Source organism: Pogoniulus pusillus, chromosome Z, assembly GCF_015220805.1.
Source record: "Pogoniulus pusillus isolate bPogPus1 chromosome Z, bPogPus1.pri, whole genome shotgun sequence".
Classification (NCBI taxonomy): domain Eukaryota; kingdom Metazoa; phylum Chordata; class Aves; order Piciformes; family Lybiidae; genus Pogoniulus; species Pogoniulus pusillus.
Window position 1 is genome coordinate 83,087,031 of NC_087309.1, and position 71,862 is coordinate 83,158,892.

The 71,862-nt window shown below is 41.8% G+C and overlaps 2 protein-coding genes across 3 annotated transcripts; one reads left to right on the forward strand and one right to left on the reverse strand.

Moving 5' to 3' along the window:
- The first annotated feature begins 15,138 nt into the window (after positions 1–15,138).
- Positions 15,139–52,304, forward strand: SYK (spleen associated tyrosine kinase). Of its 2 annotated transcripts, XM_064176862.1 has the most exons (13): positions 15,139–15,552; positions 18,095–18,255; positions 29,072–29,210; positions 30,630–30,711; positions 31,707–31,756; positions 34,778–34,846; positions 43,122–43,212; positions 44,064–44,241; positions 47,020–47,229; positions 47,696–47,885; positions 49,204–49,344; positions 49,483–49,595; positions 52,073–52,304. In XM_064176862.1, the coding sequence occupies exons 1-13, from the start codon at positions 15,139–15,141 to the stop codon at positions 52,143–52,145; spliced, it is 1,911 nt and encodes a 636-aa protein (XP_064032932.1). In that variant the 3' UTR covers positions 52,146–52,304. The 2 variants fall into 2 exon arrangements, with proteins under 2 accessions (XP_064032932.1, XP_064032933.1); XM_064176863.1 differs by lacking the exon at positions 34,778–34,846.
- Positions 52,305–60,211: 7,907 nt separating this feature from the next.
- On the reverse strand, positions 60,212–61,050 carry LOC135173342 (tubulin polymerization-promoting protein family member 2-like). The gene is made up of 3 exons (XM_064140174.1): positions 60,881–61,050; positions 60,593–60,746; positions 60,212–60,434 (listed from the first exon to the last, which is right to left on the reverse strand). Exons 1-3 carry the CDS (start codon positions 61,048–61,050, stop codon positions 60,252–60,254), a joined length of 507 nt encoding a protein of 168 aa, XP_063996244.1. The 3' UTR covers positions 60,212–60,251.
- Positions 61,051–71,862: the final 10,812 nt, after the last annotated feature.

Here is a 71,862-nt window from a genome sequence, read left to right on the forward strand (position 1 = left end):
ACTGATACACAAAATGGCGACAGTCAAAACTACTTAAAAGTAAACGACTGATTAGTCATTGTCACAATGTATTTTGCATATGAAATCAGAACTGTACCATTCTGTGCTTGTTTGAGGTGAGTTTGCTGCTGTCAAGGTTTGGTACTCCCCCTCTCTTCAGGTGAAACCTGGAATTTTTGTAACCGTGTAACCTTTTTTTTTTTGACAGAGACGTGGCAGGTTCATTTTTTTAAACATTCAAGGTTTGTTCAGCAAAATACTGTGTGTCAGCACTTGCATGAGTCATTCAAGGATCATCCAAACCTTTTATGTAGTAAAGCTCTGCTATCTTTTGCGTGCTTGAAGCTGTTGTCTCCTCTCAAAGCCTCGTCTTGTGATGTATGTTGTTTTTTTTCTTTTTTTAATTTTTAGCCTTTCATCACAAAGAGTTGTACTTTTTACTGAAAGGCACTAAACTTGAAAACAAAGCCAGAGAGGAACTTTGTGTCATGTAACTCACCTGAGTAGATTGTAAAATATTCAAGCGTAGCTTTGGGCTCCACGAGAGAGACTTCTGTAACTTCTCTGCACACTTCTGTAGTCAGTGCAGAGCCCAGAATGGGTGTTGAAGGAGTATCTGTGACCAGTTCATGTCTTGTCACAGCAGGAAAGTAGATCAGAGGAGTCTGCCTGCAGTATCTTGAATGCTATCTTTTGGATATTAACTGTGGGTTAACAAATACCTATTACAGTGAGGTACTTCTCCAAAAAGAGAAGAGGCTTCCAGACGTATGGTGCCATTTATTTTAAGGCAGAAATACTTGCTTTGACAGGAGACTTCTTTGGCCAGGGGCAGTGGTTGCATTTAACACAGTGTAAGGGTTCTCTGGAAAGGAAGAGAGGGTAATGACTAGCAGAGCATAGTGAGAACGTGGAAGTAAGTGTTGATGTTGTTATGGGTGATATTTTTTTTTTTCTTTCTCTAAAGGTGTGAGGGGTAAAGGCCCAAGTTGGTGTTTTTTTTCCCCTTGATGTATCAGAAAATTGTAGGGTTTCTACAGCCAGGGAAAGAATAATTTTAATCTAGGTATGTCTGACACTTTTTTTCCCCTTTTTCATTAACATTCTGAGAGTTTTAGAAGATCAAAACAGAAAAGCCTTTTTAGAGGAACATTATGACACAAGTGTAAAGGTTACCAAAGGCAGGACAGTCCCAAAAGGGTGGTGGTGTGGAAGAGAGGCAGTAGATTCTTAGCATCAGTGAAGAGTGTTCTTTTTTCAGTCATCAGTGCTTCTCCATGACCTCAGTACAGAAGATTATATAGGAAACCTGTGAGTAATACACCACTGCTGTGCTGCATTTTCTAAACATCTGTTTGCTTATAAGGGACAGTAATACTCCTACCAAGTCAAGTAGTATTTCCTCAGGAAATATTTTGACATCTAGAATGCCTGAAGTAGTCAGGTGATATCAGAATGTCAGATGGAGTTTAGGATAAATGGGTGCTTTTCTGGCATGTGTCAGTGGACATAATAGCATCTATCTCTCTATCTTTAGTGTAGATAAAAATCATTCTGGAAAGCCAATCCAAAGAAGAATATTTCTAAAATCACATTTTAGGTGTGCCTGTGATTTATTTATTTTCCCCTTTTTTTAACCAGTTCTTTGGATGAGTAGCATTTTTGATGTGAGACGAGATAAATGGTCTTTTCCTGAAAGCTAGCAGATGAAGCACCAATACCACCTGTTCAGCATGCAGTGTTTTGTTCTGATGTGGCTAAAATGCTGAAGAATACTTGAACAAGGGCAGACATAGTTTTCTTTTAAGCTGAGAAAGGTAATAGCGGGGACACTAAGTTTCAGAATTGGGGAACATGCAAAACCCATCACAGGCTGAACAATCCCACAGGTGTTATTAGATCCAGGCTGTGAAGTCCCCAGCATAAAAGTGTTCTGGACCCAGAGCTACCTCATACTTATTTGTTTCCAGACAGATTTTATTTAAACCATAGTTCTGTCAAAGAATACATCTCAGGGTTTAAAAACCCTAGCAGGAGCACAGTAGTTACCTTAAAATCTTTACAGAAGTCAGAAATATCTGAAAGAAAGAAAATGCCTTGAAATTGAACTGCTACAAAGTAAAACATGAAACTTTGCACTCAAGACATATATGTCTGATAAAAGTGCTAAGGAGCAAGGTCAATGGTTAAAGAAATAGTAAAAGTGAAATTAGCTTAAAAATTGACAAACAGGTTTTGTTTATTGATCATCGTTGCCTAGCAGTGCGTGAGGGAAAATGAGAAAGCCTTTGGAGATAAAAGAAGGTACATTTTCGAGTCTGAAATGCAGGGGACAAACAGTGCAGCATAATGCATAGATTGTCAATGAAAGGATGCAGTGATCAGAGGTAGGCATCAGTAAAACTTCTCATAAGGAAGTTGGAGAAAGCACATGGAGAAGAAGGCTCAAACATGAATGATAGAAATGTTGCAGTAAGCTGGTTAGAGATGCAGGTAATGAAGCCTGAGATAGGTCTCTTCCAACCTTGGTGATACTGTGATACTGTGATATACTGCCTCAGGCATTGGCAGGGTGCCAGGGCACTTTCTGGAGGAAGATCAGCATACTGAAAGAGATATATTGGTCATGTCACATATGTCACATTTCCCTTTGCTTAAAATGTTGTAAAATCATCGATGTTACCGGTTGAGTTAAATAAGAGGTCAGATTTATTTTTTTTCAGTAGTTCAGAAAGTTTACCTTGGTGTCCCAATCAAGTTGTGGCTTGCTTAAATAACTGAGAAAACAGTATTCTGCTTAATTTCCTTCTCTAATGACTTACTTTTAAGCATCTATTGTGCTCTTCTTTAATTTTCTCATTGAAGTTCCTCTTCTAAGGTCTGAATGGAAATTAAATCTTCATGTTTATTCAAGAAGGTAGAGAAGAAATTTAAAAGTAATCTGATGAACCTGAACCACTATTCAGCTGCCTAGACCGAGAGTGGAAGATGATTTAAAAGGCAAAGAAGTGAGAATGGGGTAATTTTTTAAGTCCATTCTGTTTGTTAGAATACTGAAAAACATAAATATCTGCTATAAACAGGAAGTAATATCAGTGGTAATTATTTTAGAATTTACATAATTTTTTAGTATGCCATTACAATTATACTGAACCCTGAAAGTGCCAAAATATTTAAGGTACTACATGGAGTCACCATCAAATGTGTATTTCTAGTTCTATGTGCATTCAATTCCCTTCAGCTTCTAAATGTGTTATATAAGGTGGAAATACAGAAAAGAATCTTAGAATGAAAGATTGTGGTGCCTTTGATATCTTGATTCCAAGAAATCTAGTTACACCTGAGTTTTAGGAAGAAAATTATGTATGCACATTGTTCTAAGGTTATGATATTTTTCTGTATGTGAACAAACAACTGTTGAAGTTACAAACTGGACGCTTGAAATATCAACCTGTGCTAGAAGTAATTGCAGAATCACAGAATTGTCAGGGTTGGAAGGGATCTCAAGGGTCATCTAGTTGTAACCCCCCTGCCATGGGCAGGGACACCCTCAACTAGGTTAAGTTGCCCAGAGCAACATCCAGCCTGGCCTTAAAAACTTCCAGGGGTAAGACTTCCACCACCTCCTTGGGTAACCTGTTCCAGTGTCTCACCACTCTCTGGTGGAGAACTTCTTCCTAGTGTCTAATCTAAATCTACCCTCTTCTGTTTTACTCCATTCCCCCTAGTCCTATCACTGCCCAACACTCTAGAAGTCCCTCACTAGCTTGTAGGCCCCTTTCGGATATTGGAAGGCCACCATAAGGTCTCCTCAGAGCCTTCTCTTCTCCAAACTGAACAACTCCAAATCTCTCAGCCTGTCCTTATAGGAGAGGTGCTCCACCCTCTGATCATCCCTTGTGGCCCTTCTCTGGGCACATTCCACCATGTCCATATCTTTTCTTGTAATAGGGGCTCTAGAACTGGACACAGTAGTCAGTCTACGTATTTTCATCCTTCTGCAATGTCTACTGAGTCTTTCTTAGGTCTTTCTCATGCAGGAGATACTTGCTCAAAATTACTTTCACACATTACTCACAGAGTGTTAACACCGTAAAGCAATAGAAGGTGAAAAACATCTGTGTTCAAATACATATCTTATTCCCATTGACCCATACTCCTTTATATATATATATATATATATATATATATATATATATATATATATATATATATGTATTTTAGAGTGGAGATTAGTAATTACCTCAATTACACTGTACTCCTTTATATATATATATATTTATATATATATATATATATGTATTTTAGAGTGGAGATTAGTAATTACCTCAATTACACTGTACTCCTTTATATATATATATATATATATATATATATATATATATATATATATATATATATGTGTTTTAGAGTGGAGATTAGTAATTACCTCAATTACACTGTACTCCTTTATATATATATATATATATATATATGTGTGTTTTAGAGTGGAGATTAGTAATTACCTCAATTACACTGTGCTCACTATTATTTTATTCTTGTCTAAATGTAGGACATAAAAGAGAATCAAGCTCAGGGTAGCAGAATGGTCAACATAAGTTCTTTTTAATGCTTTTCAAGTGAGTTTTCTTGAGTTCTGCCCCTCTATCTTACAAGAAAGTTCTGCTTCCCTGCGTGCATGAAATGTGTGAGATACCAAACTCCTGTGTTGTGTTTGGAGTACTCACTGTCTGCAAGACTGATGAGGAAGCTGCCTGAAGGGAAGTGGGTACCTAATTTTCTTATGTATTTGCATTTTTTTTTTTCTCATGTAAGATAACCATTTTACTTGCTTAAATTTGTAGCTTCCTTGGAAGTCAAATTTAGTGACTATAGGGAGGGTTGCACTTTAGACCCTCTTTTACTGCTATGCTCAAGTGCATCTCTCGGCTAACGATCTACATTTTCTTCAACCTTTTCAAGGGTAAAGCCTTACATACAGCCCTCTGAGGACTTTGTCTCTCTGTTACAGCTTCACATCTGTAACAGTGTTGCTCTGACAAGCCCACCTGAGCTGTCGGGTTTTCCCTGGTAGCTTTTTACTTTTGGCCTAATTTGTCAGAGAATAAGGTCTTATGGATAATCTGGGCAATCATTTATGGGTAGAAATCAATGTGTCCAGAGGAGAGCGAGCCAACATGATATCTCCGTTGCCTGGAAATGGGCCTGTTTTTCTAAGCTTGCAAAGAGTAAATGCATGGTTGCAGCATGTGTTTCCCTGTTCTTCAGTAGCTAATGGATTAGGAAGAAGCTAAAGGCACTTGAGTTGCTGCTTGTGACAATTTTTGGAAGATGAAGCAAATGCAGATCTCATACACTGGCCCTGGCTTCTTGCTTGAAGGTTATAGTGCACAGGAAACCAGACCTTGCTCACAGAGCAGTGTGCTGTTGCAGCGAGAGCTTTGCATGCTGTTCATTAGTTGGAGTTGAAAACGAAGATGTAAAGAAAAAATAGGGCTTTTGCAAGCTTCTAGAGAGCATCAGGTTATAAAAACTGGACTTGGTAGAGCAGAGTGAGAACGATTGAGCCACTTAACTGCCTCTGTGTTGGCAGGGTGCTGAGTCATTTGCTGTGCTGTGAGCATTTACCAGTAAAGCTGACTCTTTTTCAAAATGTCAAGGAGTGTGAAGAAGAGCACAGAACCCAATCTGTATCTTTAAATAACTACACAGGATGCATCTTGGTGGCTTCTACAACTGTCTAGAACTTCTACAAGTCAGTGTCTTTGGGGAAAATGTCATTGAACTTTTTTAAAAGAAATCTTTTATTTCCATGTCTTTGCCTTGTTGGAGTACAGCTTTAAGAAACCCAACAAGCCAACATGGCTTAGTTAATTAGAAGGTGGTGGGTGATAGGTTGGACTCGATGGTCTCGAAGGTCTTTTCCAACTTGGTTGATTGTGTGTGATTCTATTAACAAAAAAAAAAAAAAAAACAAAAAAACAACTGTGAACAACAGCAACAACCACTCCACACACAAAGACTTCTCTCAATAAGAAGCAAACAGCCCTTAAAATAAAAATCTATAGCAGTAGTTAAATTTGTGTATTTTGTTTCAGCGTTGCTCTATGTGCAATGGTGACATTTCTGAGCCTTATTTTCATTGAGTGCAGCTCTGATGCAGATCCACAAGCTTTGTGTTAACAAAGCTAACTATTGAATCTAGACATCTAGACTCATCTAACTAGAAATAAATGTATGAAGACTCAATTTCTCAAAACCAGTAATAACCTTTCACTTGCAGAATTGAACTTGACTGCTCAGGATAACAAAGTACCTCCTTCAAGCATAAAATATATTGCATTAAGTTTTAAGGGAAATTGAAGAGCTCTGTGCAGAACTGCAGTCTGTAGGTAGTAAGTGTCCAGGTCAATACCATGACATGTTAGCAGATCAAACAGTTGAGGGTCACTGAAATTCAGGCTCTGTCCAGCAAGAAGTAGCCAAGGACCAGTTCCAGTCACAGTCTCAATGATGAGCATGCAAGTGAGGAGCCTCCAGGAACTCATCTCTGAGTGTGCAGATTCTAGCTTCAGCTTTGTTGCTGCCTAGTCACAGATGACCCCAAATGTGTGGTTACATCTTCTGTTGCTAAACTGTTTTCAAATCTAGTGGTTTGATAATGGCAGCACTGCTGGAAGAGCAGTGTGATGCACGGCGCTGGTTTTGTTTTTAGCATTTAGTTAGATTTCCAGGTCAAAATTTAAGCAACAGTCTATCTCCTTCGATGCTTTTTATATCAGAGATGAGTAGTTCATTTAACTTGGTCTACCTAGACTTGCTTCCCCTTTGCAGAGTGCTTTGGAAGATCTTTTAGAAAAAGTAGAGGAATTTTACGTAGAGGCTGTTGGTCCTGTTGCTGGGTATACCTGTGTTTGGATGTGCTGTTACTTCTTAATGAGCAGATACAGTTATTTCAGTATGTATTTTAATAATCACAAATCTGATGAGTTGTCACCAAGGGAAAAACTTGGGATTACGGATTATGTGAAAAGCAAACCATCAAAGAAAACTTTGCTCTGGGCCTGTGAGAGAAATTGGAATTGTTGGAATCATTGCAATTGCTCTGGGGAGCTGAAGAAGTGACAGCTACTTTTCTGGCATTGCTGCCTCTGCTTCTGCCACTGCAGTTCCCTGACTGTCTTTGAAAGAACTGAAGTAGGTTGACCATCCCACTTGTTCATGTTCTCACCAAATTGGTCACACAAGATTATCCATGGTCACGCACCTAATTGGTGATGTGTAGGTGGGATTTGTCACCTGGGCCGGAATTGCCTTGCAAGAGGTGGGCATCTGTTCCTGATGGCAGAAACATGCACCTATTTAGATGATGAAGGGATGGTATCCTTTACCAGATTGGAAATGGAGGTTTTTAAGTTCCTCCTTCAGTTCTTTCATGCTATTTTTCATCTCTGTGCCCAGATCAACTGCAATTATTCCAACAATTGCAATTTCTCTCGTAACACCCAACATTGGGCACCAAAATAAAGATGTGATGGTTCGGGTGTTACCCACCCCCTGCCCCCGACTTTGGAAAATCACCCAGACTAGACTCAGCAGCTCTGGAAATTGAATGAAGCTTTATATTCACAGCTTAGCTCAATATACAGGCAGATATTTACAGCATATACAGAAATATACAAGTTAAAAATTAATACAGAAACACAACACCCCTCCCAGAAACCAGAGTCCCCAGGAAGGGCTTTCAACCACCCTTTCACCTTCCTCCCACCCCTTTACCTTACCCCAGACTTTGCCTTACACTTGTGGTGGTTTGGAGGGTCGGCCAGGGGCATTAGGAAGCAGGTGGATTAGTCAGGCAGCAAGTTAGATTAGAGCGAGAAGTTCGTGCAACCCCAAGAGAGAGGGAGTGACTCTGTTATCTGTATTTGTGTTCTTGATCTTATACGTTTCAGTAAGCCTATGAGTGAAGTAGATATCACCATTGTTTCCTTTTCACAGCCTATAATCTAATTCTTCTCCCCAAAATATCCCAGCTAGGATCGAACTAGCACAGGGCCATTGCATCAGATCTTTTACACCCAGTGAATGCAAGTTTGCCCTCCCTTCATACCACCTCCCACCCTGCTTTTATTTATTTCTCTCTTAATTTCATTCTAAAGTTCTTAGTAATTTCTACAGATAAAGAATGTGGTACCATTTTTGTTTAAAATGTCTTCACTACAGCACTGCTGAGGTGTTTTGGACAAGTACTGCAGTGCACTACCATCCTTTGGGTGAGAATTGTTGTTGTGGAGGGATTTCTCTTATTCCTCCTCTGTAAGGGGGAGGTGAGAGATTAATTTGAGGTGGTATTAATTTTTTATAAAATTATTTATTAAAATTAATATTTACAAATTTGTACCACCCCCAACCACTATGTAATCAAGTTCTACTGCATGGTTATGAAAACAGTTGGGGAATGATAGATTTACAGGGATTGGATTATTAAATGGAAATATCAAATTATCATCCACTATAGACAGAGATTCCCTTAGGCTTAATGCCTCTTAACATCTATGCTGTCTGCCCAGCAGGGGCTGAAACTGTGTCTGCTCTTAAGACAGAGGTAACTTATTTTACAAAGGAATTAAAGCTTGCTTAAATGTGTTGCTCTTAAGTATTAATCATTAATCACCCTCCCAGGATTGTGTCACAGCGTGTGCCCAGTATTTGGGTCTTGGTGAAGCTGGAATCTTCCCGGCTTGCAGAGAATGATAAGTGTTCCCAGTCTCTGGGGTAAACAGGATTTCTCTGACCTTTCTGTCCTGGTGTGAAGTGGTCTCTGCCTCGGTGCTGCTGCTTCTTCTGGATGCTGTGTGTGTCCAGGGATGATCAGCTGGCAGGGTTTCCAGATGCAGGAGGAGGATTTGTCTGTGCAGCTTCTAGCACATTCGTCTCACAGCTAGCAGGCTGTGTTTGTAGGTTAGCAGACAGTCTGGAAGGTCTGCTGAGCCTGGATTCTCCAGGCTTACAGGGCAGCTGACAAGCAGCATCTGCCGGGCTGCGGGGAGACTTGAGCTCCGTAGATAAATGCAGGACAGCAAGCCAGTATGTACGGCTGCTCTAGGCTTAGGCAGGGAGCTCTCGGCTCCTGTCATGGAAGGGAGCAAAGCTCTGGCAAAGGTCTCATTTGTACACAGGATTGTGGCTCACACGGGTACCTTCTATTGAAAGAGTCAAAACAATATTTTCTATCTGCTTGCAATGACATAGCTGCTGTACCAGCAGACGTACAGGCCTTGGGAGAATCTCTCCCTCGGAGAAACAAAAGACATAAACATGGCTATGTTTTGGAAAAAAAAGGTTTGAATATTCAGACATGGTGACCACTTGACAAACATCTGCTGGGGGCTGACCCCTGGGTGGTCCCATAGGTTGTTTTGGTGAGAATTAGCCAATTGTATAAGTTGATTATAACTTTGTACCAATCTGTAAAGCTGATGTAAGTCTGCCTGAGTTGGCTGAACACACCTCTTCTGAAAATAATATAAAAATGCCGCATTACCTCTAGCCCCTCACTCGTTATCCTGCTCTACTTGCACCTCTTTTGCTCGATACGCTGATCGCTGATTACACACGCACACACATGCGGTATTCACATCGCAAACAACCAGCTCGAGACGGCACCGTTCCAGACAAGGGCCCGATCCTTATGAACCCCGGGAGTCAGCATTCAGCTCGACCGGACCCGCGGAGCCTCGGACAACGCGCCTTAAAATTCATAAAGACTTTGAAACTTTTCTGAACTGCATTTGGGACAGTGAGTAATTGATAAACTTCTATTTGAAACTGAATAGTCTCTCAAGACTTCAATGAACTCTCTTATATCATACACTCTCTTCATTTTAGTCATTCTGTATATTAAATCACAACTATGAATCAAGAATCTGCGTGGGATAATTGCAAATAAGTTTGGGGAAGGGGATTTCTAGTGCTTATAGTAATAAATCATTTGAACTTTTTATAAAAATCAGCCTCGAATATCATTCCCCCAAACAAACTTTCCCATCCGCGACAGCTCCCCATATATGTATGAAGTGCAGGCGTGCATGCGCTCTGCCTCTCAAAGGGTTCGCAGACAGCTTAACTGCGCCTTGAGATCAATGCAAGTGAGGGAGTAAGGGCCTGATCCTGTACCTAGGCCACGCAAGCAGGTCTGTGCTGCTACGTGGATCAGAGAGCTGAGCTTGAACCTCTGAACACTCTGAACATGTGGTGCTCCTTTGCACCTCTCTTTATAGACTCTGAGCCGAGATTCGTGGCTCATTTGACCATCTAAAGTGACCAATCAGGCTGGCAGTAAGCCAAAACCTTACCTTAATAGGCAGTAGCTGTTTGCCTGGACCCTCCCAATAGGGGATTAACTGGGCAGACCCCAGGGGCACACGGACTGGGTGTGTGTGTGTTACACAACCTGTTTACTGCCATAGGTCCTGGCAGAAAAACATGTCCAGGCATGTAGAGGCATAGGGAGGCCTCAGTTTTGGGGCTGCAGCCCCTCCACCACAATTGTATGGGACTATTTTGGCTGTGCAGTTTGGCTGTACAGTGCTTAACAGGATCCAGTGTGGATCATTTGTCCATTCATGCATCAAATATATCTGTGTCCAGGCTAACCTTTCACAGGATGTCAGGGGTTAGAGGGGACCCAAAGAGATCATTGAGTCCAATGCCCCTGCCAGCTCAGGTCACAGAGGAATACATCCAGACAGGGCTTGAAAGTCTGTCTACAGAGAGACTCCACAGCCTCGCTGTGGAGCCTGTTCCAGTGCTCTGTGACCCTTACAGTAAAAAGTTTCCTCTTGTGTTGAGGTGGAACCTCCTGTGCTGCAGCTTACATCCATTGCTCCTTGTCCTATCACAGGCTGCAAGTGAGAAGAGCCTATCTCCTCCTTCCTGACACCCATCCCTCAGATAGACATTTATTAAATCCCCTCTCAGTCTTCTCTTCTCCAGACTAAAAAGTCTCAGGTCTGTCAGCCTCTTCTCCTTATCCACCAGCACTCCTAGCTCCCTCTCCACAGGGCTGCTCTCCAGCAGATCACCTCCCAGCCTGTACTGGTGAAGTTTATTATTCCCCCAAGGTGCAAGACTCTGCACTTGTTGAACATCATTTGGTTCCTCTGTGCCCAGCTCTCCAGTCTGTCCAGGCCTTGCTGGATGGCTGCACAGCCTTTGGCTGTATCAGCCAAGCCTCCCAGTTCGGTGTCATCAGCAAACTTGCTGAGCACATTTAGTGAAAGTGAGATTGAAAATATGAAGCCTGCCTTCAAGGATCACTTTGCAAGAGATGGAATGATGTATGTTCATCTCACAGACAGCAGTATCTGTGTTGCAGAGTGGTGTAAAAAAGAATTATGTGATAACATAAAATTGTTTTGGTTGGAAAAGATCTTTAAGATTGTCAAGCCCAACCACTACCTAACTTTAACAAGTCTGGTGCTAAACTATATCCCTTAACACTATCGCTCCATCTCTTAAACAAGGAGATCACCACTCCCTCCCAAGTTACTGTCATTTGCAGACTTACCAAGGGACCAGTCATCCAGATCATTGCTAAAGATACCAAACAAGATTGGCCCCAGTACTGAGTCCTGTCACATCACTGTGACTGGCAGCCAGCTGGATTTAAATACATTCACTGTCACTCTTCGGGCCCAGCCAGCCAGTTTTTAACCATTGAAGCATCCACCCAACCAAGCCATACACAGACAGTTTCTCTGGAAGGATACTCTCACTGAAGTCCATGTAAGCAATGTCCACAGCCTTTCCATCATCCACTGTGTGAGTCACCATGTCATAGAAGATCATCAAGCAGGACATGCCTTTCATGAACTCATGCTGACTGAGCCTGACCATCTGATTGCCCTGTGTGTGCTGCCTAATGGCACTCAAGATGATCTGCTCCATGACCTTTCACAGCACCATGATCAGACTGACAGGTCTGTAGTTCTGTGCATCATACTTCCAGGCCTTCTTGTAGATGGGCATTGCATTTGCTAATCTCCAGGCAGATAGGACCTTCTTGGTTAACCAAGACTGCTAGTAAATGATGAAAAGTGCATCCACCAGCTCTCTCAATACCCTTGGGTGTATGGCTGGGTCCATAGACCTGCGTATGTGCAAGCGGTGCTAACCAACTTGCTGGTTGCTAACCGACTCCTCTTTAATCGTGGGGACTTCATTCAGCTCCCCATCCCTATCTATCCACTTACGGGGCTGGGTATCAAACAAACCACCAATTCTGCTACAAAAGACTGAGGTGAGAAGGCATTGAGTACCTCAGCAGTTTCCCTAATCCTTGGTCACTATGTTTCCCTCCATATACAATAAATAAATTCTTGGCAGTCCTCCTTTTGTCGATGATGTTTATAGAAGCATTTCCTTGTCTTTCTCTCTTTTCCTCTCTTTTTTTTTTTTCTTTAACTGCTCTATCTGGCACAGCAATAGAAGTAGGAATTTCTGATCCTATTGTGCTTTTCTAGCCAAGTGAGTGGAAGAAGGGGGGAACAACTTTGCAGAAACCTGCATAAAATATAACTATCAGTATTTTGTAAATAAAATTCCTGGGTTTCACATTCAGTATATATACACTTTATTTGGTATGTGTATGTTGGAAAAAAAGAATGCAAGATATGCAGTGATTTTGTAAAGACAAGGAAACAGCAGTGTTTTTCCCTCGATGTACTTGCAGTGTGGCCTGGTTAGCTTAAAACCTGCATTAATACAGGCAGCAGAGTCGGTCACCTATTTTGTCTACTTGAGAGTTTGTCAATATCAGGTTGCCACAACTAAGCTTAAAAGACGAGGAAATAAAAATTTTGATGATGAAGTTGTGAGGTACTTCCTAAGGAAAAGTTTGTACACATTATATATATATAAACAAAAATATATTAATATATATAAAAATGTAGATAACAATATATTAAGATATAAATTGTACATATTTATATATTTTTATATATCTATAAAATATAAATAAGAATATATTAAGATATATCTAGTGTATATATATTTATTTATATATAAATATAAATAAAAATATATTAAGATATATATATATATTGTGTATATATATTATATATATAAAATGCAAACATAAGTACGTGCTGGTAGTTTTTACTCAGCTTTTCCTGCGTTCTCTGAAATTAATTTTTTTCATGATTGATGTGATTTTACAGGTGGCAGATGTCAAGCTCCAGAGATCAGAGATCAACAGTATCTCTGTCCAGAGGAGCAAGATCTGTTCTTACGGATTTCCATGTTGTGAAATTAAGGTGCAAACGAGACCATATATTACCACTAAACTATTTATTGAAGAAAAAGGTTGGACAAAACAGAAGGAGAGAGAAGGGGGGGAAAGAGATAAAGAAAACGGCGCCACCGGAGGGAGGGCCTCTGCCACCTCCCTGGCTGCACCTGTCCATACCCGGAATGCACATCAGCCTTTTCTCTTCGGAGTAGCTGAGATAAGATGTAGGCGTCCCGGGCATTCCAGCCAGGTCGGGGTCCAGGAGTTTCCAAGGCCGTTGTCTGTTGATTTGCATCCCTGAGCATTCAGCCAAGCACCGAGTCTGAGTCCCGGAGGTTAATAAAGGCAATCTTTATGGGGAGGGACAATGCAATCATTATCTTTGTTGATGAACAAGAGAGAGGATTTAGTCTCTCACAGCAGGCAATAATAATTCCTGGAATTTTTCTTTCTAGACTGAAATAAGAGGTTAAATTGTTCCTAAATCAAATTTCTTTCTTCTTGGGCTACATAAACTGTAGATGTAACAGCCTGTGACCAGTCCTGATTAAATGGCGATTGGATTGTGGAAGGAATTGAAAGGATGTTAAGAAAATCATGATATTGCAAGAAACAGTTAATGACTCATCTGCTGAACTTGTCATTATTTAAATAATTGCATTTGTGGACCACTTTATCTGACAAAAAAGAGCTTTCAATTATTCTTTCAAGAATAAAGGTCTCACTGGTGTTAATATATTCACTTCCTAGCCACTTAAACGTTATCAGCAGGTAGCTGCAGTATTCTTCCTAGTATTTATTAGATAGTTATAATGTGAATAATAAACCAAATACAGCTTTTTTATGTTCTGTTGTCTCGTACTGAATGACATGAAAGAGACAAAAGTAATTCCGGAATGCTACTTAGATGTCCAGGCAATGTGGAGCTGCCATGGGGTTTAGCGAAAACAGATTTGTCTGCTGACAATGTGGGCTAGAGTCTGGGACAACTCAGAAAGACAAGACACAAGAACAAGAGTATTCATTTAGCTAGAGTTCTGTAGCACTCTTGTGCATGGTTTGTTGTTGTTTTTTTTAATCATACATCAATATATCTAACGATAAAATCTCTTACATATGTAAGATAAATGTGTTAAATATACTTAAGAGATTACTGTTAAGAATAAAATAATTGTAGCTGATTATGTTATATTTAGAATTCTTCAGAGATTCTGAACTTCATCCTCTTCTGTGTTTTTGTTGGTAGTGTACCTTTGTATTGTTTCAGCATAAGCTGTTTGAAATAAAAACAGTTCACAAAACCCAATCATCACTTCTGGGATTCTTTTATGCTAAAAAAACCACTTTGTTTGTGGAGAAGAATATTAACTATTTTAATATAGGACTTCTGTTAATTCTCAGCCCACGCAGTGGCATGTTACTCTTGTAAGCAAACCGGGATTGAAAAACTGTTCTCACTGAATATTTCTTACCTAGTTATTTCCTTTTATTGGGAAGCATTTCAAAGGCAGTAGAACAGGATGAATGGAGGCGTTAGGGCAGTTGAAAAGGGATGGCCAAAGGAGCAGAGAAGGAAAGAGGTAAAGGAAACCTGTGCAGTTATACCAAATGTTTATATTACAGTCCAAAACTTTCTGCTGGGATTTAGAAAGGCAGCTTGTAACTAGGTGGCTTAAAAATGTGATCATCATCCTAACATCTTTATGAAAATGTATTACCAATATACCGCGTTTGAACTGCCATGCTACTGGTTTATCCTCTTTTTTTTTTCAACTGACACTCATGTCTCAGTCTTTGTTTTTCAGACATAGAATATTAAGTGTGCCACTTGGAAAAGAAAAGGCATGGCTTCCAACATGGCAAACCCCGCTAACAATTTGCAGTACTTCTTCGGCAATATTACGCGTGAAGAAGCCGAAGAGTATCTGATGCAAGGAGGAATGAGTGATGGACTGTACTTGCTTCGCCAAAGTCGGAATTACCTGGGAGGTTATGCCTTATCCTTGGCCCACGGAAGGAAGGTTCATCACTATACAATTGAGAGGGAATTGAGTGGCTCATACGCTATTGCAGGCGGCAAGTCACATACCAGTCCTGCTGAACTCATCAACTATCACTCAGAGGAAGCAGATGGCCTTGTCTGTCTTCTGAGAAAACCTTGCAACCGGCCACCAGGTGTTGAACCCAAAACAGGACCCTTTGAAGATTTAAAAGAGAACCTCATCAGAGAGTATGTCAGACAAACTTGGAATTTGCAGGTAAATCCATGCTAATTTTACCATAAACTGATATTTGAGTTGGGAGAATCATAGAATCATAAAATGGTCTGGATTGGAAAGGACCCCCAAAGATCATCTAGTCCAATGCCCTCTGCAGTAGGCAGGGGCATCCTCAACTGGATCAGGCTGCCCAGAGCCCTGTCAAGGCTCACCTTGAATATCTCCAGAGATGAGGCCTCAACCACCTCCCTGGACAACCTGTTCCAGTATTCCACTATCCACATGGTGAAGAACCTGTTCCTAACATCCAGTCTAAATCTGCTCTTCCTGAGTTTGAAGCCATTGCCTCTTGTCCTGTCACTACAGGCCCTTGTAAACAGTCTCTCCCCATCCTTGTTGTAGGCCCCCTTCAGGTATTGGAAGGCCACTGTTAGGTCACCCTGGAGTCACTTCTTCCACAGGCTAAACAACCCCAGATCCCTCAGCTTACCATTGTAGCAGGGGTGCTCCAACCCCCTGATCTGGGCCCTCTCCGTCAGGTTCATGTCCATCCTATATTGAGTGCTCCAGAGCTGGATGCAGTACTCCAGATGAGGTCTCACCAAAGCAAAACGGCAGAATCACCTGTCTGGATCTGCTGGCCACACATCTTTTGATGCAGCCCAGGATGTGAGTTGCCTTCTGAACTGCAAGCTCACACTGTCTGCTCGTGTCTAGCTTCTCATCCATCAGCACCCCTTTTCCACAGGGTTGCTTTCTATCTCCTCATCTCCCAGCCTATATTGATAGTGAGGACCATTCTATCCCAGGTGCAGGACCCTGCACTTGCTTTTGTTGAACCTCATGAGGTCCACCTGGCTCCCTCTTGTGTATTGACAGCACCACTCAACTTGGTGTCATCTGCAAACTTGCTGATGGTGCACTCAATCTCACTGTCTTTAGCATTGATAAAAATATTAAACAGTACTGGTCTCAGTAGGGACACCTGAGGGGCACGTGCCCACTTGTCACCACTCTCCATCTGGGCTTCAGCCACTGAGCACCACCTTCTGCAGTGTGTTCTTTCCAGGTGTTGCTGCTGCTGTAAAGCATTTTTTCATAATGGAGTCATAGCTGTTTGAGTTTTGAACAGTGGGTTTTTTTTTCTCCCCGGTGCATGCAGTAACTTGGCCGTGAAATTCTACAAAACTTAGAAGTTTTCTGATGCTTTGGACTAGCACAGCTTTGTCTACCACACACTGATGTGTGTTGTCAGATTTCCACAGGCACCAAAATCATTGAACAAGATAGAGAAATGGTTTATGCAATTGCTTTAGATTCTGAATTTTTATGGACTGATGTGCAGGCAGACGCTGGCAACATGGTGACTTGTTTTGCATTCTCCTCACTTAGATAGTCTTGTTCCTTTGATGCTTATGAAGGTTATGTCTGAAACAGAACATAGTTTCTCGATAGCAGAGCACTGTCTGTACAGATTTTGCACTGCATGTGTAGAACAAAATATTCCATGCTGAGGTAGACAGGCTGTTTTTTCTTCCCTAGAATGACTATGAAGAGATAGATGTGGACACACTAGCTGACATGGAAACATTAGTTTTGGGTTCTGAAAAGGAATATTACTCCACCTTGGGATGCTACTAGTTACCTGTACAAACTCATGGAGCTGTTCTAGAATAACTCATGGAGTTGCTAGTGAGGATTGTTCTGGCCTAGCTGCAGAACCCTGCAGAGCCATGAGATGCACCCTGGTGGAGTTATTCTAGCCTTTTCATATCTTTTCATTCTAGCAGGTAACCCTGCATCTTCCACTCTGCAAATACATGGAGTAATGCCAAAATGGAATATCCTGGAAGTTGTACTACATTGACTACAAATGTTAAGGCTTAGAGTTGTTGGGGGGTTGGGGTGGGTGTTTTTTTTCGGTTGGTTGGTTTGGGTTTTTTTTTCTGACTAGGCTGAGCCTAATCTAGAAGGAAGTTGGTAGATTCAAGTCGAAAACTGATACCAGCAGTTTTTACCTTAAAATTCTGGGCGAAATTTAGAAGTGATAGGTTATACCTGAAGTATTAACATAGTTCACTCTAAAAGTGGAACTGTTCTGTCTGCTTTCGGGAAATTTGCATTGGTGTATTCAGTTTAGGCATAATGCAACGGTGCAAAACATGCTCAGTTTATTTCCATAAACTGCAGTAGGATGGGTAATGTGGTGCTATGTTAGGACATCTGAGAGTGACAGTAGTTATATATGGCTAGCATATATATATAGCTGATTATATATGGTCTTATATAGTGTAAAAATATGAGGTACATTCCGTTTGAAGAACTGATATACTAATTTACTGGATATTTTTCCTTCTTTTTCTCAGAGGTAAAGGAAGAATCTTAGCTTTGTGATGTTTAGATTCCCATATGTTTGTTACAGCTTTAATGTCTTTATAGTAACCTGGCCTTCCCTCCATGTACAGCAAGTATGTGTGTATTTTGGACATCCCGAAGACAATCCAACACTGGGAGTAAACCTGTCATGTTTTTATTGCAGAAGACGATTTGACTGTCCCACTCTGTTTTTGCCACTCTCTAGGGGAATGCTCTTGAACAAGCTATCATTAGTCAAAAGCCTCAGCTGGAGAAACTGATTGCCACTACAGCCCATGAGAAGATGCCATGGTTCCACGGGAGGATCTCCCGGGAAGAGTCGGAGCACCGTATCCTCATTGGGTTAAGAAACAATGGAAAATTTCTGTGAGTGCTTTTTGTGTTGTGTTGCTGTTTGCCACCCGTGTTACCAGATAGGTGCTTTGAATGAATCTCAAGTGAGAGTATTCTGCATAGAGTAGGTCATTGACAGTCCAGCTTGATATAATCATCCCTGTACTAATCAAGATTAGACTTCCACTTAACTAAAGATGAGAAACAATTTTGATCAAACACTAGGTTAAATTCTAAAAGGATCATGAGAGAACCACAATGCCAAGAAAAAAAATAATTGAACTTTGTGTTTTGCAACTGAGAAGGAGCACAAACTGAGTGTGGTAGGTTAGCCTTGGCCCACCAGGCTGCTGTCACACTCCTCCTCCTCAGCAGAACAGGGCCAGAAGACAAGATATAAAAGCTTATGAGTTAAGATGAAGACAAGGAGACTATGTAGCACTAACTCTCACAGGCAAAACGGACTCCGGCTGGGGAAAGGTAATTTCATTTATTGTCAATTAACATTGATTCGGATGGTAAAAAATAACAACAAATGCATTAAAAAAAAACACCTTCCCCTCACACTCCCACACCCCCAGTTTTCACAGGCTAAGTTTCACTCCTTCACACCCAACTCCTCTTTGTACCAAGCAGCATGGGGGATGGGGCAGCTGTGGTGAATCTGTAGCAGCTTTTCTCTGTTGTTCCTTCCTCCACATGCTGATCCCTGCTACAGTGTGGGCCTTCCACAGGAGGTATCTTTAAGGAAATACCCACCTGCTTGAAGGCCTGCAGTGTGGACATCTGCTCCACCATGACTTCTTCCATGGATTGCTCCAGTGCCTGGAACACTTTCTCCCCACTTCCTCTGCATTTGTGCTGATGCTTCTGGTTTATGTTTCTTTCTTTCTCTTGGTTGCTGCCTGCTAGGCATTTTCCTCACAATTTTTGAACATTTTCACATAGATGGGGGCACTACATACATACCTGAGGGGCTTGGCAATGTCCTGCAGGGATGTCTATCAGGGTTAGCAGGAACCAGTTGTGACCAGCCCTGGCCTCTTCACAGAGCTGCTGCAGTCACACTGCCAAAGCCTGGCCACCTGCAGCAAGTACACTGACTTAACCAAAGTATTATAAACACAAGCAAACTGCCTATGTTAACGACTGTTGAGATCCATAACTGTCAGTTTTCCTAGGGACAATGGTGGTACTTAGTATTGCAGTTACGCAGCAGAAGGAACTGCTTTTACCTTGGTAATGCCGTCTCATGTCTGCTGCTACCTGCATTTATTTGATCTCATGCTGTTTTGTTTTCTGAGTGCAAATGTGTCATCTAGGATAGTGCCTAGCAACCATCATCTTACAAATATTAGAGACGTTCAAAATCTCATAAGAATAGAATTTTTCTTGTGGAAAATCTTCTCTTGAAAAAAAATAGTGGTTTTACTAAGCCGTTTTCTTTACTTCCCACACCAGAGAGAGGCATCTATATAACAACAGAAAATTTGACTTAAATGTATTGACCAAGGAAGAATCACATAGAGCTGTGTAATTCCTGAGAGAAATTTCATTGCTTACCTACGTAACCTCCTTCAGTGCTCATCTGCCTTAGACTTTAAAAACTAGTGGAAGGTGAAACTATGGGAGTGAGTGTGGGATGGATATGCTTCTCCAGTACAACTTTTCACTTTATTCATTTGCCATAATTGTGCCACACTGCGTCCTAATGTAGATGCAGTCTTCATATGTTTCTGTGATTCAGTTTTAATTGTCTGGGAAATAGTAACTCCTCTACCTATTTCCAGTAAATTCCTGTCACATCGTACCTACGAATCCATATTCTGTGCTGACATCTCATTTCTTGAAATCCATTTCCTTCTCTCAGGCCTTGATTTTTACTATTTTATTTTTCTGTTTTGTGGTCACTCTTGCCCCAGGTGTCTTCACATATACTCAGTATTGTTCTCCCTGGTTTTGGGGATCACATCTAGAGGACCGTTCATCTGTTTGTTTTTGTTGTCATTTGTAATGAAAAATAAGTTGCAGAAGTTCATAAAGCCAAAGATTTCCATAGTCACAGATTCATCTTTTCTAAATGTTTCTCCCTGTAGTGTGGGATAAGTTTCATCAATTTGCTAATGCTGTTGTGATTACCATGACAGCATTATCATACCACCTCACGTTTTAATTGCCTTGTAATCTTACTAGTTTCTTCTGCTACTTTTTAGACACAAAGGGAGGTGGATATGTAGTTGGAAACAAAGCAGCAACTCTTTCATTTAATGACCTCATTTGTCTAAAATATTATTGCTTTCAGTAGTAACTTCTTGCTAAATCATTGTTATATCATCTGAGTCATGATGTCATACATGTGTTAAAGCTTGCAGCTTTTCCACTTTACCTCCTACACACATTGTTTTCTGTATGTTCAAAGTGCTTCTCTTTTGGGGAAAAAAAAGTTAGGTTTTCTTCAAAGAAATGGGTTCCTTAGCTAACATTTCTTAATGACAGGAACGGGCTTTGGAGTGATGGAGTGTAATTTTTTAGCAGATTTGACATTTTCAATCTCTGTTATAAAACCCTGTCTTTTTTAATCTTTTATAGAGGTTTAAATAGAAACATCTCTCTGGTAGTTTCCTGTTTCCCTTAGAAGTGACCTAGGAGGCATTTCTGGTGCTGTTTGTCGTGATGTATTTGATGAGCTATGGAGAGAGCAGTCAGACTTTCTCTTGTGTGACTGGTTATGCCAGTGGTTGTTTATCTTTATTTAGCTCTGCTGGAACTTAGCTGCTTTCACATCAGGTAGATAAACACATAAAGGGGAAAATGCTAACTTTAAAGCTCAGTTTAAAGCATACAAATGCCACTGGAACTTAATATGAAAACATAACTAGTTGTTAGGCTTGTGTCCCTCTTGCTAAGGATAGTATCATTTACTTCTGCACCTATAGGATGCCTTCTGATACAGTAGTTGTTCTTGAGAGCTCAATAACCACTTAGCTGGTTTTCACTTTTATGCTCCTAGGGAATAAACAGGATGAAATCTTCATCTGCCTGGTTCAGCAGTCAGATCAGATAGAGACATGAGGTGTTGTTCATTTGTATCAGAATTGGTTGTTTTTCCTTCCAGAGGTCTTGAGCTCTTACACTGGTAGACTTAGAGGTTTATAACAAATAACAGAATAAGGCTAATTCAGAGACCTTTTTTTTTTCTTTGCAGTGGTGAGCCTAGTATGGATTTCCTCAGCAGGTGTTGAGAAATATACCACTCATTCGTAATCAAACTGAAAAAAATAGCAAAGTCACTGGGTGCTAGAGAGGCATATTGTTTTGCTCTTCAGGCACAAGTATCACTTACTTTGTCCTTACCTAGCAGAGGCATACGTCAGAATCTTCTGTGCACCTGTGGACACCTTGTGCTTGTAAATGTAGGACTGTTTTTCTAACAGTCATTGAGATGCTCAAGCCTGGTAGCTGAGTGAAAAGGAAAAATCAGAAACATTCAATGCCTGAGAAGAGTTCACTTGTTAAGGTAGGAATTGAAGTCTGAGAACACAAGGAGGCTAAATAATTCAATAAGACAATATATTCGCAGTCTGTTAATAAATCACAAGCAGGTGCAGGTATATGCCAAGGATCATCTTGTTTATTATGTATAAAGAATACATTTTAGCAGACCAGAGTATTTCTTTATATTGCTAAAGGTCTTTAAAACTTTGTTATACCAGAGATCTGCTCTCTGACCTACCTACCTTGAAAACAAAACCCAGTTGCAGTGACCTGCATGAGAATATATCTAACACTTGGATTTGTTTGCACTGCTTTGCAGCACTACTACATTATTACATGTGGATTTATTTTTATATTATAAGCATGCAAATAATTGAAAAGCCTCCTGATTGCCTCCTGAACAGCATCACAAATCTAGCACTAAAACTTATTCAGGCTTCTGGGAAGTTTCTGATCTAACTGTGGTTGTTTTACTATGTAATTTTCAAAGGTCTTCTGAAAATTTTGTCATGACTGAGAAGTCAGTGACATAGATATGTGAGTGCTACAGAGTTTGTTTTCAAAGCAATGACATAAAATAGGAAGCAGTGCTCATGACTTCAAGGAAGAACACTTATGAAAGCTTGCCACTCTAGCCACAAAAATTGGAGAAAAACCTGTAGCAGAGGAATAGAAGGACAATAATATCTCCTAAAATGACCTGAAGAGTAAGTGAAAATAGAGAACTTTTATTTAGTGTCAAGCCCTGCTTTGCTTCATTAATACCACTTTGTACACTATGTAAGATGCTGGTTCTTGCCAGACTTCTGTTTTTCATTAGAAAACAACACTGGTAAATGTGTGGTAGTTCTTGGCACATCTTGGCTTGCAATTGATAGTGACTGCTTCAGTTATATGAACATGTGGTCTTGCATCTGTATTAAGAACGGGCAAATCTGAAGCCGAAGAGAGGTAAGCAGGTATTCAGAAATACTGCTAAACTAAATTCAGCATGAAGAGATTGTGAGTGAAGACACTGTGTAATTAGCAGTTTAGTCTCTATGATCCTTTTGTATGGGTTCAAAGCCTTGAGTAGTTAACATAAAATGTGGACAATTACGCAAAAGGGAAGTAAAAAAGTAATTTTTGTACTGTAAGAATGTGTGCTGGTTTGAGGCTAGCTGGAATATTTTAGTGAGAAGCATTAAATTATAAGCTGTGAAAAGGAAATGATGTCTACTTCACTTATAGGCTTGCTGAGATGTATAAGAACTAGAACACAAACATAGATAAAAGAATCAGTGTGTGTCTCTGTACTTTTTTCCCTGGCCTGTTTTCTGTGTAGCTAATGCTTCTACTTTCTAACCCCCCCTGGCCAATCCTCCAAACTCACCTTGCACATAAGGCAAAGTCTGGGATAATGTAGAGGCATGCAAAGAAGGTGGAAGGGTGGTTGGGAGCCTCCTCCTGAGGACTCTGGCTTCTAGGAGGGGTGTTGTGTTTCTGTATTACTTTTGAGTAGTTCTGTATGTAGCTGCATATATTTTTAATATCTGCTCGTATATTGTGCTAAGCTGTAAATATAAAGCTTCATTCTTTAACTTCCAGCTTGGCTGAATCTAGTCTGGGTGATTTCATAAGAGTAGAGGGGCAGGTAACACCCAAACTGTCACAGAATGTCATCAATTTGCAACTACATCTACTAAAGAAGGCAAAACTAGTTTAGACAGCACTGCTTATCATGTCATCTCATGACATCTAGAAACTAGGCTGTTTGTTAGATGTTCCAGTAGTTCACATTAGTAACAGCATTTCAGAATAACAGGTTTTAAATGCAGTAGTCCTTAAGACTTTTTTTCTTTTGTCAGACAAAAAAATGTTTTTCTGACACGTGTGGCAACCCATATTTACATTAATCTCATTGCCCATGTTTATGAATTTACCACTCCTGGCATACTGACTGGGTGATTTATCTGACCTTGTAGAGTATACTTGAAAATATCTGTCAGTATTATGTTTGTATAAATTAAATTGGACCTTGCTGACATCAGACAGGATGAAAACAACCCAAGTAAATGTGACCTTAATTCAGGGATATTAATTAACTATTAAATTCCTCTTCAAAATCACAAGCAATTCCTAGGCTTAGATGACCATAAAAAAATCCAAAATAAGTTATGAAGTACAGATGATGAATCATGTTTTTAGCTTCCACAACAACGTAGATGATGTCCACAGCTCTTTGGGAGAGCTTTTTACTGATCTTTAGTTATATACATAGTTCAGTGCTGCTAGCATACCACTGTGGTAGGGTTGTGGCTTCTCGAGAGTAGCTCTATGCAGTGTGCTTCAGCAGCAGAGTGGGTCAGAAGTGTGAAGAAAAGATGAGCCCCCTGACTGAGATAGCTGTACTGGGAGACCTCCTGATGCAGCTGCAGTTATGCAGTAAAGCTATTTGTTAGAGATTTGGTGGAGCATAGTGTATTTTGCTGGCAGGGCAGTGCCACCAAAATAGAATTGCAATGATGTGATCCTTCTTGAATGCTTCATCATTGTGCAGCGCACCACTATAGCTTTATCAGGAGATCAAGTTTTAAGTTTCATTGTAGCAAGCAACAGTACATGGCTCAGCTAGCTTCTGAATTTGGTAGTGTGCTGACATTTCTGAGTCAACTTCGAATGTGTTACTAAATATAGGAGAAGAAATTACATACATTGAAGCTTGCAGTCAATCAGTATTTTCTTCTATATGGTCCTTCTATAAATGGCACAGAGTTCATCTCTTGTTGTTCTGGATCCTGGAACATTTGCAGTGTGTCTCAGATATTTGAAGAAATAATGAATAGTAACATTCTCAATAACGTTGCAGGAAAGATGACCATAAGGGCAGGCAAGCAGGGAATGGCTGGAACTTGATAAGCAGCGGGTAATGTCAAATATCTGGCGCCAAGGAAGTTGTCACCACTGAGAAGGCATGGTCTTGGATTTAGGAGTGAGAATAATTTCACATCATTTCTAAAGCAAGCATTTTGGTGCTTTATTTCCTTCCATTATTCTCAACTGTAGAAAGTTGTGGCTTTTTTTCCGACACAGTCAATGAGGCATGCTGTAATAGCAGTTTATGCTTTTTTACCCTCAGGGATTCTTTCCTTTATAAAGAAAGAAATCATTTGGTTTTTCACTTAGAAGCAGAAAATATTGGGACATGATTCTTTTTTCTGCCAAGCAAAAATAGACACTTTACCAACGGAGAGAACAAATGGCTCAGTCTGTAAAAATACTCCAAGTAGTTATTGTTTGCTATTTTGAGTATCATTCACATGCATTCACACAAACATAGAAAATACTCAAGCATGGATTGCATGAAAATTAAAATAAGTAACTAAACCATTATTGCATTGCATCCTGCAATGATTTGATTTTTTTCAGTTTTAATTGCTGTTTTAAATTGCATGTTATATAAAATCCGTATACCTTGGTGCTTCTCTAGTGTGGGTTCAGATTTGCTCTCTTTGAAGTTGTTTGTGTTTCTGGTTAATCTCAGTGGACTAAAGTGCAGTATGTTTTATTTACAAGTGTTTGTAATCTTTAGGTTTTTCTTCTGTAGATCAGTAACACTCTTCAGTTGCATGAAATGGAGGACCAGGTGGTACTTCACTGATGGGTTCCTTCCTTGCAAAAATGCCTTTGAAAAGAAATTACAGCTTGTTAAAAAGAAGATTGGTTTGTGCTAATTTTGCATTGAAGAAGAGTAAATATTATGTGTCACTTCAGAGCACATTAAAACTGAGAGTGCATTTGGAATTCAGGAGTATTTTTGTTCTCTACATTCTGAAAATTGTTACTTTCTGTAGAAGGAAAGTCTCACATATAAAGAGAGCCCTCAGATCTGATGTGATGACCTGGAGTAGTGCAGGCAGCGTGATCAAGAAGGTGCAAAAAACCTTGCTTTCCATTTTAAGAGGTTTTGTTTTATACCACTTCAGTTTCATCAGCCTTTTTCTTTGATTCCATTTTAAACAGTATCTGTAAGGTCTTAGATGCTGTGTACCCAGTATCCAGGTAGAGTACTGAAGGCTTAGCCTGACCTAGACAGCTATTATTACAGCCTACAAAACCAAAATGAAGTTGTGAAGCATGGCCTGTGACAACACTTGTCACCATAGGCACTAAAAGGTTTTGATTTGGACTGTGGTGGTTAAGTTCTGTGAGAACTACTTTTGTACCAATAAGGAATCTAGTTGCCAAAACTAAGACACTGGCCATTGCTTCAGTGCTCTTGATGGTTTTTGCCTTCAGATGTATTTTCTAAGGTAGCAGTACTTTCTGTTGCATTTTGTAGGGATTCATATAGTGCTGCAGTTGACTGGCTATTGTTTGAAATAAGAAACTTAGACCATAGCCCCAGGGGAACAAGGCTCCCTTTAGATCTTGGTCAGTTATAAATGTCAGAATGGAGATTTTTTGCATGCCGCGTAACAGACCATGTGGACAGTAGTTAACATGACTGTGAACTGCAGATGTTTTCAGAGTTACACAGGTATTGGTCTGGGGCAAGAAAAAGCTGAGAAATGAAATTTTGTAAACCTGAACTACCTAAATCCTGCACTAGATACTGATAGAGCTGTGTAGGTCTGTGCCATGTTCTTTAGAAATCAGGACTATTTTCTTCCACCGATGCCTGTGCTCTCAAGAAATGTAGTAACTTGCAAATGGGAGTCAGTTTCAGTATAGCTATTGGTAGTGGAGCTACCATTTCTTCACGTGAAACAAGGAGGACTTTTCTTATTGGCAAGTCATCTATTGCATTTTTATAAACTTGCTTGTGCTGTATTCTGAACAGAAGTCTGAATGCAGTGAAATGCCATTCATTTGTGGTGCAGAAGCAGTGCCCTCTCTTCTGAAAATGATTTTCTAAGCCTTATTTGCTAGAAGCAAGTCAAGGAAAAACAAAGCAAAAGTCATTCTTCATTTTATGTCCACTGGGCAGATAGCACAGGAAATCAGCACGATGAGAAAATACCTGCATGTCATGAAGAACCACAGTGCGTTTCAAGTTGCTTTAGAGACACTAGGCAAGTCACTTTCATTTCAGGGAAAAAAAAAAACAACAGATGTTACTTCCCTTTTCCTTCATCCAGTGTCCTGTTCACATCTTAGGCAACAAGAGTCATTCTGTGTGAGTTGTTCAGACTAAACACAGTGTTAGTTCAGCCTTGAGTAAGTCAGCCAAGAAGCAGTATTTAATGCTTGTCTCTGCAGTCTACTGACATGTGACAGCAAGTACTCGCGTTGCACCAAAAAAGCTTCCCAGCACTTTAGTGAGCATTTCCTGCTGTATCTGTATTCATGTCCCTGAATCATTATTCCAGGAAACATCAGTCTAGCTCTATTACTGTTTTACTGTCAGCAGCAAGTGAATGCTGGCAACTCAAAATAAAAGAAAAAGCCTACTTTCTAATCTTAGAAATGCTGTGCCAACTATGATGGACCTAGAAGCAAATTCTTGTTTACTCTGAGTTACAGAATCACAGTATTAATCAGGTAGGAAAATACCTCTAGGATCATACAGTCCAACCCATCACCTAACCCTTCTAATAAACTAAACCATGGTGCTAAGTGCCTCATCCAACCTCCAGGAACAGTGACTTCACCACCTCCCCAGGCAGCCCATTCCAATGGCCAGTCACTCTTTCCATTAAGAATTTCTTTCTAATGTCCAGCCTAAACCTGCCCTGGTGCAGTTTGAGACTGTATCCTCTTGTTCTGTTGCTAGGTGCCAGGGAGAAGAGACCAACTCCCACCTGGCAACAACTTCCTTTCATGAAGTTGTAGAAAGCAATAAGGTCTCTCCTGAGCCTCCTCTTCTCCAGGCTGAGCAACTCCAGCTCCCTCAGCTGCTCCTCATATGGCTTGTGCTCTAGCCCCCACACCAGCCTTGTTGCCCTTCTCTGGACATGTTCAAGCACCTCAACAGCTCTCTTGAATTGAGGAGCCCTGAACTGGACACAGTACTCAAAGTGTGCCCTAACCAGTGCTGAGTACAGGGGCAGAATGACCTTGCTAGTCCTGCTGGCCACACTATTCCTGGATGCCATTGGCCTTCTTGGCCACTTGGGCACACTGCTGGCTCATGTTCAGTCAGCTATTAGCCAGTACCCCCAGGTCCCTCTCTGCCTGGTCTCTCTCTAGCCACTCTGCCCTCAGCCTGTAGTGCTGCATGGGGTTGATGTGGTCAAAGTGCAGGACCTACTTAAAACTCATGGCACTGGACTGCACCCATGTATCCAGCCTGTCCAAGTCCCTCTGCAGAGCCCTTCTGCCCTCCAGCAAATCAACACCTGCTCCCAACTTAGTGTCATCTGCAAACTTACTGATGGTGGTCTTAATCCCCTCATCCAGATCTTCAGTGAAGATATTAAACAGGACTGGGCCCAGCACTGATCCCTGGGGCACACCACTAGTGACTGGCCACCAACTGGTTGTGGCACCATTCACCACCATTCTCTGGACCCAGCCACGCAGACGGTTCTTAACCCAGCACAGAATGTCCCTGTTCCAGCCGTGGGCTGCCAGCTTGGCCAGGAGTTTGCTATGGCAAACAATGTTAAAGGCCTTGCTAAAGTCCAGGTAAACTACATCCACAGCCTTCCCCACGTCCACCAGGCGGGTCATAAACAGCCCAATACTATGTGAAATTCCATGTGACTTTTATGTGAAGTCTGCTGCAAAGCATTAATGTCTTTAGAGAAATTATAAGAAATGATGATTACAGAAGTGTATGATTGTCAGTACACAGTGATTTCCCCTTTATTTGTATTTCACTTTATATCCTTTTATTATTTTGTCCTCAGTCCTTACTGTAATTTCATTTACATATGTGTGTGTGTGTGTGTGTGTGTGTTTGTATGTATGAGAAAAATCATGCTTTAATGAAGGCACTTGCCTGTCAGTTTTAACTATAGGTCAGGTCTAGAGGAGATTGTATATGCTGGATCCTAGCCTCAGCCTTACATGGGCTTTGCAGGCTTGCAGCGCACAAGCCTTCAAATGCTATCTTGCTCAAAGAGTACTTTGTGCACTGCACAATGTTCTGTAGTTGCCTAGCAAAGAGCTCTATATTCATGGATTTTCTGCTGTCATCTGTTGCTTTTTGGGGGGAAAAAAATGAAAAAGTTTAGAGAACTCTATCTGAAAACAAATTACACTAAGAAATAAATGAAAGGCTTCACGAAATGTCTTCAGATGTTGCAGTGCTGATTTTGCTTTGCTTTGAATTCAGAAGCTTAAAGGAAAGGGTGATTTTGGAAGAATTTCAAGTCAGATGCACATTCCTGGTAAAGCATAGCCCTGAACATCTCTCTTATTTCCACAGTATCCGAGAAAGGGACAACAATGGTTCCTATGCCTTGTGTCTACTGAATGATGGAAAAGTACTGCATTACCGTATTGACCGAGACAAGACAGGAAAGCTCTCCATACCGGATGGAAAAAGATTTGACACACTCTGGCAGGTCTGCTAGATTTGAATCACTTGGTTGTCTGTCATCATGTTTCCGTATAACTGACTAGGACAGCTTGTTTTACTTCGCTGTGTGGCAACAGTCTTTAGCTAAACAGCAGCAGGCTTTGGCAGTTTATTTGTCATGGATCCAATTTTGTGTGGTTTCTACACATGAAGAAAACACACATTAATATATAAAGCTGTGTAAGTGTGGAGAGTTAAGTTATTTTTAAATGTGATGTAGCAACTTGGCTGAGTTCAGAAGTGCTGTACTTATTACTCAGTTAACTGAAACTTCTCTGGAGTGGAGGGCCATTTTCAAATGCAAGTGTCAATATTCAACAACAGCTGTGCTAGGTATAGTGCTTCACTAATGCCTTTTATGACAGCAATAAACAGAATTCTAGGAGGCACAAAAGGGGACAGTTTATGTTGCCATATGCATACTGCATTCTTACCTTTGAAATTGTCTGTTTTCAGGGTACTGAGGTTACCACCAAAATATGTCTGAATTCTGCTAGAGATTAAGAAATTAAGGAATGTGTAATTGACTGTAACATAGTCAATAATAAAACTGAATTCTGGAGAAGTGACTGTGAAAATGGAAAATGCTCATGGAACTGAAAATCCTACAGAAATCTTTTATGACTTTTTGACTGAATTCCATTAATTAATGTGTAAAGTGAATCACAAACCTAAAATATGAGTCTTCACTTACATATATTAATTCTGAGACTTTCTTGTAAATGTCCTGCATATTACTTTACTGGATTCAATAGAAATTAAAAGGACCTAGGCTGTCTTACAATTTTTTTTATTATGTCTACAGCTCTTTCACTCACAGAGCCCCTCCCTTCTACCCAAATACACCAAAGCCAAAAAAGCAGTAACAGATCTGTAATGAAATGGTATGGAGGGACAATCCAGAAACACGAATGGCCACAGCTATTGATGCTATAGGTTTATTAAATGCTTACATCCCATTGTGCTTTTGAGATCCAAAGAAAGCAATGCATCTTATAACAATTCCTGCACTGCAGTTATACTCAGCTTAAAAACAAACCAACCAATAAACAGTGGGTGGAAATTCAGAGGTATAAAAAGAGGTGATTTGGTCAGCATTACAAAGCTGGTTCATAGCAGAATCAGTGTAGAATACTGAGTCTTGCAAATTCAGTTCCTGAATCAAGTTCCAAATTTATCTGCAAGGTTACTTCAGAAACATGTGCCCTGGTAGGGAGAAGTAAAGATGAGGTAAGAACGTGTGCAGTAAAGATCTGCTGTATGCCCAGTTCATTTGCTAGAGTGTATACCAATCACTGTACATTTGTACACAATTTTAAAGAGACAGAACATTTAATTATACCTCCCTTACCTTTCCATATCTCTTTTCTCCTCTCTTTCCCTGTCCCCCCTCTCATTCTGGTAGTTAGTCGAGCATTATTCATACAAGCCAGATGGATTATTAAGGGTTCTTACCATTCCCTGTCCACGACTTGGCTCAGAAAATGGTGAGTTATTCCTGTTATTTTGATACATATAAGTAGCTATAGTAATGGTGATAAAAATGCATGCATTATTTCCACTTGCCTTGTAGATGGATGTAGATTATGGTATTCTAAAGTGGGGTTTAAAAAAATAATCATTAATGCCAGATTTCCCAGTTTACAAGTAAGTTAAGGCCTGCCAGACCATGCAGGGTAGAGGCAGCTCCTGTAGGTAACAAAGGCTACGCATTCTTGTTTTTGCTAGCTCTAAGTATCCTTGCTGCTTGAAGTGGCAGTGTGTGCTACTTAACATACTCTGATAAGGTGGTTGTCCCAGCACTCCTCTAGTGATCCCTACTCCAGGATCAGGCATATCAGTGGTGCTGCTGCAGGCATTCAAGTTGAGTGCAGTGAAAGGTGCTCACCCAGTAGGTGAGCTTCTGGTAGATCAGGAGTTATTTGCCATATTCAGGAGAAGAGGGCAGAACAAGGACTGGCTGCACTTCATGTGGAAAATGCCATCAGAGAGGCATTCCTTGGTAACTTCAAGAAAGGAAAGGGAAGGGAGAATGTCCTGAGATGCAGTATGTTCTTTGGCTTGTTTCTTCTTTAATGTCATGTTAAATACTTATGAGGCCTTGTCTTCCCTCTTGCCCTGATTGTTAGGGAAAAAGGGTGTAAAATGTTGCATCTGCCTGATTCTTCTCTAACTTGTGCCGTTCCAGAAGAGTTGTTACAACCTCTCTAAGGCCTTTTTCTGTCAGTCTGACTGCATGCCAGTGCTATGGGGAGAGATTATGCCTGTACTCTGAATCATGTAGGCACTGCACATACTTTTGTCCCTATGGCAGCAAGTACCAGAGTATGATGCGTATTAGAGACAAAAGCAAAGATGCTGGGGAAATGGAAGCACTGTAATGTAATGTAAAAGCTAGAAAGCTGATCCTGTATGCAAAATGTTCTGTTCCTGCAACACATTTCTCACCTTGCTGACAATCCTATGTTTGATTATTTTACAGATAATGTTGTTTTTAACACTCGTCCTTCTCTTCCTGGAACATTTTCTAAGGTAAGAGTAGGTGGTGATACAGCAGTAGCATTCATGTGAGAAGGCTTACAGTCACATGCTGTTCTAGGAATCCTAATGCTTGGCTATTATAGCTGCAGTGAACTTGTTTTTCTGGGGATATAAGCAGAAAGTTGAGAAGAATAAGCTTAAAATATTCTTGCAGGGACATTGCTTTCATTTGCATGAGGTACTTACTTGATGTTGTGAACTTCTAAAATACATATAATGTATGTGAAAATCAGTATTTTTCATAAGCAAAATACCTTGTTGATAATCACATTCTATAGTGACTGTATCAGTGCTAGAAGGAGAGGTGCTGCTTTGCTTATATTGTCCATTTTGAGAATCTGCTGACTGAACCAGAAATGGAAGTGCAATTTTCTTTCACATTTGGTACGTGTAAGCTGGCTGCTTTGCACATGTGTTTGATTACTTGTGCAGTGAAATTAGGGGCAGTTCTCTCATCAACTCCATGAAGAGTGAGCGAGCCCATCTACGAATGTAATTGCCTGAGTCCATTGATTAGAGGAGCCACCTGAGGTGTGATACGTAACACCACCTCATTCACCTGTAGTTGATCTCATCTGAAATAGGAAGTTTAATTTAGCTGCTCCCTGGAAAGCCTAATCATCCAGGTCATTATGTTGATGCAGTCCCACACTAGAGGAACAAATGTTTTTGTTCACATAGTCAGTTACATTGTTTCATTGCTTCCTATGTTTTAGCAATCCACTTTGTAAAAACAAAAATACTTCAGAAAGTTCAGAAACTAAATCTTAATTATGATTGCACAAACAATGCGAAGATAAATTGCACATCCTCTACATAAGACTGTGAACATGTTTCAGTACTGTTGAATCCCTGTGTGTCTGTAAGCAACCATTTGCATGCATTGCTTTCTGAAAGTCAGAAGCCCGTTTAAATCATTGGAAATTATGCAACCAAAATCAGCTCTTTTTTTTTTTTTTAATAAAATCTTGTCCTAAGATTTGGAAAAATTTGCAATTTAACCGTAAATGGAAGTAAATTCAAAAAATCTTAACTTTAGCTGCATGTTACATACACCAGTAAAATTCCAAGCCCAAGATCTGAAGTTGCTTTGAAGCTAAGAGAGTGCATGTCAGTTGTAGAAAGATCTGCTGGATGATATGCAAAGCAGACTGTCCACCTCATCACTGCAAACTGTTGTGTGCAGGAACATGGAGTAAAATTTATGACATCAGGGAAGGGATTCCTGTAGTATTTGCTAATATGCTGAGAACAAACTTAAAGTAACAAAAAGCTAGTGTTTCTTTTCACTTTTTGTTTAATGATACTAATACATTTCCTCTACAAAAAAACAAAGGACTCTCTTTGCCAGGTTTGTGTGGGGATGATCCCTCCATACAGATTATGGAGGCTCACTCCTTACTTTTCTCAGCACATGCATGGACTACTACTTTTCTTGCCTTTCACCAGAGGCTCTGTGACTAGATTTATGGTGATTTTACCTCCCTTTGATACTGTAAATGATTTCTTTCTCCCTGCAGATCATCCCAATATGTATTTAAACCTGCAGAGGAAGTTCTTATGTGAATCTCAAATCGGTTGTTGTCATTACAGTGAAGCTGCCAACCTCTGGCTGCTTCCCAGACTCTTCACTTAACCTTTTTCAGTATTACATTTGTTTAGCCACAGTTGTTTAACCACAGTTTATCAGATAGTAAAACAGACCTAAGCATTATGAGTGCAGTCTAACTAAGACTAATACTGATGCTGTCTCTGATTAAAGATTCCTCTTAGCATGCATTTGGACATCTAACACAAGTAGATGAGTTCAGCAGTCTTCCCATCAAGCCAGTACAAGTGACTACTCAGTCAAGTGCTGGAAACTACTCTTGGCAAAGTGTAATGAGCCCTGCTCACCCTGTGCAAAAGAGCATTTGTCTGTTGCAAAACTGTAGCTAAGAAGTGCTTCAGGTTTTGTTTATTTCCCAGTATGGAAAGAGATTTTGTGAGGTAGAATAAAATATTGGATTCAGTAAGGTTTCTGCATAGGCAATAGCTGAATGTTTATGTATCGTAGCTATGAAGACTGTCAAGCATCACAAAAGTTTCTGTTCTTCCAGGAAGAGTAGGGACTACATGGCTATCCTTGTTATTCTGAAACAAAAGATACATTTTTTATGTATGATCAAGCAGGTTTGAGGTTTGGGGGTTTTTTTTTGTTTTTTTTTTTTTTTTGGGGGGGGGTTTGTTTTGCTTTTAATAGATAGGGAAAATGTCATTTTAAAGCTATCTTTTCAGGGAAAAAAGATAGCTATCTAAATGTGTCAATGAAAAGATCAAAACATCTAACTGCAAGTCAGTTTAAAGGATGTTAAAAGTGGCTGAGAATACGGCTCAGATTTCAGTCTCAGCAGTAGCCAAAGTGCTTGATCAGTAAGTACTGCATTGTAGCTTTAATTGGTCAGTTATGGTACCTCAGTAGCCATTTTTCTTAAAAGTATCTTTGTAGGGAACACTAGTGCACATGTGAAATCTGAAACCTGCTCCTTTTTGGGTTTCATTAGTATCAGTTTCCATGCTTTTTGCTTCAGTAACCGCATTGTGGGACCAAGATGTGCTTCAGATTTTGCTTGATAATGCAAAATCTTGCTGCAGATCTTGAGTCATACTTCAAGGCAGTAAAGTTGCCCACTGGTTTACATTGCTGACTGTGTCAGGGAGTGGCTTAAGTTCAGTACGAAAGGCAGGAGAGACATGCTGGGTAAAAGATCTGGGGAAAGGGGAGTGTGCTTGAATGGAAAAACTACCTTAAGGTGCATGTACCGATTCAAGAAGGTTTGACCAAATAGAACTTGGTGCTAAGATTTTCTGTGCTATGTTTTGTTTGATGCATCATATGCTTACTTGCAGGTACCGTAAGAGAAATATGGGGAGTGTTGTGTTCCTATATACTGCTGTTACTAAGTTATGAAAGTTACTGGTAACAAGTTTGCTGACACATTCACTATTCCTCTTTGACATTGTGGTTTCTAGAGTTGGGCAGGAGGTGGAATTATCTCAAGACTCAAATCGTATACCTTTCCAAAGGCTGGCAGCAAAAAGGTGCCTCATACAGTCTTTCTAGGTTTTTGACTGAGTTTAAAGGACTGACACTTGCCTAATTGCACTCTTTCCCCCCTCTTTTGGCTTGCTGTTACTAAATGTGTGTGTTGGCTATTAACAGACTGTGAAGGTTTTGTGAGCTTTCTGCTTATTTTCTAATCTTCTGCATCATTACAGCTTTGATTTTATTACTAGAGCAATGGTTATAAAGAAGTTTTTTTTTTAACTGAGGACTATTTTTTTCTAATTTCTCACGTTCCAAAATATTAGTGATCTAATCTATAGTAGTATGTGATAAAACAGTAATCTAAGTGATAAAATGTTTTTCAAAAAACTCACTTATGGGAGAACAAAATTGTGTTTGTACCCTGAACTATCATTCCTAAGGAGAGAATTGACTCTTTACATAATGCTATGACTACGTTCAGGGAATTTGTTAATAACAACAACAACAACAAAATGTATTCTTATAGAACCTGTGTGCGCAAATCTTGTACTGCATTGGCATGAATTATGTTTGGGGAAGTGTCACAAGATGTCACAAGACCAAGCAGAATGGGAATTAAGGGGAATTGAGCACTGTAATAACGATAATACTGCTGCATGGAAGAAAATTGTGCTGTCCCCTAATTGATCTCAGGATGACATCAATTGTATTTAGGAGCTTTATTTGCATGCCTTGAGTGTAACATGTGTGTCCCTGTTCCACTCACAAGTCTCTCTCTTTTGTTTCATAGACTCATAGAATAGTAGGGGTTGGGAGGGATGTCTGGAGATCATCTAGTCCAACCCCTTGCCAAAGCAGGATCACCGAGGGCAGGCCACACAGGAGCACATCCAGTCAGGCTTTGGAAATGCTTATCCTGTGCTCCGTCACCCTCACAGTAAAGGTGTTTTTTCTCACATCAACATGGAACTTGCTGTGTTCCAGTTTGTATCCATTGCCCCTCATCCTATCACAGGGCACCACTGAAAAGAGATTGGCCCCTTTTTCTTGAAACCCACCCTTCAGATATTTGTAGACATTATTGAGACCCCCTCTCAGACTTCTCCAGACTAAACAGCCCCATCTCTCTCATCCTTTCATCGTAAGACAGATGTTTCAGTCCCTTAATAATCCTTGTAGCTCTGAACTGAACATTTTTTAGTATTTTCCTGTTCCTCTTGAACTGGAGCCCAGAACTGGAGCTAGCACTGCAGATGCAACCTCACTAGGGCAGAGTACAGGGAGGAGAACCTTCCTCAAGCTGCTGGACGCTGTCTTCTTGATGCGCCTTAGAATTCCACTTGCCTTCTTGGCCACAAGGACACGTTGCTGTGCCATGGATAATTTACTGTCCACTAGGACTCCAAAGTTCTTTTCCATGGAGCTGCTTTCCAACAGGTCAACCCTAATCTCTATTGGTGCATGATGTGCTTTCCTAGATGCAGGACTCGACACTTACCCTTGTTGAACTTCATTAAGCTTTCTAGTCTCTCCAGATCTTGCTGAATGGCAGCACAACCTTCCAGTGTATCAACCAACCCTCCCAGCTCTATATCATCACCCTCAAACAAGACTCCATGCCATCAGTCATGAGCTCTATCGTGTAGCCAGTTCACAATCCATCTCATCATCCACTGTTTTCACCCATACTTCCTCAGATTACCATGGAAGATATTATGTGAGACAGTGTCAGAAGCCTTGCTAAAGTCAAGGTAGACAATATCCACTGCTTTCCCTGCATCTACCCATTCAGTCACACCATCACAGAAGGTGATTTTCCCTTGGTAAATCCATGCTGGCTACTCCTGATAACCTTCCTTTTCTTTCGTGTGCTTGAAGATGACCTCCAGAATGAGCTGCTCCGTTACCTTTCCATGGTTGGAGGTGAAGCTGACTGCTCTGTAGTTTTCTCTGTCTTCCTTCTCACCTTTTTTTGGAAGATTAGTGACATTAGCTTTCCTCAATTCCTCAGACACCTCTCCCGTTCTCCATAATCTTTCAAGAATGATGGAGACTGGTAGAGCAGCAACATCAGCCATCTTCCTCAGCACTCTCTTTGCTGAATCCCATTAGGTCCCATGGATTTGTGGGTGCTCAGTTTACCTCAGTGATCTCTAACCCAGTCTTCAGTGACCAGTGGGAGAGTTTATTTATTGCCATGTGTCCTCCAACAAAAATGGGCAGGCATAAAAACTGCAGAGGTACACTACAGTTCAGAGTGAAAAACTGTGTTTGACATAAACTTCATTTGCTAATCCTGGCACATAACAGCTATTCGGGGTTTTTATAATTCAATTCTGTTTTACACTGAAGTGCCAGTAGCTGCATATGCTTACAGGACCCACATCTTGATTTTAATCTGTGATTGATACTAATCTTCTATTAATATTAGATGCTAGGACATGTGTAAAGTCATCTGAAAAGATGAACATGCTATCACACATGACAAAGAGAAGTGGTTTGGTTTTGTTCAGAAAAGTGAGTGTGAGATTTGAATTCTCTAGACATGTCTCCCAGGATGTACCATCCACTAACCTCAGCATGCAGTTTACTTTAGACCTGGCTAATTAGTCAATTGTACTATGTCAAAAACTTCCAGATGGTAAACCAGAAAAAATCTGGGGGGATTTTTGGAAATTGTGGAGGCTTTAAACATTGGACCAAGCAGCTATTTTATATATAATTTTAGCCATTCCGATCAGAAATGTTCAAGCTGTTTTACTCACTAATGTGAAATGGGCGATTTAGGCAACATTTTAGATGAACTTGTGCCACCTAGTGACGACTCAGATGTCTTAGCCAAAGCTCGATGAGTGTTTGGTTAATAATGTCTTTGCCATGCACTATTTTGCATAAAGATACATATGTATGCATGTATGTGTATCTATCTATCTATCTATCTATATATATATATATATATGCATGCATATATGTAAGACTGCATATATGTAAGACTGCATATATGTTTACATTTACTACAAAAAATCAGACTTGAAGTATTTGGAGCCATTTCATTAGTATTTTAAAGCAAATTGTAAGTGAATCTTGTTCTCATTACATCAACTAGATGCCATCAGTCATGATTAGGGGTTATCCTAATAAGGCCTGAGCCATGTGTAGAAAGTGGTATTCCTTTTCCAAGAAAAACACTTTTGGACTAATGCAAACTCTGCCTCCTACTTCCCTTTTTCCTCTCATTGTGGGTGCAGCTGTATTACTATAAAAGTAACACACCAGTATAGCCAGTTTCCAGTAAGAAGAGAAATGGCATGTTTAGATTAGCTTAAGTATGGGCACTTGAGAAGTTTAACAAATGAAAATTGATGTGAAGAGGAGAGGCTCACAACAGCTTTCCAGTATGATAGTGTAAAATAACAGCTTGCCTCATAGTTATTAGTATACGTGCCACAAGGTGTCACATAATATGTGCCAATCTACTAGACTCTTTACTGTGTTTGTTTCTACTGGATGAGCAAATCTGTGGTCATTTTGCTCTTGTGATGGTTTGGGTGCTACCCACGCCCTCACACTTTGGAAATCACCCAGACTAGACTCAGCCAGCTCTGGAAATTTGAATGAAGCTTAGCTCAATATACAAGCAGATATTTACAGTATATACAGTTACATACAGAAATATACAAGGTAAAAGGTAATACAGAAACACAACAGCCTTCCCAGAAACCTGAGTCCCCAGGAGAGGCTCCCAACCACCCTTCTACCTTCTCCCACCCCTCTCTACCTTACCCCAGTCCCAAGAAAGAATGGAGGTTTGCCCAGGGGGTTAGGAAGCAAAGTGGATTAATCAGAGAGTGGCAGAGAGGCTAGAGAGACATGCAGCTCAGAGCTCCCAAAGAGAAGTGCCTTATCTATGTTTGAGTTCTTGTTCTTATGCATCTCAGCAAGCCTATGAGTCAAGTAGACATCACCTTTGTTTCTCTAGACAGCCTGTCCTCTAGTTATCACCAAAACATTTTCGTTAGCTTCAAAGTAGCACAGCTCTTTCTGTGGTTCTTGTTGGAATACAAGGAGTGATCACCTACCCTATGCAGTGATTGTATTAAGACAAAGCTCCACTTTTCAGAAAAAGATCTGCAAAATTGAACTTCCAGATGTTACAGTGTTGGGGGAAAGGACACTGGATTTAAATGACAGTCTAAATAAAAGAAATTTTATTGGGGTATTACCCAGGGCAGTGTACATGCAATAATACAAATGTCCTGCCTCTCTTGACTTCAAGAGAGGAATTCCAGGCTGATAGAAATCCTAGGCAAAGGCATCCGGGGTGCTACACAGCACAGATACATACCTGGCAGAACTAGAGAAAAATGTTTTGAGTTATCCTGGGTGCTGCACAATACTCCCTGTGGAACATTAAACTGCAGTTCATCTGGAAATGTTAACAAAAAAGATGTGTTAAGCTGTTATTCAAACTGCAACAATGGGAAATGTCATTCTGCAGAAACAACGTATTAGTTAACTAAGCTAACACTAATGATATGTAAGACATTATCACTCATCTTAAACATGAGCAGCTCTCTGAGAAACAGAACTGTTTGTTAGATTTGGTGTCACTGTGTTGTTTCTGCCTTACAGCTGCAGTTTTATTCACAAGCACAGCAGTGATGCACTCTAGAGGGTTTTTTTAAATGTAGCTTCTAAATGAGAGGATCCAAACCTTTTTTATTATTTTATTTTTATTCTGAATTGTAAAGAACAGAAATATCCTTATGCATCCCATTTGAGGAGTCAGATGTGTCATGGCCAGATACCTGTTTTTACCTTTGGAGTCCATCATCAGTAAGTTTGCAGAAGACACCAAGCTAGGAGCAGGTCTCAATCTGTTGGAGGGTAGGAGAGACCTGCAGAGGGACCTTAACAGGCTGCATGGGTAGGCAGAGGGCAATGGGATGAGATTTAACAAGGCCAAGAGCAGGGTTCTACACTTTGGCCACAACAACCCCAAGCAGCACTACAGGCTGGGGACAGAGTGGCTGCAGACCAGTCATGAAGAAAGGGACCAGGGAGGGTACTGGTAGATAGTAGCTGAAGATGAGGCAGCAGTGTGCCCAGGTGGCCAAGAGAGCCAATGGCATCCTGGCCTGCATCAGGAACAGTGTGGCCAGTAGGACAAGGGAGGTTATTCTTCCCTTGTACTAAACACTGGTCAGGCCACACCTTGAGTACTGTGTCCAGTTCTGGGCCCCTCAATTCAAGAGAGATGTTGAGGTGCTGGAAGGTGTCCAGAGAAGGGCAACAAAGCTGGTGAGGGGCCTGGGACACAAACCTTATGAGGAGAGGCTGAAGGAGCTGGGGTTGTTTAGCCTAGAGAAGAGGAGGCTCAGGGGTGATCTCATTGCTGTCTACAACCACCTGAAGGGAGACCAGGTGGGAGTTGGTCTCTTCTTCCAGGCAACCAGCAACAGAACAAGGGGATGCAGTCTGAAGTTGCACAGGGGGAGGTATAGGCTGGATGTTAGGAGGAAGTTCTTCAAAGAGAGAGTGATTGGCATTGGAATGGGTTGCCCAGGGAGGTGGTGGAGTCACCATCCCTGGAGGTGTTGAAGCCAAGCCTGGTTGAGGCACTTAGTGCCATGGTCTAGTTGATTGGCTGGGGCTGGGTGCTAGGTTGGACTGGATGATCTTGGAGGTCTCTTCCAACCTGGTTGATTCTATGATTCTATGAATGGATTCTTGAGATTTATGAATTTGAATTCTGTTTTGCTAATCCAAAGTATGCCAGTGCATACATTGAGACCTATGGTCAGAGACTGTCTGCTGCTTGTACATGAGACCTTATGATCTCCAATTTTTTTTTCATTTCTGAGGTTATACAGGACTGGTTGAGTACTTCTTAAGTCTTTTTTTTTTTTGCCCTGTTGTTCATTAGCAAGCAGATGACTATTACTAATCAGACCTACACAAGATGGTGCAGTGGAACCAATAATTTCCATTACTAAAATTCAACCTATATGGTTACATTCACATAAAAAAAACCCATTGCTTCTTCAAAGACTGAGTTCAAGTTCTTTTGAAATCTTGAGGTTATAATAAGCCCTTTCCCAAAGTGCTTCTCTTGTAAGCTTGGGTTAAGGTGAGGAAAAGTGGTCCACAGTATTTTTACTTGTCTGAAAACAAGGAAGATCTGCTGAAAATGTGCCCTACTTTGAGCTAAATTTATTTTCCTTGTTATGTAGCAGCAGCTACACAAACTTCATCCAGCACTTGGCTGTAGAAAAAAAGAAAATGGAGCTGCTATGCCTCAAGATTACCTTAGAGTACAGCTACACCTGCATAGCTTTACCTAAATGTGAATACAAGAAAGGTTTCAAGGTTTTAAGCTAAGAATGTGCAATGGAACATTTCCAAGCTTGGGTTCAGACATTCTGATAGCACTTTTTGGTGCGCAGCTGAGGTACTCCCCACAGTGAACTGAGGTCGATTGATGGTCTTATCAAAGCTTTGGAAAAGCAAAGGAGCCCCAGAGCAATGCAGTCTCTTCGAGGTGGTATGTGCTGAACCCTTTTGATTTGTATCAGAAACATTATTTTATAAGGGTAAAACATGCAAAAGATGTCCTATGAAACTATGAATCTCTAATTCCTAGGGATTTCAGAACTTTCCTTCAAATATCCTGGCTACTGCCACCGAAGACTTAACTTTCTAGTCCCTTTCTTTGGTAGTTACATCAGATTTTAAACCCTTTTTTTCCCAGACACTGTGGCCAAGAGGCGTCAACCAGAGGCTTCCATAAAGTCTGCATTATGTGGCAATTTGCAGATGATTCCTTTGTATTTCTATTTGTCTAGCAACAGGTATTAATGTCAGTCCATGTTGCTTGGTATCCACTCAGTTAACCCATTCCAATCACCTTCTGGTGATTTTCAAAGCATAAATACAGTTAACATAGGAAGAAGGAATACACCTAAGAAGCCAGCTGGTGGAAATACCGATCACTTCTTAGTAGTGAAGTTGAAAGGGTCACAGCAGTTAGAAATGAAAAGAAAATATAAAGCTACATATGCTGTGCTTGTCCCACTTGGCCAGAATTTTGCTGGTATTGGCCTCCTACTTAGGGTTTGGTATAAGATCTATGCACTGAAATGTTTTCTGCTTCATCCAGAAGAGAACTTTATTGTGATTCAGAAGTCCGTACCACTCGAGTCAGACATTTTCCCTACAAAATGCTGTTTCCAAGTGATAACTCTTCTATTTCACCCAAGAATTCACCTCTGGACATTTCTTGAGCTCTGATTCTCTTTAGTTGAAAACCACATTTTTATTCAGGCAGAAATGCCTGAAAGCTTCACTTACTGAAAAGAATTATATACTCAAATACTTTCAGTATAGCCCTATCCATTGTTCTGCAAATAAAATATATCTTTGTTTCCTTTCAAGCTGCGTAAACTTAATTGGTGTTTGAATTCTTGGTTGTAAAACACACTGTCTTAAGAGGATGAGGTCACTCCTGAGTAGAGTAGAATTTGTACATTCAGAAAGAAAATGGACTACATGGCAGAAATAAGTTCTGCAATTCCCTGCTCATCAGTTCACAGACAGAAAAGGGCAGATTATAAATTTCTCTCATCTGTACTTTACTGGGCCAGATTGATCCTTCAGCCAAGTAGTTCCAGAACACACCATGTTTCTGGTGATTTGTGTGCTCTTTAATATTTCTCTGACAAAAAGTAAAGGCAGAGGGATTGCATTTGAACCAGATGTTCAAGTACAATGATAATTACCCCATTTTCCCATTCCTCAGAGCAGATAGACTGGCCTAATATTTAGTCCATGATATTACACAAGGCTATTAAAATAATTACTTCTGACCCCAGTTTCTTCCAAGTGCACTCTGTGACAACCACAAGAGAAGCAGGGATGTAATTTTTGTTTTTATTTGTGCTAGGAATTTCTCTATGGCCTAGATAAAGGGGAGTGATAACTTGAAGAGGGAGGAAGGACAGATTAAAGATAAATCCCTTCAGGGAGATTTGAAAAAAAAGCATATAAACTTAATCTCTGCAGAATAAGATTTGTGCATGACCCATTCCAGTTAATTCTCTCCTATCAAATGCTCTGAAGTACTTGCAATATTTTTTGTGCTTATAAGTGTATGTTTCCTTTGACTTGCCTATCTTAACCTCTAGAATGAAATAAACTTGATTGGAACCCTTTCTTGCTTTCTGATTCTCACCTTTGTGTCTCTTGCAATCACTATGCCATAATTCTTTGGGGGGGAAATTATTTTAGTTACCTATTGCTAAATATAACAACTCTATTTGTATGATACAGTTTCAGCCAACTATTAGCCACCCACCTGATGAAGCACCTTTTAATCCTTATGTGCTGCAAAGGAAGAGAGGTCTTACTGAAGCAGAAAAAGGTAAGCAGAACAATTTCAGTCATTAATAATACAACTTCTTCTTTATGCCAGAGATCTCTCCTGTGATGGTTTGGGTGTTCCCTGCCCCCCCGCCCCCCCCCCCACTTTAGAAATCACCCAGACTAGTCTCAGCCAGCTCTGGGAATATAAACGAAGCTATTTATTTACAGCTAGCACAATATGCAAGCAGATATTTACAGTATATACAGTTATAGACAGAAATATACAAGGTAAAAGGTAATACAGAAGCACAACTCCCCTCCCAGAAACCTGAGTCCCCAGGAGGGGCTCTCAATCACCCCTGCACCTTCCCCCTGCCCCTCTCAATCTTACCCCAGTCCCAAGGAAGAATGGAGGTTCAGCCAAGAGGTTAAGAAGCAAAAGTGAGTGGAAGGTGAGGTTAGGGAGATGCAGCTCAGTCAGAGCCTAGCCAGAGAGAGAGACAAAATGGTGAGAGTGTTATCTGATGTTTTCCTTTCTTCTTCAGCAAGACTCTGAGGGAAGCAGACATCAGCATTGTTTTCCTTTCACAGCCTATGATCTAGTTCTTCTCACCAAAACATTCTACCCTGCTTCAAACTAGCACATCTCCTCAGTTAATTTCTTTTTTCTTGCATGTGTTTCACAGGATAGTGTGTGTTACTGTAGCCACTGTCATAGCTCAAACCTGATAGCTGAAACTACCAGATACCATAATCTGTAGTTTCTGTTCTATCAGAAATGCATTTTTCCACATTGAAGGCCAAGATTATTGTTTCCTTAACTCTAAGAGCTGCATTCTTACACTTCATAAAAATAGTCATGCCCTGTTGTATCCACAATGTCTCATTTTTCCATTGATTGAATTGTAGGTGATCAGAGAGAAGCTTTACCCATGGATACAGAGGTCTATGAAAGTCCATATGCTGATCCAGATGAAATGAGGCCAAAAAATGTCACACTTGACAGGAAATTGTTAACCTTGGAGGAAGGAGAACTTGGCTCTGGCAACTTTGGAACTGTAAAGAAAGGGTTCTATAGGATGAGAAAGTAAGTTCTCCCATCGGTTTCCTTCTATAGTTTAATATATGAAATCTCTAGCCTCTATTTTTCAGAAATTAGTACCTTTGCATAGCATTTAGGGTGACAGACTATACCTTAGTAATTTGAGCTAACATTCACCAATTTCTGTCTTTGTAAATACACTCATAGACTCATTTTCTGTGTGTTCTTTTTCTTTTCCTCTACTTGCAGACACCTGTTTGCATGCAGCATAATTGCCTTGCAAAAAGTGGCTGGCAGAAGTGGGAGCCCCTGCCCATGCATTTTCATACTAAAATGTTATGAGTCTATTACTTAAGTGCATGGGTTTATTACAGAATCAGCCAGGTTGGAAAACACCTCCAAGGTCATCAAGTCCAACCTATTACCCAACATCATCTAATCAACTAAACCATACCACTAAGTGCCACATCCAGTCTCTTTTTAAACACTTCCAGGGATGGTGACTCCACCACCTCCTTGGGGCAGCCCATTCCAATGGCAAATCACTCTTTCTGTGGAGAATTTTTCCCTAACATTCAGCCTAAACTTCCCCTGATGCAGTTTGAGACTGTGTCCCCTCGTCCTGTCACTGGTTGCCTGGAAGAAGAGACCAACCCCCACCTGGCTACAACCTCCTTTCAGGTAGTTGTAGAAAGCAGTAAATCTCCTCCGAGCCTCCTCTTCTCCAGGCTGATCAAACCCAGCTCCCTGAGCTGCTCCTCATAGGGCTGTGCTCCAGCTCCTTCACCAGCCTTGCTGCCCTTCTCTGGACATGTTTGAGCACCTCAACATCTTTCTTAAACTGAAAGGCACATAACTGGAAAAAGTACTCAAGGTGTGGCCTAACCAGTGCTGAGTACAGGGGCAGAATGACTTCCCTGGTTCTGCTGGCCACACTATTCCTGATACAGGCCAGGATGCTATTGGCCTTCGTAGCCACTTGGGCATACTGTTGGATGCAACAGTATAGGCAGGATTTATTCCAAAGTTAATATAGTTTATTAGTTTGGATATTTAAGAATCTCACCATAGACCATAATTTTTCATAGCAAGTTCTTTGCACAGTCATGAAAAGTATTACACAGAGGGAAAAACAGGGAATCTAGAACACTTAAGAAATAACCAGCAATAATACAACAAACATTAATTCAACTATTGGGAATTGGAAAGAGAATCGTGCAGTCAATATACTACTTGTCCACTAAAGGAACTTAAGAGACTTGAATATTTGCTCACAAAATACTATCTCTGGATTCCTGGGCCTGAATTATAGTTTCCAGACAGTACCCAAACACTTGAAAGGAGTTCTGTCAGTGTCTTAATAGCCACTGAGACTTCTAGATGTTCCCAGACTCTAATAGGGTGCTGGGAAAGAGGCAGGCAATCTCTGACCTAATACTGGTTCCTCTTGGACTCCAGACTTGGCACAGAGGCTTGCAGAGGTGCAGGCAGTATGTCTTGCAGATGTGCAGAGAGCACGATGTCAGTGGCACTTCTTGCCACATCATGAGGCAAAGCACATTGTCAGAGCAGAGCACACTGCTTGTAACTTAGCTCCATTTGTATTGTTTGTCCAAGTGTAATGGCTCCTTTGCCCATAGAGATTCACCAATCACCATGGCACTTTGCCAAACTGAAACCAGGGCTTGTTTACCCTTATTTGGGCAAGACACTCACAAGTACATAAACACCTGCAGGTACCTGTTAATTACTTTGAGAGGACTCATGTTCAGTCAGCTGTCAGCCAGTACCCCTAGGTGCCTCTCTGCCTGGCTGCTCTCCAGCCACTATGTCCCCAGCCTGTAGTGCTGCATGGAGTTGTTGTGGCCAAAGTGCAGAACCCTGCACTGAGACTCATTAAATCACATGGCATTGGACTGTGCCCATCTATCCAGCCTGCAGAGCCCTCCTACCCTCTAACAGATCACTTGGTCCCAACTTTGTAGCATCTGCACTTACACTCAATCCCCTCATCCAGATCATCAAGGAAGGTATTAAACAAGACTGGGCCCAGTGCTGATCCCTGGGGCACACCACTAGTGACTGGCTGCCAACTGGATGTGGCACCATTCACCACCAGTCTCCGGGCCCAACCATCTAGACAGTTCTTAACCTGGCACAGAGTGCCCCTGTCCAAGCCACTGGCTGCCAGCTTGGCAAAGAGTTATATATACACTTTCACCACAGAAGCTGAAGGCATTTTTTTAATCAGGGTTATCAGGGAGGATTTTTCTTTCCTCCAGTGCAGTCTGATTTGAAGGGCTCTGGTCACAGTGTGTGTATTTGCTAATCATGTTTCACACATGAGCTCTGTTGTTCTCATCAGTCACTCTTTCAATCATTTATATGGGCTGAAAGTTTCAGGAGTAGGCTTAGTTTCTCAGGATTTTAGAGCACTGCCTTGGGGTTTTGCAATGCAGCATGTTCTAGTCTAAGCCTGAAAACATATCAGTGCTTAGAAAGGCCTTTGTAGCTTTTCAGGCCAGAAAAGGTTTATGACTTTCTTGCCAGAATAAGCAAGAAAATTTTCCCTGGTCTATTTGTTTTCAAGCTACGTGAGACATTTTTATGACTATAATAGTTGCAAGTTCATTCTGTTCTTTGTCTTTTGCTTAGCCACCTTCTGAGCATTGAATAGAGAGACGTTCCTGGTTCTTCCTCTCTGAATGCCAATCCTGCCTTTTGTCAGTCTGTTCTATGTGCACAGAAATGCAGATGAAGATTGTCTGTGTTTGCACGCTGTTTTCTCAGCAGCTGATCTCAGAACTGGATTCCTTGTTGTAGGGGTGCCAAGCCAGTGGCTGTAAAAATTCTGAAGAATGAAAGTAATGATCCAGCCATAAAAGATGAATTATTGAGAGAAGCAAATGTAATGCAGCAGCTGGATAACCCCTACATTGTCCGAATGATAGGCGTATGTGAAGCTGAGGCCTGGATGTTAGTAATGGAAATGGCTGAACTTGGGCCGTTGAACAAATTTTTGCAGAAAAACAGGTATGTGAGCCTTGATTCCATTTAATAGGATTCATGCAAAGGGCGAAAACATAGAAGTTGTTTGGCTTTTTTATCTGCTTTGTTTGGGTTTTTTAAGGGCAATTTTAAATCGACATGCTGTTAATGTAATAATTATCGATTGTAGTTACCGTTCACTGGAACATGATTATCTTGCACATGCCTCCTAACTGTTGAATATTTATGGTAAATAGGGAATAAGTGAATTAATAAATAAAACCCCCAGTTTTCACATGTCCTTATATCGCTCATTCATTGATGTGATTATGCATCATCTTGCTCAGAACTTTCTGGTTCTGCCTTTTCTAATTAAACCTTAGCTAAACATAAGTGGATCAGGTTCCTAGCATAATGTGGGCAAGTTCACTGTAAAGATTTGTATTTAAACTCCATGAAAAGTCATGAAAGTGAACTCCTGACCCCTTAAAAATCCAATTATGATTTTCAGATACGTCACAGAGAAGAATATAACAGAGCTGGTACATCAGGTTTCTATGGGGATGAAATACCTGGAGGAGAATAACTTTGTTCATAGGGATCTGGCTGCAAGGAATGTACTACTAGTCACACAACATTATGCCAAAATTAGTGACTTTGGACTTTCTAAAGCTCTTAGTGCTGACGAAAACTACTATAAGGTAAGCTTTTCACACGGTGTGAGAGCTGTGTAGTAACATAAGGCTATTTTCAGTTCAAGTGCAGTTGTTTATAGAAGCTGAATATTGGAGAAACTACATAGCATTTGTTATTTAATAGCCTGGTAGTAGGCCACTGATTTTCAAAATGCATGATCAACATCAAGAGGTATGTAGGGATGAAGAACCAAGACACTTATTTGCTCTGCTTTCTTCTTTCATTTACTTTTGGTAAACTTGCCCTTAGAAGGCTGAAATTGATAGTGGGAATGTACCTGCTTATACAGAAGGGGGAAAACATCTTTGTTGCAGATGCAAACCTTTGGGCACTTAGAATTTTTAAGATGCCCACTTAAAATGTAGGCTAGCACACTGCATTATTCCCTAGCAGAACTGAATTTTTGGGAGTTTTTTTTGTAAGAATACCACTGATAAGTAATCACTTGATTAAAGTAGAATTTCTTTAGCTTGGTTTTGAATTAGTTTGATCTCCGTGCAGCTAAAGGGACTGAAATAGCTGCCACGTTTAATAAGGCAAAACCACCTGTGGGAAACAATGGCTCTAATTGTGACTGCATCTTTTTTTCTCATTATATTGCCCTTGCAGTTCACATTATTTCTTCCTTCTGTCTATTCCATTTTGTCAGCTGTTTAAAACTAGTAAGCCAGACCATGAAATGCTGCAAAGGAGAAGTAAGCACTTCTGCCTCCCTTCTGCTCTCAGGCAATAACGTCTTAAATCACTGCCACTAGCCTAACCAGAGCTGCTTGCCAGAAGTTTGAAAATTAATATTGAAGGGCCCCTCTCTCTATGATTCCTCAAAATGCAGTGGGGTTCTTTCACTAGATCTATCATTGTAGTGTGATAGCATTCTTGTAACACGGTGTTATGGCATAATTTAATCAAAGTTTGCCAAAAGGGCAGTTGCTGTGCTTTGACATGAAGGATGGACTTCGAAGTAATAATGAGACTCAGTTCACCTGAGTGTGTGTCTCTTACTCTGAGTTTAGATGAAACATTTTTAAGAGCAACTATAAATGCCACTAAATTGTGACTCCAGGTAATTTAGCTAAGATTTGCTTTACTGCAGATTTAATTCCAGTGTCTTATTTTGAAAGTAGAAGATTAAGAACAACTTTGAAACACTTTTGAAGAAGGTGCTGCACATTCTCTCTAAATGCAAACTGAATTATAAATGTTCTGGTGCTTAATATAAATGTGTACAGATGTAAGTGTGCTTGGCTGCATGATTTCTTATGTTTACTATGTACCACTGTCTGTAGCTTGTTTTTGCCTCCTTTCTGTTATTGCTTATTTTAGGCACAAAGTCATGGAAAATGGCCAGTCAAGTGGTATGCCCCAGAATGCATTAATTTCTACAAATTTTCTAGCAAAAGTGATGTCTGGAGCTTTGGGGTGTTAATGTGGGAAGCTTTCTCTTATGGACAAAAGCCATATAAGGTGAGTAGTTCTATCTGGCAATTTTTTTTCAGTGAAAAGGTAGCCCCAAAATCATATCCAGGCCTCTGTTTCTTTTATGCAAGTATCTATGCTGTCATGGTTTCCAACTCCAATGACTGTTTTGGTCACCTGTTCCAGGGAATGAAAGGTGGTGAAGTTGCACAGATGATCGAAAGAGGAGAACGAATGGAATGTCCAGAAGTCTGTCCGACAGAAGTCTATGATCTAATGAAATTGTGTTGGACATACAAGTGAGTGTGACATGGTGCCCTGCTTTGTAACAGGAATGTATTTTAATCTACTTAGTTGATCTCCAGAAAGGGGAAGGAGAGTAGCAGGGGGAAGATATTTCCAAAGACATAATTTTGGCTGGTGTTTAGCTTACAAACAAGATCTAAAGTAAGGTTTCAGTTGGACTTTTGAGTTCTTGTGCATACTACAGGAAGCTGATTCTGCATAGCTGATTTTGCTGGATCAGTTTTATATACAAAAAAATGGTGTCATAAGAATCAAAAGGTCAGTCTGACATATTTTGAAAAGTTTGAAATTAAGCCCTTTTTTTATTGTATTTGCTTTGAATTTTAATTTCCAAGACTATTTCTTTATATATGAAATTTGAAAGTCCTGTTGTCAAATTAATCTTTCCTTTCCTCAGTAATTAATTGTTTTGAGCTATTTTTCTCTGTTTTCTGAAGGTTTAGTGGTGACTTGGCAGAACTAGGCTAACTTTTGGAATTGGTGATCTTAAAGCTCTCTTGCAACCAAAATCAGTCTATGAATATACTCAGATTGGGTCCCACACTGATGTCCTGTTCGTGAGAGGCAAAACATCTTTTCAGATGATATCTAATTGTGGATGTATTTCTTGCTAATAAGAGATGTGATTTGATAAACATGAGCAACCCTTGCTGTGAAGAGTGTCGTTGAGCCCTCCTCAAAGGCAGGAACTAAGATGATGATACAGCCGAAGAGGCCCCTGCTTCCCAGGTGCAAGGACAGCGTCTGCTAGCCGCAAGAGGATGACAGCATGGTTGTTTATGTCTGAACCTTAGCCTATCTGTGCCTTCCACTTATGCTGTGTTAACCAATCTTAAGTAAGCTAGCTGAATATGCCTTTTCTAGTTTAGCATAAAAGTAGGTGTAAAAGACCAATAAGGTTGGAGATGACCTAACCGTATTGGTGCCTGTCATTACTCTGGACGCGCTCTCACCGACACCTAATATCTTGGAAACATTTTTTCTGATCAGTAACAATTCAGAAGTTAGTTACTTGTGAAATACAGAGAAGGAAAAAGCAGAAAGCCTGCCTGCTATTCCTTCTTAATGTATTGCAAAATGTTATTACACATGTTTTGTGATTTACTGTTTCAAATTGTCTTTTTGATACTTTCAGCTGTAAGAAGATCTCCAATACTAGAAAGAATGTGGAGTGATAAAATAATGTTTGCCTTTTGGTTTGACTTAAAGAACACCATTACAACTTAAATAGTGAAAGGGATCATTTTTTGCTGTGATTAATGAACACACCATCACAGTATCACAGTATCAACCAGGTTGGAAGAGACCTCATAGATCATCAAGTCCAACTCTTTACCACAATTCTCAAGGCTAGACCATGGCACCAAGTGCCACATCCAGTCCTGCCTTGAACAGCCCCAGGGACGGCGACTCCACCACCTCCCTGGGCAGCCCATTCCAGTGTCCAATGACTCTCTCAGTGAAGAACTTTCTCCTCACCTCCAGCCTAAATTTCCCCTGGCGCAGCCTGAGGCTGTGTCCTCTCGTTCTGGTGCTGGCCACCTGAGAGAAGAGAGCAACCTCCCCCTGGCCACAACCACTCTTCAGGTAGTTGTAGACAGCAATAAGGTCTCCCCTGAGCCTCCTCTTCTCCAGGCTAAACAATCCCAGCTCCCTCAGCCTCTCCTCATAGGGCTGTGCTCAAGGCCTCTCCCCAGCCTCGTCGCCCTTCTCTGGACATGCTCAAGCATCTCAATGTCCTTCCTAAACTGGGGGGCCCAGAACTGAACACAGTACTCAAAGTGAGGTCTAACCAGTGCAGAGTACAGGGGCAGAATGACCTCCCTGCTCCTGCTGACCACACCATTCCTGATGCAGGCCAGGATGCCACTGGCTCTCTTGGCCACCTGGGCACACTGCTGGCTCATATTCAGGCAGGTATCAATCAGCACCCCCAGATCCCTCTCTGGCTGCTCTCCAGCCACTCCGACCCCAGCCTGTATCTCTGCATGGGGTTGTTGTAGCCAAAGTGCAGCACCAAAAAAGCATTCTGCTTTTTATTTGTTTGTACATGCAATTTTTTTTCAAATACTAAAGATCTAAAAGGAAGACATAAAGGAACAAAAGCCAGTACAGCCATATGGTGTACATGTAGGCTCTTCTCAGTAGTGCTAAGATACTCTAAGTGACTGCAGTACCCATTACAAGGCAGCTATTGCACTGAAAATGTTACTGATGCAAATGAAGTAGAAAATGGAGCAGAATTACCTTTTCTTTCTACTAGTACCTTCACCAATGTCAAAGTAAGAGCCATGGTAGAAAGCCACTGACTGGGTTCTCTGTAGTGACATTGACCACTTGGTGTTTTGTAGCATCATTTTGGTAGCCTTAAAATACTGTGAGTAGCGTTAAATGAACTCTCACTAAGGTGTGCTCCCTGGTGTTACAAAGCCCTTGCACTTTGCTAGTGATGCTTGTTGTCTTTCCACAGCGTTGATGACCGACCAGGATTCGTGGCAGTTGAGATGAGATTACGTAACTACTACTATGACATTTCCCACTAACAACACGAAGAACAGCAGCTTCCTTTCCTCCAGCCAGCACCCTCCAAGGAGCAATTCAGTTTCTGAAACCAAGTGACTTTGATTTTTGTGCTTTGACCCTGCAAAGCTCAGTGCTAAGCCCTGTGTTGGTTGGATTGCCTTTTCTCGCCATCTGCACAATTGCTAGCCCTAGAGTGCTGAAAGTAAAGAGATTCCAAAGTCAGCAGCAACAACATCAGAACATATGCTTGTATTTTTGCTGCATTTCATTTAATCTGATTTACAGTTTTATTTGCATTACAATTTGCAGTCATGGAAGACCTATATAATGTCTTTCAGCTCTCTTCGTCTCTTGTATTTGAATGTGGAATGTAATTTAGATTCTTGTTAGTGATCTTCTTAGCCCCCAAATGTATTAAGAGTTGTTGCAGCCTTTCTTCTCCCCAGGGAAGAGTAACATAAACATTACTCGGTATGAAGGAAATCCACTGTGAAATTATGTCAGTTGCTTTGACTGACAGTGTGCTTAATATCACCCTCAAGCTCCTTTAAAACCAACTTGCATTTCTCATCTTGTGTGGAAACACAGCTGTCCCTCAGGGAGTTTTTTTTCCTCATGAAATGTGGGAGCTCAGAGGTTTGCTCTCATCTTGGAACAGAATGTATCAGCACCTAAGACAACGATTCAGGTTTTTAACATAAGGTCTCTCACTGCGTTCCTCATAAGGTAGCTGCATAGTGAAAGATGATGGAGCAGCACCTTTGTTTCTCTCTGCTGTTTCAGCCATCTCCAGAGATACCTTTTCCATATATCACTTTGGATGTACCAAAGCTTCTTGTATAGCATCTCAAGCAGAAATCATTTCTATCTGGTTTTAAAGTTTTCTTGAAAAGCTTTTGTGGTAATTCACCACATCTTGTCCTCTCTAAAGCTAAATTTCACTCCTGACTCAAAAAAATTATATACCAGGCATATGGACAAGGTGTTTACTTTTGTCTGCTTCTAAATGTTAGTATTTGTCCTGTTTAAATCACTGTGAGCATCTCACAAAAAGATATTTTTCTTATCACTCTTTATAATACATATCTCCATTAATGCACAAGTATAGCAGTGGTAGTAACAAACCTGAATCTGGTTTTACTTTTATGCTTTGTTTCTCTAATCTCATTTTAAATATAGGTATTAACATTTCTATCACTTTTTCCCCATAAGCAGCTGCTTTACTGGCATTTAAATATATCTCAGGAGTGTACATACATTGCATCTTCCAGACAATAAGACTTTAGAAGAATATGAAGGATAATATTTAGAGTTAAGATGTATTTATTGCATAAGGCTGGTTAAAGCATGCGTGTTTAATTGTGTGAACAGGATATTCTTAGAGATGCAGTGGTGCATTTTTTTCCTGTAGCAAAGAAACTCTGTGCACAGTGACACTGGAAAAGTGTGAAATTATTTTTGTAGGAGGTAAGACTATAAACAAACGTAGGAGTTGCTGTACATTTTTTGTTCTTATTTTTACTAAGCTTATGGTCTATTAAAAAAAAAAAATACTTAGTGATTTTTGATAATTTCATCTTGGGTGTCCAGTGCAAGACACTTCAGAAAGCACATGCTACTGAGTGCACTAGACCATGTTTCAAATGTGACCAAACATGACTTGTATTGAAGATAGTTTTTGTTTTGTTTTGTTTTTTAAGAGATTTTTTTTTCCACAATAACAGCCTGTGTAGAAGTTGGCCGCAGTTATATGTAGGTGCTTTAATCGTGATGCAAATAAATTGTTAGCTCTACATGTGCAATTAGTACATTCATGGGGATATTAGTTTCAAACAAATTGCACAAATCTTTACTAGCCAGCAAATGACAGTACTCAATTTGCCTGAGATACCTCTCTCTATACATAGCTCGCTGTCTTTCTCAGAAAGTGTTATACCTGTTTCAACAAAACCGGAGGAATATTCCTTCCCTTGCCACTTTTTTCATGTTACTTGATTATTTTTAACTTCATCATAATGTAACAGAAGTTTACAGTGAGAATATAAACTGTTGTGAAATAAATGGATTAGGAATTAAAGACAGTGTTTTACAAAATACATTGCTTGAATAAGAATCTTTTTGTATTTAAGTGCTTCCTAAAAAATGATGGTGTTGTGCGGAGCTTGTATATTTACTGAGTTGTTGTGATCACTGTAGAGGCCTGAGATTTCCATATTGATGCTGAAAAGTACCTGACACAATAGATAAGCCCTCTGAAGCCTGGGCTACTCTTGGACCTATTAATGACTATCAGGGAAATCTCCCAAAATATGCATATTGTTACTACACCTAAGCCTTTCCAAGATACTGCTTTTCAGCAGAAGCTGTGCTGGATCCGGAAGCCTGGAGGCCATTAGGAGACGATGCAGTGTATCAGCAGCTTCTGCATTACAGCTGTCATCTGTGCAGGATTTAAGTCAGATCATGCCACACAGAGCCTCCCTCAAAGGTGCAAGCAACTGTTCTAGGTATTCTGAAATAGCAGCAGAGAGGTCCTACTTCTTCATTTAGAGTTTGTGGCAAGCTGAAGTCCTCAGGAAAGCAAAGGCTGGATGCAACTCAGTATGAATTTGAATAATAAACAGGCCAATATGTGGGCAGCTCTTCAAGCAGGTCCTTACCTTTGGGAGGGTTCAATCTGTGACTGACTTACACTGTGGTGACTCTCCTGTGTGGCAAGTACAGCCTAATTGTTCTGCTTTCTCCCTTGCAGGACTGCACCGTCAATTAAGGGACCTCTGGCTGTCTGGATCTGGTTGTCTTTATTTTTACATTGATTTGTATGAGAAGTGCTCTTTGGCAGTGGAGTTCCACAAGTAATCGTCACAGCAGAGTTAAGGGGTAGCAAACTGCAGCATGGGGGCTCCTCAGAAGGAGCAGGAGAGAATATGTTGAACAGGATTGTCAGTGAAGGAAAACACAGTGTAACTAGAGCTTTGTTTCTACATAAAGACCCTCCCAAGCTTCTTATAAACCAAATGCAATCTCCACCTGCTGAAAACACTGCAAAAAAGGAGACTTTCTGCCAGTGGATCAAGCAGTAGAAAATACCCAGATGATGAAATCATTCCATTCAGAACAGCAATTGCTCAGCTGGGCTGTGTGCAGGGAGGAGAAAGTCAGCCATGTGGCCTGGCATGGCCTTGCCAGGCAGTGGCCATTCTTGGACACTGCTGGGCTGGTGCACCTGTCCAAGCATTGCTGGTGCTCTCCCATCTGCCTTGGCTGTTGCTGTGCCTGTGCAGTGCAGAGGAGCTTTTTCATCTGTTTGCTGCTCACTGTAAAGCAAACTTCCATGTGGGGTGAAATTGTCTATTATTTACATTGCGAGTGGTTGAGTGGTAGAGTGGAACATTAATCCAGCAGTTAAAATTACCAGCCTTAACTTTAATGAGAAAAGAAAGCCCTTAAGTCATGTGAAAACCATGGGGAAAAAAATGTAGAAAAAAACAACTAGAAAACCAGTATCTGATTCTTGACTGTGCTGGTTTGAAGCTAGCTAGAATGTTTCGGTGAGAAGAACTGGAGTACAGGCTGTGAAAGGAAAACAGTGGTGATGTCTACTTCACTCATAGCTTCATTCAGTTTCCAGAGCCAGTGATTTCCAAAGTGGTGGGGGGGAGGGGGGGAAGTAACACCCAAACCATCACATTGACAGTAAAGAAAAGCAGCAGTGAAGAAAAACAGTATCAGGCTTCATTTCAGACTTTTCCAAATGTAGAAAAGCACTTCAAGAGTCATCATCACCATTCTCCAGTAGTCTGTTGTAGTGCTGCACGGCATGGTGCAATATGAAATAGTGGCATAGCCATGTCTGGGTCCTGTTTTTCCCTGCCAGGGTGGGTTGTGGGCCTGATGATAGCAAAATATGAATCTCCCCTGCTGCAACGGAAGAGAGATGGGGGCTGAGACACAAACACTTTTACTGGAGCAGCCAGGTAACCGATGAAAATTGACAGCTGGAAAACCAGGGAAATGAGGCAAGGGCATGGCATCATTATCAGAAAAATCAGGTGTATAGGGAGAGAAATTGTCTGCTATTAAACTGATAGTTCTGGGAAAAACAGATAAGCCTGTGGCATGTACATCTTCCTTCAGTCTTGGTACAGACTCAACTGCAAACAGTCTTCCACCTAGCGTTCTGAAGCCAGGCTAGCACTGGGCATCATCTCTAAATGACTGTTTCTTCTTCTCTGTCATACATGTTAATTGAGGTGAATATGCACTGGGTTCCTTGGCATTTAATTAACTTTACACTGAGTATATCCACAGCTTTCCCGAGGCAATGGAGTTGTATACATAAAAAAACAGAGGAAACAGGAGGCAGCCAGGGAAAGCATTACACTGCTCTCCATTAAAATTCGTAACTTCAGGTGCACATAGCACCTGGATGACCCGCTCAGTATAAATGTGCACAGATTCATAACTCCCCACATCTGTCTGCTATTGCAAATGCCTTAAACTGTCAGGATAAGAGCCTGTTAGATCCAGACTTTTCTGAACTGTACAAAGTGCTCACGGAGGAGTCCCAGTGCCACAGGTGTACACCTACATGGTCCTGGCACACCCTGTGTACGAGCAGGTCAGTAAGCTGAGTACCAGGCTTCTCTGAGCCTCTCTCATATTAGAAATACAATCTGCAACACAAAGAAATAGGAACATCTGAAAAAGAGTCCAGTACCACAGAAAACAGTGTTATCTATTGGCCCACACTGCAGCCCTGGTCCTACTTTGCATGAGTACTCACTTGTCTGTCCTGCCACATTGCTACCTGCCTGTGGCTGCACTGACATCAAAATCTGTTTGTTCTTTCTACCCTGTTAAAGTGAAATTGTGTAGTTTCATCAACAGCAGGAGTACCAGGACTGTAAGTGTATGCCTAACGGGCAGAGCAGGTGGCCAGTTGCCTTTCATACCTGTCTCTTGCAGTTTGAAGACTTTGCTTTAAAAAAAAAGGTTTTGCACACACACTGTTTCTTGTCATCTTTCCTACCTGTGTTCAATTCTGCCTCATCCTACTGCCTCAGTGCTTCCTACACAGCCATTTTAGTTGTGTCTTCCGATCTTGCTATAAAACTGTGTACAGATTTCATCAATGTTTGGAAATCACTTCTGTCCGACTGCTATATCAGATCTCACCTCCAGTAACCTGAAGCAATGACCAGCTGTCCAATAGTTGTTAATGTTGGTCTTTAGTCATAAGTTGTGCTAGTTTGAAGCTGGCTAGTTTGAACATTCTAGCTAGCTTCAAACTAGCACATATGTCTAGAAGGTAAGAAGGAAAACTGCATGGACGAGAACAACGGTGTGGCATGGGGATTCATCAAGAGATGCACCAAACAAACCCCACAAGTCACTGAACTTTGCAAAGAGCAGGACTGAGGGGTATTTCTTCCACTCCACTTTGGGGCAGATGTCAATTGCCTGGCTTGATTTGATGTTTCTTTCTCCTACAAACATGTACTTTGGAGCCAATATTTCCTTATTTTTCCAGAGCAATGACACATCTTAGCCACAGATGAGTATAAATACCTGGATTATCAATGTTGCTCTCCTTCACGAAGACTTCCACTGCTGCCAGTAAATCCCCCAAACAGAACCATTTGAATGCGTGCAGCTACACTTCTCTCCCAGCAGCTTCCACAGACCTCATTCTTCTGTCTACTCTGCAAATAGGTCCTTAAATAGCAAGTGGAGCACCAGCAACCAGCCCTCTTCCAAAGTCCTCGCACTGCCTCTCGTGGTCAGAGAACTGCATTGAGAGAAAATCTGAGCCACAACCAAGATGAAGGCTCCTAACCTCTTTCCCAGCACAGCTGGTTTTCTAGCTAATACGTTTTCTTGAAGAAAGCAAATACAAAGTGGCACAGATACTTAGTAACAGGTAACAGAGGTGTAAGAGATCACGCACACCTTGCACTGAGGAGCCACATCGATTTTTGCAGGCTCACAGTGCACCTGGAGTCTAAACTTTTTTTTTTTTTTTTTTTTTTCCTTTTCAGATGTGCCCTCGACTCTGTAATGGATATATGCATGTATTTGGCTGTTTTAAAATCTCATATCCACTGGTAGTGCTGCTTCCCCAGGGCCACGAAGTAATCAGGTACTATTTTTAAACTTCCCAGTCAGCCATGACTTCCTTTTTTATCTGTCTGCTCTGTAGCTGCCGCAGGGCATGAGCGTGGCATTCTTCATCTTTTTGTGGTTTCTACTTATAAGGAATCAGCAGGACAAGCAGTAATTCTTGTTGGTGCTGGAACGCTACACAAGTTAGTTTACAGGATGGAGTACAGACTGAATCATACCTCAGAAATTCACACTCCAGTGTCACATTGTACCCAAGTTAATGCAAACCAGAACTCAGACGTTGCAGAGGCGGAAGTACGAAGCTCTAAGTTTGTTCCCAAAGCTCTCATATATCTATGTAAGAAATCACTAATGCAACACATTCCTGTTTTTGTTTGCATAACTGTATGTGGGCAAGTCCTTGAGTCACTTAATTACAAGGAAGCTGAGGCCTGAACAAAGAAATCACCCAACATTTGCTTGGTTATTGGGGGAAGTTCTTGTTTTCCTTTCCTCCTAGATAAATAGATGCCAAAGTGAAGTGTAACTAGAAGGAGTGGACACGTCAGATGCTGCTACATCAAACCTGGCCATTGATACATCTGTGAGTCTGCAGATATCTACATCTTCTGCTTGAAAACTGCATTATTTGGTGGTGGTATGTTGCTGGGTCCATGGAGCCACTACACTTTCCTGCTTGGCCACCAAGCATCAGCAGGGCTCTGCTGATCACTACCCATTATTCGTTAATAAACATTAAGAAGTGAAGAGGTATGAAAAATACTGGAGAACCTTGAAACAAATTATCTTTTATTGCAATGAAATATGTACCAGTTGTGATCCCCACCTAGTTCTATGCTGAGAGGAAGAACTCAATAACCTCTCCATCTTGGGAAGGCCAAATCACAGATTACACACACACCAAATCACAGAAGCAAGTTCAAGTGTGGTGTCCAGGTCCAAGGCACTATTATTGAGCCCTGCAGAGGGACCTGGACAGGCTGGATGGGTGGGCAGAGGCCAATGGGATGAGATTTAACAAGGCCAAGTACAGGGTTCTACACTTTGGCCACAACAGCCCCAAGCAGCACTACAGGCTGGGGACAGAGTCGCTGGAGAGGAGCCAGGAAGAAAGAGACCTTGGTAGATAGTAGGCTAAAGATGAGCCAGCAGTGTGCCAGGGTGGCCAAGAGAGCCAATGGCATCCTGGCCTGCATCAGGAACAGTGTGGCCAGTAGGACAAGGGAAGTCATTCTTCCCCTGTACTCAGCATTGGCTAGGGCACAGTTCTGGGCTCCTCAATTCAAGAGAGATGTTGAGATACTGGAAGGTGTCCAGAGAAGGGTGACAAAGCTGGTGAGAGGCCTGGAACACAAGCCCTATGAGGAGAGGCTGAGGAAGCTGGGGTTGTTTAGCCTGAAGAAGAGGAGGCTCAGGGGTGACCTTATTGCAGACTACAACTACCTGAAGGGAGGTTGTAGCCAGGTGGGGGTTGGTCTCTTCTCCCAGGCAACCAGCAACAGAACAAGGGGACACAGTCTCAAGTTGTGCCAGGGGAGGTATAGGCTGGATGTTAGGAGGAAGTTCTTGCCAGAGAGAGTGATTTGCCATTGGAATGGGCTGCCCAGGGAGGTGGTGGAGTTGCCATCCCTGAGGATGTTCAAGAAAAGCCTGGATGAGGCACTTAGTGCCATGGTCTAGTTGACTGGCTAGGGCTCTGTGCTAGGTTGGACTGGATGATCTTGGAGGTCTCTTCCAACCTGATTGATTCCATGAAATGCAGTGGATTAGCTGGCCCATAGAATTTCCTCAAGAAGGCTGGCTTGTGCTTAGATTTAACACCACCATACAGCAACCAAAGTGTGGTGAGATGGGGAACCAGCACAGTTCTCCCCTCATGCATTTCCCCCCACTGCTGCACTTGGGTGTACAGACACAGAAGATTGTTTGCTTCAGATGTTTATTTTTCTCCCCCTTATGATACAGGTGATGAGTCCCTGTTTCCTTAAGCAGTTTCCATCCTAGTGTGTCCGGTCGTAAGTGCCAGCTCCCTTGTAGGCTCCAACATAGCCACTGTTGTCTGTCAGATCCTCACGGCCAGCAAGACCCTTCCCTTTCCCACTCTCATCGAAACGCTCTTTGTGGGTGCCAGTGTATTTGCTAGTGTCTGTCAGCCTCTCGACCCCACCGACCGTGGTGGCTTTCTGCAAGAAACAAGACCAGCAAAAGACAGGCAGCATTAGCAAACAGCTCATGAACAAGACCTTCCTTGCACGCAAGGGCAGCACACATCCCTGCAGCAGGGACAAGTGGTCGTGTAGCAAGCTCAAGGTGCACAGCAGGTGAAGAAATTCATACTTACCGTGGCACCCACATGACCAGGCTCCTTCCCCTCGATGAGGCCATACACAGCCTGCAGCGCCTCCTCGGGTGATTTGCCCTTGAAGCGCTTTACACAGAGCTCCTTCATGGCCTGCTGGAACTCAGCAAAGGTGATGGTGCGGGCACCCTTGGTCCTACGGCAAGGAGAGAGCAAAAGGAACGTTACCTCACCATTCACTGGTAGCAGGATGGTAAGACACCCAAGGGGGCCTCTTGCCCTTTCCCTCCTCCCACCCAGCTCTGCTGTGTACCTTCCTGCGACACTCACTTGACTTTGTTGAATACAATGTCAACGTCGGTGCTGGTGACAGCCTTTCCATCCATCACACCACACTCCTTGCACATCTTGGAGAAGTTTTTCCCTGTCATGTCATTGCCACTGGCAGAAGTGTCACCGTATACAGCAAACTTACGGAAAGCTTTCTCCACCTCTGACATCTTCTTGTTCTGGTGAAAAGAAGTTAGCAGAAAGAAGCTGAGGACCATCTGCAGCCACTGGACACATTTGTGTCCCATACATCTCATCTCTAACAGAGCAAAGGACACAGACACTCTCACAACCTCTCTGCAACATGGAACAACTGTCATAACTACAGGGACACTGGTACGGAACATCTAGGATCCAGGCACAATCAGGGGAGGAACATGTTGGGACTCAAGGCAAGTTTCAGTTAGACCATCTCAAGAACCACTGTCTGTATTGGTAAGATAGTTTATGCTTTGTCTGTCATCTGATGACAAAGACTGCACATTTGTCTTCTAGGGTCCAGTGCCTTCTTTCAAGTAGCCACAAAAGAAGTTGTGCCACTTTCCCTATCGCACTATTTCCTGAGGTTGCCTTGCTCCTAATACCAGTACATTTTCCCCTGCTGATCAACCCAAACCACTGCAGCAAGGTATCAGGGACCTCTGAGGACACAAAAGCCACAACTTAGAGCGTAAATCAATGCACCGCAACTTAAGCAGGTATTTCCTGCAGCTCCTGAGGCATCCTGAAATCCTTTTGAATCGCCTAACCTCTTCTAGAGGCTTTGTTCTTCACCGAAGGGCTTGTTGGCACCTCCCGAGAGCATAAATCAGCCAGCCTGGTACCAGGGCAGCTGTGTGCTGCACGCAGGAGTGGGTAGTGAGGGCCCCCAGGTGGCCTTGCCAAGAACCAACCAGGACTCCTTCCCTCCCTGGGAGGAGTGGATCCTGCTTACCCGTGTGAGACGGTGGTGGTGGTGCTGGCACCTTCTGCGTTGTCCTGGAGGCGGTGAGCGTTAGAAACCTCTGATGCTTTCCCACCTGATTGTGACCTCAGCACCCAGGCACATCAGAGGCCCGCAGCAGGGTGGGGAGTGGAGAAGGGTGGGAAGTGGGAGAGGAAGAAGAAAAGTTGTGCTACCAGAGACATGGTGGTCTAAACTCCTAGGAGCTTACTGAGGGGGGAAAAATGTGAACGTTGCACCCTCTTAACCTAACATAAGCATTACACACGGGAAATGTCATCCGTCTTGGGATGTGAGCTTCAAAGCAGAGGGGTATTTAGCCCTACACCTAGTAAATGGGACTCCATACCCTTTTGCGAGTCAGTCCTTGCGCTTCCTTCCTCGGGGAGCTGATCTGCTGCTGGCATGCTCATGCCCTGGCCAGCAGATGGACCTGCATGCCTGTGAGGGACGCCAGGAAAACTGCAACGCCAAAAGGCAGCATAGGGGAGGGGAAGGAAGAAATACAGCACACCCATCCCTTGTAAATAGATTCTGAAAAACACAGTTCCTCACTTACAGGCTAACAAACAATGTAGTTGGAAATTGGATCTGCAATCTTCATGACAGCAGCGAGGCTCAGCTTACACTTTGGTAGTCATACTATGTTTGTAGGGTCAGTATGATAGCAGACAACGGGAAAAGGCATTTAATCTTTGTGGTCCATGTAAGATTAAGTCAATGTGTCTTCGTTTGTTGGTTTATCTATTTTCCTTTAGCTGTGCTTAGCAACACAGGACCAGGTACAAACATGCCTTAGTTCAGGAACGTTTTATTCTCCACACTACTCAAGAGGCATGTACTTTCCAGTCTTGCTGTTGGTCACAGCAAGCCCACAGTAGCAGGGTGAGTTTGACTAAGCTCTACCCATATCAAAAGGAAATTTTTGCTGATACTGCTGCATGTCTACTGCTCCTGCACTTCAGCACAGCTTTAAGTTCCCTTCTTGGGGTGGCCATAATTCTTACAGAGTCATAGAATCGCATCATGCACTAGGTCAAAAGGCAGTTTTAAAAGTCACTTAGTCCAAATACCACAGCCTGCCCCACACTGACCAGGTGGGTAACCTGATCACAAAAGGAGATCAGGTTGGTGAGACAGGATCTGCGCTTCCTAAACCTGTGCTGGCTGGGCCTGATGCCTTGGCCATCCTGTAGGTGCTTTGTGATGGCACTCAAGATGACCTGTTCCATGATGCTGCCTGGCACTGAGGTCAGGCTGACAGGTCTGTAGTTTTCCGGTTCCTCCTTCCAGCCCTTCTTGTGGATGAGCATCACATTGGCCAGCTTCCTGTCTTTGGGGACTTCTCCAGTGAGCCAGGACTGTTGATAAATGATAGAGAGTGGCTTGGCCAGCTCAGCTGCCAGCTCTCTCAGCACCCTAGGCTGGATCCCATCCAGTCTCATGGACTTGTGAGGATCCAAGTGGCTCAGCAAGACCCTTACTTCTTCCTTCTGGCTTAGAGGGGGACTATACTGGTCCCTGACTGCATCTACCACTCCAGGAGTCCAGTTGTCCTGGAGGCACTATCCAAGTGCCCATAAAAGTCAGGAGTTCACTTCCTTTTTTTTTTTTTTAGGTTGTGTAACTCAAGCCCATCTGATATCACCTCTGTGATGCCAACAGCCTATTCGTTTCTGCTCCTCACTGTTTGCATGTGATAATGAATAAACCAAAAGGTAACTTCCCTTAAAGCTCTCAGGGACAATGCTCCCCAGCCATAAACTTAACGAAGCCATAAAGAACATTGGCTCAAGCCAGTCAAGATTCCAGAATTGCAGAGATTGTCACAGAAGGTGGGGCACACACCTGTGGATCCAGATGGCCCAAATGGATGGTCTCATCCAATGCTCACCTGACTCAAACACAAAGTCCCCTCTCCAGCTATGTGCCTCACTTGTAGAGTGAGCAAGAAGCTCACCAGAGGTCACTAGAATTTAACAACAAAAAAGGAAGTATGTGTACAGAATTGTGTATACAGACACACACACACAGAGGCATGTATGGCCAGGGATTCTTATTAGCCAACATCCCTTGTTAAGAAAAAGGCAAATTTTCAGACTGCTGTCCTTCTGAAATTTCCTACACTCTCCATGCTGATATTTCTCTAGCAAATCTATGTTTCTTTCATCATGTGCAAATTTTATTAACCTCAATTTTCCTGTATTTTCACATCCCCAGTAAAATGCTGAAAAGGTTAACACCAAAAGCTGCAGATTTCTGCACCTCCCCACCCCCCCTCCAGACACCTCTAAGGAAAAGCTTCTCCTGTGATCTGTCAGCTCACCACTTCTACATTCATTTAACCTGGAGAACCTGGCTTTAAAGTGTAGCTCACCAGAATGATAGCACATAACTGACCAATCACTCAGCAATACTGTTCTAGTATGTTCCAGATGTATTGCTTCAGCGATGTTAATATGGTGGTTAATCTGAGTCGGTGTGCCTATGGACTCTGCTCTTCAATTCTATCATGGTTACATGACAAATTCTGGTGTCTGTTTTGTTTTGTTTTGTTTTTCTTTCAAATGCATGGCATTTGACAAAGTCAGGCCAAAGGAACACACAGTTTGGTTCTAAGTAACTAGTTAGGTATTTGAAGTTGTTGTCATCCCTTTATTAGCTCAGATTAAAATTATACTCAGACAGGTTTGAAGCATTTTAGATTAGACAGATGCTGGGGCGGGGTGGGGGTGGGGAAGAAGAGTAATATCCTATTGAAATAACAACATACACAAGCAGACGTGAACACTTACTATTCTCACGTTCCTGAAGCAAACACACCATAAAGACATTCTCAGATTATGAAAGGATGTGCTAAATTGTTTAAATCTTGCATTGTAGAGAAGTGATTTACTCTGTATCAGGAAAATGCTTAGCTGCAAAACAGAGACAGAATTCAGTGTTCTGTTCAAATACTTACATAAATCTGTGGGAAAATCAGAAGACAGCTTTGATATCGTCTTCTCAGAATCAGCATTGTTTATTTAAGGAAAAACTATTTTTAAGAGACTAAAAAGGACAAAAAATAAGTTAGGTGTCTAGCTCTGAAGAATAGCAGAAATCCAGGAAAAAAAGATAAATGTCTGAAACTCTTCTGTAGGGAAGAAGAATATTAACTTCTGCTGCTATGAATAAATGAATTCTAAATTATTCTTTGTCTCCTAAATTTTATGAACTATTACCATAATCACATAAACCTCCTTTTTTCACATAAAGCTATGTATGGCATAAGACTTCCCTTTCAGTGCCATGATCAGAGAAACTGTTTGAATGGAGACATTAAAGCAGTGAGATTCCAATTACCATATGAAACACTTTAAATCTGTCAAAATGAGCTGCTCAGATTACTGGTAGACCCAGAAAACCCCAAACAATGAAGGATGAACGCGAATGAAAACTCAGATGTGGTGCTGCAGCCACCACACAAGACCTCTTCCTCTCTCCTCCTTCCCCCTGTCCCACTTGACCCCAGAGCATGTCTTCTGCAGACAAATCATCCCTGCCCAGGTCTCCGAGCAGATAAACCCCAAAGTTTTATTTAAAACGAGAGTCAAGCAGGAGAACGTAACACACAGCACAAGTTTGAGAGGCAGCTGTCTCGCTGAACAAGTATTATCTGCATGTTGCAGATGTTCGAGAGAAGAAGAAAAGAGAGCAACACAGAAGTTTTACAGAACAAGAGTCTTGTGCTGAGAAATTTGGAGCTGCTTGTCAGAAATTAACATAAAGCTAAATGGACCAGGCACGCAGCTGTTCTGCATTAAGAAAGTATTTTATGTGATCTCTTTTCAGCACCTTCAGTTCCTCAAGGCATTTTTTCATCTGTGTCATGTGCACACATACATACACAACCCAGAAACTGTTCACGGATATGTAGTTCAAACTGTTGTTCAAGGGAGCAAATTGGGACACGTTTAATAATCCTATATTAAAATGACCTTCTCTATGCCTCAGTCAAGCTCATGTGAACTCAAGAGTTTCATCCTCTACTTGAAAACCAGCCTGTGGAAAAAATTACACTTCTGTGCTGTCCAGGGGTCTCTGGTGAGACAGCCAACAGAGTGAGCCTGCAGAAATAAATCAGAAACTCATCCACCATTACCCCTTTGCTTAACCCCTCATCTGACTGGATATATCCTTTTAGTTAAAATGGGTAGTTACAAAACAATGGATTCCCTCTTTATTTATCCATGGAAATCATTTCACATCTGGAGTACTGTGTCCAGTTTTGGGCCCCTCGGTTCAAGAAGGACAGAGAACTGCTTGAGATAGTCCAGTGCAAAGCCACAAGGATGATTAAGGGAGTGGAACATCTTCCTTACGAAGAAAGGCTGAGGGAGCTGGGGCTCTTTAGTTTGGAGAGAAGGAGAGTAAGGAGAGATCTCACTAACGTTTATAAACACATAATGTGTAAGTGCCAAGAGGAGGGGGCCAGGCTCTTCTCTGTGATGCCCAATGGCAGGACGAGGGGCAATGGGTGGGTGTTGAGGCATAGAAAGTTCCATGTAAATGTGAGGAAAAAAATCTTCACAATGAGGGTGACAGAACACTGGAACAGGCTGCCCAAGGGAGTTGTGGAGTTTCCCTCCCTGGAGATGTTCAAGACCTGCCTGGATGCATTCCTGTGTTATTTGCTATAGATGGTCCTGCTCTGGCAAGGGGGTTGGACTGGGTATCTTTCAAAGTGCCTTCTAGACCCTAAAATTCTGTGGTTCTGTGTGATTCTATGATTTCAGAGGCCACACACAGAAGGAGTTTGCAATTTCTTCTTTGGCATGTGATCAGTCTGAATTTGTATCTGTTCAGGAAATACTTGCTTTAGGGAGACACTCATGGGATGGTTTGTCTCATAGGAACTTTGTCAGTGATGGGTGATGTTTTGCAGTTGTTGCAATAGGAGACGCCAAGTCCTGTCTGAGCCAGGCTCTGTGTGGAAGACTGCACTAGTGTGGAAGAAGTCGAGGTGTCACCCAGTGGTGACAGGACAGATGGCACCAAAATCCACAGAACCAATACCCAGGTAAAATGCTAGCCATGCAGCCAGCCAGGTGTAACTGCATTTTTTTTTCCAAGCTTCACATGCACTGTTAAATCCTTCACAGGAACCCCACACACGCTGCCATCGTCAAGTGCTTAGAGGGTGCAGAGCAGAAAGAAAACAATACCAGCTTTCACTGGTGTTTTCCTGCAAATCCTGAGTATTTAAAACATTTTAAAACTTTTCCTCAGTGCTGCTACTCAGAGAAGGGCCACGAGGCTGGTGAGAGGCCTTGAGCACAGCCCTACGAGGAGAGGCTGAGGGAGCTGGGATTGTTTAGCCTGGAGAAGAGGAGGCTCAGGGGTGACCTTATTGCTGTCTACAACTACCTGAGGGGTGGTTGTGGCCAGGAGGAGGTTGCTCTCTTCTCTCAGGTGGCCAGCACCAGAATGAGAGGACACAGCCTCAAGCTGCACCAGGGGAAATTTAGGCTTGAGGTGAGGAGAAAGTTCTTCACTGAGAGAGTCATTGGACACTGGAATGGGCTGCCCGGGGAGGTGGTGGAGTCACCATCCCTGGAGCTGTTCAAGGCAAGATTGGACGTGGCACTTGGTGCCATGGTCTAGCCTTGAGAATTGTGGTAATGGGTTGGACTTGATGATCTGTGAGGTCTCTTCCAACCTTGGTGACACTGTGATACTGTGATACTGTGATATTGGTCTGCCAAGCAGGCATACTTGAAGCTTGGCTGCTCAAGGAGGCAATGGGCAAAATCACGGTCAGTGCTTGGTACAGATATACAGTAAATAACATGTTATCATTGCCCTTCAGACCTTCATACAGTTCCTTGTATTACACAAATATTATCCTATAATTTAATGTTCTTCTCAAGCTGCATGTAGGAGGATGTGGGCTGAGAAAGGTACACAAATGTATAAACTGAAGCTTGAGTCAGTTTTCTCAGCAAGTTTCAGCTACAACTTTCTTCTGTCCTTGAGTGCCCTTTGGATTACAGTGTTGGGTGGAACTGATTTTAGCCAGAAGAAGCTTTGCTCCCCAAGAATCATTCCCACATGAAGCCTCCAGCACAACCTCTCTCAATTATTGCCTCATTTCTTTGCTTTTCTCCTTGGACAATAAAATCTGTGTGAAATCTTCCGGTATTCTAGATGTACATCATGAGCTTGACCTATATGAAGAAGTTTATTGCTTTAGCTTAGGCAGCTTTAAACAATGTTTGCTTCTTTCCATTAAAAATGTGAGCATTTTTAGCACTTTTTTTTTTCTCCACAATTGCCACAATTTATTTCAGGAACCATCTCAGTCACACTAAAAAAAAAAAAAAAAAAAAAAAAAAAAAAAAAAAAAAAAGGAAAAGGTCTTTTAAAGACATGAACCACAGAGGAAAACCAAATGCTAGGCCTTGTCATTGTCACATTGTCATCTGATCAGAGCTCAAAACTTTACTTTGGGGACACTACAGATACATTTTGAAGATATCATTTGATACAGGAACACTGAATAACCACTCTCTCTCCCTCTCTTAATTTAATTAATGTAGGAAAAATATGTATCCCTCTTTGCTAGAAGTCATAGAATCATAGAATTATTTTGGTTGGAAAAGAGATTTCAGATTGTTGAGTCTAAGTATTGTCTAACTCAGCCAAGGCTGGTGCTAAACCATGTCCTGTAGAGCCACACCTCTGTGTCTTGCAAACACCTCTAGGGATGGGGACTCAACCACCTCCCTGGGGAGCTTATTCTAGTGTTTGATAAGGCTTTGTGAACAAGTTGCTTCTAATATCCAACACATATTTCCCGTGGTGCATCTTGATGGAATCACAGAATCACAGAATGTTAGAAGCTGGAAGGGACCTCCAGAGATCATCAAGTCCAACCCCCTTGCCAAGGTAGGATCACCCAGGGTAGTTCACACAGGAATGCATTCAGGTGGATTTTTAAAGTCTCCAGAGAAGAAGATTCCACAACCTCTCTGAGAGCCTGTTCTAGTGCTCTGTCACCCTCACTGTAAATTCTCCTGTAAATGTCAGTGTAAATTCACTGTAAATTTCTCCTCATGTTGAGGTAAAATCTTCTATACTAGAATTTGCATCCATTGTTCCTTGTCTGGGCACCACTGAAAAGAGATTGGCTCCCTCCACTTGACACCTACCTCTCTGATCAGATTCCCTTTCAACCTTCTCAAGATTAACCAGCTCCCAGTCTCTCAGTCTTTCTTCAGAGCAGAGATGCTCAAGTCCCCTAATCATCCTTGTGGTTCTCTGTTGGACTGCCTCCAGCAGGTCCCTGTCTCTGTTGAACCAAGAAGCCCAAAACTGGACAAAGCATTCAAGGCACGGTCTCTCCATTAGCTTCTACATTAGTTGAGCAAGATCTCCCCTTGGTAAACCCATGTTGGCTACTCCTGATGACCCTCTTTTCTTCTGTGTGGTTGGAAATAGCCTCCAGAATGAGCTGCTCCATGACCTTTCCAGGAATGGAGGTAAGGCTCACTGGTCTGTAATTGCTTGGGTCTTCCTTCTTGCCTTTTTTGGAGACTGGAGTGACATTGCCCTTCTTTCAGTCATCAGACACCTCTCCTGTTCTCCATGACTTTTCAAAAATGATGGATAGAGGCTCAGCATCAGTATCAGCAAGTTCTCTCAGCACTCATGGATGCAACCCACTGAGGCCCGTGGATCTAGAGTCATAGAATCAGTCAGAGTTGGAAGGGACCACAGGGATCATCCAGTTCCAACCCCCCTACCCCAGATCAGGCTGGCCAGAGACCCATCCAGCCTGGCCTTAAACACCTCCAGAAATGGGGCCTCAACCACCTACCTGGGCAACACATTCCAGGCTCTCACCACTCTCATGGTGAAGAATAATTTCCTCCTCACGTCCAGTCTGAACCTACCCAGCTCCAGCTTTGCTCCATTCCCCCTAGTCCTGTCACTCCCTGATATCCTGAAAAGTCTCTCCCCAGCTTTTTTGTAGGCCTCCTTCAGATACTGAAAGGCCACAATAAGGTCACCACAGAGCCTCCTCTTCTCCAGTGTCTTGGGTTCAAATGCAAGTTCCCAGAGACTCTTATAAATTTGGTAGACCCAATGACAATTTATAGAATTTATAGAGTTTATAGAGTGCCCTCCCCTCCTCCCCCTCCTTTCCCCAAAAGACAGGGAGAGAGATAAAAGGTAGGGACACCCCAATAAATCAATCTCACTCGATTTGGAAGTTAAAAAGGAAAAAGTTTAACAATAACTTAGAAAAAAGGGATTGGAGGTAGGGGAGTTTACAAAGGATGAGGAAGGGAAAACAGCAAAATACAAAACAGGGATGGATACAACCCGAGTAGTGTGATGGTGTCTCTGCCTCGTGGCTGGTATACAGTATCAGTGTGTGTGTGCGGTCATGAACGCAGGTAGTGAGCAAGAGGGCGAAAAGAGGAAAAGACAGGAGAACTCCTGTCTTTTATACCACAGGAAGTGGGGGGAGTGGGCTAACCATCACCTGGAGTGTGGCCCACCCCTGAGGAGGGGCCAAGACCCCTAGGGTCAGGTTCAGGGTCACTCCCCCAGGAGTGTTAACCCTATACATTCCACCCCTTGGTTAGACCACTTCCACCTTCCTAAGAACAGTCTTCTTCTTCAAAGATGGGAAAAAAGTTGTCCATGGGTTAAGAGTTCTTAAAGTCCTTCTTGGTTCCCGGCTGTATCTCAAGGCGATGTGCTCCTCTGGTCCGGTGCAGGTTGCTGAGATGTGAGCAGGGCAGGAACGGAAGAAAAGTCAGTGAAACAGGAACAGTTCTTGTTGGAACTTAGGAAAGTCTTTTTCCTCTGTGAAGAAAAAACATCAGGAACAGTCTCTCTTGGTGTCTGGCATCAGGGGAACAGGTGTAGATGAGCTGGCTGTAGACATCCTCTGGAGGGAAATCAGGAACAGTCTCTCACTGCAGGGCATCAGTGACGAATCAGATGCAGGGTTCTGGTTGGACGCCGTGGTGTGATGCGATGCTGTAGGACTCTGGATAGCTGCTGGTGTCATGTAGGTGCTGTTGGACGCCGTGTAGTGGTGAGGGTATAACTACAAAAACAACTTGTAACCCCTTATGAACTATGATACAAGTATTGCACAACTATGATACAAGTATTGCACAACTATGATACAACTATTATACAACTATAATACAAGATAACCTGAAAGTATCTGGAACACATGGAATCAACTCTGAGATTTCAAAACCTTTTCAGCTAAAGAGAGATTTCTCTGAGGGACACACTCGATAACACCAGTTTCCATCATCACCCAGTATGTGTGACCAGGACCCTCTGCAGATACCACCCCTTTGATAGGTTTTCCCCCACCAGAGGCAGGAGCCACCCACACAGTCTTTCCCAGTAGATTCCTTTCACAGACTACAGGAACTCCATCTCCCTCAACTATGGGCAGTAGGGCAGACTGAGCAGGACCAGCTCTGTTAACTGATCCCCTGCTGTTCACCAGCCAAGTGGCTTCTGCAAGGTGCTTCTCCCAGTTTCTGAGAGTTCCACCTCCCATAGCCTTCAGGGTGGTTTTCAGCAGACCATTGTGTCGCTCAATCTTTCCTGCAGCTTGTGGGTAGTATGGGATGTGATAAACCCATTCTATCCCATGCTCTTTTGCCCAGTTGCTTACAAGGTGGTTCTTGAAATGGGTCCCATTGTCTGACTCAATTCTCTCTGGGGTACCATGTCTCCACAGGATGTGGCTCTGCAGACCCAGAATGGTGTTACGGGCAGTAGCATGAGGTACTGGGTAGGTTTCCAGCCACCCCGTGCTTCCCTCCACCATGGTTAACACATACTGCTTGCCACTACGAGACCGAGGCAGAGTGATGTAATCAATCTGCCAGGCCTCCCCATACCTGTACTTTGACCACCTTCCCCCATACCACAAAGGCTTCATGCGCTTGGCTTGCTTTATGGTGGCACAGATGTCACATTCATGGATAACCTGAGTTATGGCCTCCATGGATAT

Excerpts from the sequence above, each read along its gene's own strand:
- SYK (XM_064176862.1), top strand. The coding sequence starts at position 15,139 with ATGGCTTCCAACATGGCAAACCCCGCTAACAATTTGCAGTACTTCTTC. Across the intron at positions 31,757-34,777 it reads TTCCTGGAACATTTTCTAAG|AGTTGGGCAGGAGGTGGAAT; the intron begins GTAAGAGTAGGT and ends TGTGGTTTCTAG. Across the intron at positions 49,596-52,072 it reads AAATTGTGTTGGACATACAA|CGTTGATGACCGACCAGGAT; the intron begins GTGAGTGTGACA and ends GTCTTTCCACAG.
- LOC135173342 (XM_064140174.1), bottom strand. The coding sequence starts at position 61,050 with ATGTCAGAGGTGGAGAAAGCTTTCCGTAAGTTTGCTGTATACGGTGAC. Across the intron at positions 60,747-60,880 it reads ATTGTATTCAACAAAGTCAA|GACCAAGGGTGCCCGCACCA; the intron begins GTGAGTGTCGCA and ends TCCTTGCCGTAG. Across the intron at positions 60,435-60,592 it reads CTGGTCATGTGGGTGCCACG|AAAGCCACCACGGTCGGTGG; the intron begins GTAAGTATGAAT and ends TGTTTCTTGCAG.